The 72,089-nt window shown below is 44.9% G+C and overlaps 4 protein-coding genes and 1 pseudogene across 4 annotated transcripts; 1 reads left to right on the top strand and 4 right to left on the bottom strand.

The window, feature by feature from the left end:
- Positions 1-11,574: 11,574 nt before the first annotated feature.
- LOC124651472 lies at positions 11,575-12,071 on the bottom strand (annotated as a pseudogene).
- A 26,107-nt stretch (positions 12,072-38,178) lies between these two features.
- On the bottom strand, positions 38,179-39,042 carry LOC124651854 (protein SRC2-like). Its single transcript, XM_047190879.1, has one exon. The coding sequence runs from the start codon at positions 39,040-39,042 to the stop codon at positions 38,179-38,181; it is 864 nt and encodes a 287-aa protein (XP_047046835.1).
- Positions 39,043-42,097: 3,055 nt separating this feature from the next.
- On the top strand, positions 42,098-42,556 carry LOC124656040 (SKP1-like protein 1). Its single transcript, XM_047194852.1, has one exon. It carries the CDS (start codon positions 42,104-42,106, stop codon positions 42,554-42,556), a length of 453 nt encoding a protein of 150 aa, XP_047050808.1. The 5' UTR covers positions 42,098-42,103.
- Positions 42,557-44,846: 2,290 nt separating this feature from the next.
- LOC124651242 lies at positions 44,847-47,255 on the bottom strand. Its single transcript, XM_047190359.1, has 3 exons — positions 46,944-47,255; positions 46,163-46,827; positions 44,847-45,295 (listed from the first exon to the last, which is right to left on the bottom strand). Exons 1-2 carry the CDS (start codon positions 47,234-47,236, stop codon positions 46,242-46,244), a joined length of 879 nt encoding a protein of 292 aa, XP_047046315.1. The 5' UTR covers positions 47,237-47,255; the 3' UTR covers positions 44,847-45,295; positions 46,163-46,241.
- Positions 47,256-52,183: 4,928 nt separating this feature from the next.
- Positions 52,184-54,471, bottom strand: LOC124652993 (ras-related protein RGP1-like). The gene is made up of 2 exons (XM_047192043.1): positions 54,111-54,471; positions 52,184-52,825 (listed from the first exon to the last, which is right to left on the bottom strand). The coding sequence occupies exons 1-2, from the start codon at positions 54,335-54,337 to the stop codon at positions 52,378-52,380; spliced, it is 675 nt and encodes a 224-aa protein (XP_047047999.1). The 5' UTR covers positions 54,338-54,471; the 3' UTR covers positions 52,184-52,377.
- Between the last annotated feature and the right edge of the window lie 17,618 nt (positions 54,472-72,089).

Raw genomic sequence — 72,089 nt, 5'->3', positions numbered from 1 at the left:
GCCCAAATCTGGGCGAAAACAAGGATCCGGGGGGGAGGGGGGGCGACTGGGCCGTTTTCGTCCATCCGGATGAAAAAAGGGTCCTAGGGGTCTTCCCGGGGAATCGGGGCCGTGAGGTACCGATGCCAATTTTTCCAACGTAGCGACAATCTGCGGTTGGCAAACACCAAACACCTGGCGGGCACGTAGCCTTCTAAGGCGCGGAGATGCATCCGTTACCGAGGCGCACGTCGTGACGGATCAGGAGGCAAGAGGTGGCGTCCTCGAGAAACACGAGCACACCCAGACCTTGCGACAACACTGTTATATTGGATTTAAATTTATATTAAAGGGAGGCTAACTTCTGACGAGCGGAGCGAGGCCCGTCGCCGCGTAGGCTTGGATCCCCGCGGTACGGATCGATACCACCGCCTATATATATCTCTTGTAAGCCGCCGACTAGGGTTTATCAGATTATAAGATAACCTACGACATTTATAAACACTCCTGTTATAGTGAAATTTTGCTGACTGAGGTCCGTTGTTTTTTCTCCTCTATGTTGGAGGGGTTTTCCACGTTAAAATCTTGTGTATCTCCTGCGACTTCCATTTTATTTTTCGATTTTTACTTGTCGCATTTATAGCAAACAACACAAGGCCGCCGCAACGAGAACCACGATGTTCAGCGGGGACATGGAAGGTTGATCTTTGTGAAAAGTTGGTGCCAACATGGGAGGGGGTTTCAATTTGATTAGGGCAGCACACGACAAAAACAACGACAGAATAAATTGGACCGGAATGGACTTATTCAATGAGCATATTGCAAGCTGGAGCTTGCGAGAAATCCCACGCACATGGGCGCGCTACACTTGGACGAATAAGCAACTTAATCCAGTAAGGTGTGTGTTGGATAGGGTTTTCATCTCACATGTGCTGGAGTTGCACTTCCTGTTGTGCTCTTTATCTGCAGAGACTAGCCTTGGCTCCGACCATATCCCACTTATCTTTAATTCTGGGGAAGGGAGCCCGCCCAAGAGTGGTTCAGGGGCAGCGTGGCAAGGGCTTTGATTCAGGGGTGGTTCATCGCATATCACAATTGGTCATGGGTGGACAAATGGCTATTTCCATCAATGGAGAAGTGGGACCCTTCCTCAGAAACAAGAGAGGGGTGCGACAGGGTGACACTCTCTCGCCACTGCTCTTTAATTTCATGGCGGAGGCGCTGTCAGTGATCCTCTCGTCCGCGGCCGCAGCGGGACACATTGCTAGGGTGGTTCCCCATCTTATTCCGGGAGGGATCACTCATCTCCAATACGCGGACGACACTTTGATTATGATACAAGATGACGATGCACAAATAGCCAATCTGAAATTTCTCCTTATGTGCTTCGAGGACATGTCTGGATTGAAAATCAACTACCATAAATCCGAAGTGGTGGTCATGGGGACCTCAACACACAGAAAACAACAAGTGGCTGGCAGGTTAAACTGCAAGCTAGGAACCTTCCCTTTCATCTATATGGGTCTGCCCATTTCTGATAGGAAGCTTACCATGGAGCAATGGTTTTTTCTTGCCCGAAAGTTGGTAGGCCGGGTAGAACCGTGGTGGGGCAAGTTTATGTCCTCGGGAGGACGACTTATTCTATCCAATTCTTGTCTGACTAGCCTGCCTGAGTTTGCTATGGGCCTGTTCCTATTACTAGATGGGATACACGCAAAGTTCGACACACACCGTGCAAGGTTCTACTGGGAGGGTACTAGACCTAGGAGATGATACCATCTGGTTAGTTGGCCGGTGGTTTGTAGACCAAAGGAATGTGGAGGGCTGTGGCTCCTATATTCCCAAAAGATGAATATTTCCCTAATGCTTAAATGGGTATGGAAGTTCTACCAGTCTCAAAATCTGATATGGACGCGGATTATTAGTGCCAAGTACGAATCGACTAACAACATCTTCGCAGGATCGAGACAGGCTGGTTCCCAATTCTGGCGTAGCCTTAACAAGATCAAGCATTTGTTTAAACTTGGGGCCAGACACAACATTAGAGATGGGAACCGTACGTAATTTTGGATGGACAAGTGGACATGAGAAATGGCTCTCAAAGACAGATTCTCTGAGCTGTTTAACATATCAAATATGCAAATAAGCACGGTGGCTCAGGTTTGCGGGGGTGGGAGCCATTTGACCTTCCTCGGATCGCTCGACCAACAGGGTATGAGGGATTGGCACCAACTGAGAACCATCATTGAACAAACCAACCTCACGCATGGCCAAGATAGGGTGACTTGGAATTTTGAGCCATCAGGGTGTTTTTCGGTCCGATAGAAGTACTTGAAGCTGGTGCAAGGTGCCTCCATCTCTCATTTCCGAGATGTCTGGGCAGCGCGCATCCCGCTCAAGAACAACTTCTCATGGCAGTTAGTGCTTGACAAGTTACCCATGAGCTTGAACATTGCTACCCGGTAGGGGCCAGGAAACGGCTGTTGCAAACTGTGTGGTAGGCCGAAAGACGCTGTCCATATTTTCTTCACGTGCTCAACGACTGTTTTTTGCTTGGAGTGTAACCCGACAGTTGTTGGGCTGCAGCTGGTGTCCCGCTAACTTTGCTCAATTGTTTGCTATCATCTGTAGTCTTTCGGGTAGATTTAGAAGATGCGTTTGGTTGCTTTTCATTGCTCAACCTTGGGCACTTTGGCTCTTTAGAAACAAGATGGCCATTGAATCAAAATTTATGAACAATGTTGTTTCTACAGTTGTGGAAGCCCCTGGCAAAGCCCCTGGATCGGCCCTGGATAGAGCACGCGATCGTCAAGCTCAAGCTTCTTCACAACGCAACCGCACCAAGGGGGAATGAGCCAGCTGCCAGAGTTGCTTTTGCTGTGTCATGACCATGTTGGGACGGCAGTTCTTGCCTAGTTTATTTTATTTGGCGAAGCTGTATGCCGCAGCATGTAATGATACTTATGTTGTCGAACCATCTGGATAGTGAATCGATGGAACCCGGCGGCATGTGAACCCGCGTCAACTTGGCTGTTGATTGGTCCAGCAATCGTGTACAAGGTCAGCTGTCGTGTCGCAGGTGTGTTATTCGTATACATACATGCGTGTGGACCCTGCCGAAGTGAATGAGCTCCCTGCCGCTCCCGTCGCAGGCGCAACGCAGCAGAGCATATGACGCTTTTGAGGTTGGGACCACAACAAGGGCTGCTATTTTCGACCAGCAATTAAAGCATCTCCTCTGCAGCATTCTCGCTATTTTCTCGATCGATCTGAGGAACCAGCGTGCGGCGGTGGCCTGAGCTACGGCCTACAGAGAGGAGGTTCTCATTTTGAAATAACCGGCGGCCGCACTGCCATAGAGCTCCATCAGGACAACACCGTGTACGGGGTTGGTTTGAGCTCGAGCACGTCGAGTGTTCATTGCACTAGGCGAGCCTCGCAGGGACTGGACAGCCACGATGCAGGCGACGGTCTGACAGCGCGCAGGCGGCGACGAGACAGCGCGCGGAAACGGCGACCAGCGACGGTCTGACAGCTCACAGCGGTGATGAGATAGCGCCTCGAGACGGCGATCAGCGACAGCGCGCAGACCGAGCAGAGCCCCGCGGGACGATGACCAGTGGGAGCACGCAGACGACGGCGGTGCTAGATCATGTGGTTGATGGGCTGAGACTGATAGCCTGAGAGGCGTGCAGTTTTCTCGTTCTCTCCATGGACGTTTCGATCTGCGACGGCGTGGTAGAGAGAGAAACGGATGAGGTGGAGAGAGAGAGTTTTTTTTGACAGGAAAGCGGCACTTTATTTATCAACGCACATCAATACAAAGAGTCTTTCGGATGCATTTCGGGACAGAAATCGAAATAAAACCTAGTGAAGCTAAATTACAAGTTTTAGCTAAAATGTGTGCCGCTTCGTTCAGACAACGTTTCACATGCCAAAAACTAGCAGTGGAGAAGCCTGCCATCAAGGACTTGATGTCCTTGACCACTGAACCAACCTCGGAGCGATCTAGTGCTGGAGAGTTGAGCCTCTGGATCAAAGACAAACAATCAGAGACAAATATCACTTTGTTGAAGCCCTTGTCGCGTGCAATCATCACCGCACCACGTAGAGCTAGTGCCTCGCCCATTTCTGGAGATGTAAAACCCTGGAGGGGTAAGCTTGCCGCAGCCAAGCACTTCCCCTCGGAGTCCCGAAGCACTGCTCCCATGGCCATCCGCCTGCAGTCCGCGAATAGCGCAACATCAGAGTTAACAAGGACAACACCTGGAGGCGGCGGAGACCATCTTGGAGCTACATCAATCTCACGCCTATTGCCAGGTTTCACCTTGAAGCATTGCTGAATGATCATGTCGATGTATGCGAGGATTTTCACACTCGTTCTGGTTGGATCAGGGTGGCCTCGATTATTCCTCGCATCATTACGTGCCTCCCAGATATACCAACATCCAACAGCAAGGACCGTGGCCTCCAACTGAGTTGCATTAGCAAGAAACTCGAACAGCCAATACTTGGTTGACATAAGATCATGCCGCTGTAACTGAATCATATATTTCCGTTTGACCAAGCGCCACACCTCCATTGCAAACTGGCAGAGTAGCATAGCATGTGCTATATCCTCCTCTCGTCCACAGAAAACGCAGGCGTCACTTGTCGGAATTTGTCGACGCTGCATTTGCACACCACTCGGAAGGCAATCGTGGGCAAATCTCCATAAGTGAATTTTCATCTTCCCAGGAGCAGATATTCTTCCATTGTTTCTCATCATTCGCCGCAGTAGAAGACGTACCTCTGCCCCGTCGACTGCGCTCGACAAAAAAGCCCTCAGGTCTAGCCAAATTATATGCGGAGCGGACAGTGTACAGTCCATGCTTAGTGTGCGGCCAACGAACAAAATCACCTCCATGTCAACTGATTTGGATCCGCATAATATATTCAGCAGTCTCAGTACAAAGAAAGCATTCACCGTCTCTGGAATCCAGCAGCTATTCTCTTCATCAATCAGACAGCTAACAGTCGCCACAGCCGGTATTGGTTTCACAGGTTTGAGCATATACGGTGGTCGTTCTGGTATCCAGTGATCTGAAGATATTTTCAACGTCTTACCATCGCCAATACCCCATTGAACACCACGGAGAAGAAGATCTCGCCCAAACAAAATACTCCTCCAAGTATAAGAGGATGTCCTGGGTTTAGAAGCGTGCCAAAAGTCAGTGAAGGGAGAGAGAGAGTTGGGAGTGGGTGACGGCCTGACAGCTGCACTGCACGCGATTTTGGTACACCCTATCTCTCTCATAGTGGTGGGCCATTCTTAGTATTCTTTCCGGGTATTTCTATTGTATCAGCACATGCTAGATCTGCCATCATCGGCCCCACACAACACTTCAACCAATGATAATGCGAGTTCTGCCCAGAGCACTTGCCCGCCGGTTCATTCGAGAGTTTTCCAACCTGAGGGCTTTATTAATTTAAAGTCGGGCATCTTGTGCCTTTTATCTAAAAAAGGGCCATGACACGGGGAAGAAGAAGCAACGAGCATCGGCGTCGCACTTAGCAGCCTCGTCGCACTTACGTAGTTACCTTCGTTGAAGAATCATAGAAATGTCGTAGCAAAAAATGGTCATGGGTTGTCTGCTCTATCCTCGAGAATTAGACAATTCAACAGTGACAGGGATGGAAAATGTGAAAAATAGCCACATATGATCGAGCAGCGTTCACATCCCATGTGCGTAGACAAAACTGAAGAATGAGAGATAACTAGTACAAATGCCCGTGCGTTGCCACGGGACCTCAAATTTTATTTCTCATGCACATATATAGTTTACAACTCACTATAAATTTTTTTTAAAAAAATCAGGAATATTATAATGTACTACAACATGATAATAACGAACGCAATAACATACAAGATTGTTGTTAGGGATGAAAGTGGAGCGGAAAGTTTCCGACTTTCCCGTGGAAAAATGAAAATTGAATGGAAATATGAAAATGGAAATGGAGTTTTGCAAAACGAAAATGGGACTTTTTTTGCGGAAACGAAAACAAAAAACAGAGCAACGTTTTCCGGTGGAACAGGTGCGGAAACAGAATTTCTGTTTTCGGCTAATATGGAATTTCCAATTTAGGGTTAATGTGCATCGCCCAATCCCACATGCCAGTCACATGACCTTGCCATTCCAAACTTCCAAAGCTGCTCTTCCCAAAATTGGCAATCACGTAATCCCATCATTTTGTGGAGGCTTCCAAGGTTTTAGCTTCCCTTATTTCATAGTAAATCAAGGACCACGCTAGAATTAGGAAACTACTTTGCTGGCTTGTTTGAATGCGTGAGATTTTTTTTGTATGATTTAAGGGTTTTCTTAATTCCAGCCAATATTTGCATATTGTTGACAATATCTGGTTCCGTTTTTGTTTCCGGGGTTTCTGCATTCGTTTTTTCTTTCGCAAAAAAATTGTGAAAACAAATGTGGCACCACTTAGTTCCGTTCGTATCTGCTCCATTTTCATCCCTAATTGTTGTGCATGTACATGGTTCCAAGTTCTAGCATGATAAATGTTTGTGCAACAATTTAAACTAAAATGGTCTACGAGCAAATAGACTTGGCATGATTTGACCAACCTACCAATGGTTATCCCAAGTGCCGGGAATATTAGAATGGACAAAATAGAAATATTTAATACTTCAGTCTTTTAGTCGTGTATAGTTGGACGACTTAAATTTCATAATAACCACCCTATACATTGCATAGTATGTAAACAAATATTAACTACTTCAGATATCAGTATATAGTTCGTTAACTCTATTCAGAAAACATAGGAGATGGATCAACTATTTTTAACAAATACATAACAAAGATTTTGACATATAACTATTGCACGGCACTCTATTATTTAAACAGTAGCATGGTTATGTTAAAGAGAAGACATAAGTATTAAAACATAGAAGGGAGCAATTACATCTGCTAAGCCAAGGACTGCATCATGATACACTGGTTATAAAAAAAAGATCATCGCACATATAACATAGTATACATAAAATTCATGTCTACCATAGTATTAAAAAATTAATAAGACACTAATTTTCTTAAAGCCATCAAAATTAATCCATTAATATCGCTTATATAAAAAAACATCCACTCAAACCAACAAAAACGCTAGCACAAAAGCTTCCCATGGACAACACACCCCTCTTTTTTATTCATGTTGTTTTGATAACCTGAAGTTTACATTACTTGTTAATTTCTCAAACATGTAAAAACGAACAGGCCCTGAACATGCAAACCCTATTCGACCTGATACACTTGTATTATTCCTAGATCTTACAATAAATCATTGGTAGATCTAGTAAGCTCTCTTTTCAAGATACATATGAAATGATTGTTAGAGATCAATCAATAATTAGAGACTTTGTTGAAAATGGCCGTCAATTATCACAAATTTCTGCACCTGAAGTCATGTCAAGAATGGCAATTGATTAGGGCGAGTGACCTCATTGGATTTGGAAATATAGTGCATTTGAGGCATAGTGAAAATGGAACAACAGGAAATATATAACTCAAACATTATATCATGAAAAAAACTTCAAGTATTACTAATCCAAGTTTGCTACATTATTTCTCCTACGAACCTGATCCGGCCAAGAATTTTGGCCCATTAAGATTACTCTGCAAACTAAGAGCTTCATAGTTATTTATTGTGACAAGATAACTACATTACTCCATCTCTATTGAATTATTTTGACATGTAGACTAATTACATTTTGAACCATGTACATTATACACCATTTACAATTGTATCCATCAAAGTAGTAGAAAAACATCAGGATACCATAAGAGGACACTATACACTAAGGGAATGAAAGCTTTCTAATATATAAGCATAGGAGATGGAGATATGTCATATGTGGCTCAACAAATCAAAGGACTTACTTTTACCAGTACACCAGCTTCAGGTTACACCTTGTATAATGTACATGCATTCATGGAAGCCTGAAACATTAGTTTAAAGCTGGGGTTTCAAATTATCTGCTTCCAAACGCATCACATGCACAAAAATTAGATTATCCCTCTCAGCTTATTTTGATTTACGTTCATATATAGTTTACCTGTTTGTTAATTAGTCCTAGATGTGATGTTGAACAGGAACCAAGTCTTATTAAACGTTATTTCATATCTAGACTTGCTAGATCATCCATTCCTAAAGCTTGATTCTGATAAAATCGTGGCTAAAGTAATAAGAACATCTCATTACCTTTGATATTTCATCTCCTGGAGTAGCATTATTGGTAAGCCTGTTCATAGTTTGGTGTCAAACCTGCTAAACCATGAGCCCAGACCGCACCGAACCAGATACACAGTTTATACCGGGTTGAACTGGTTTTGGGATTAAAACTGGGAGCACAAAACTGTTAGCTGGTTTGAGACAGGCTGAACCGACAGAAACCATTCGCCCCGTAGGCAGCACACAAACCGCCAGGTCCAGGTGCTGCTCGCCTTGAGGGTCACCATCAGCAGCGCCGAGACGCTTGCTCGAATGGTACCGCCTGCAGATTCCGGCCGCCGCACGTCGGATTCCGGTCACCTCCGTCCCGACCACCACCAGAATATAGGTTTTATGCCTTTATGGGTTGTATCTTGAAGAAACAAGCTACAGCTTCTCTTGGTACCGTCAAACCAAGTGCTCTCCAAGCATTCAGCAAGATTTTTTTCATTCATACAAGAGCTTGATCTTTCAACCATGGAAAATCCTGACAATGGTCTTGAGGGTTCTCTTGAGAAATTTAATCAGAAAAATGTTATGGGATTTGACATACATGATTCCAAAAATGCAGCCTCGATGATTGTGTATGTTGGTGCATTATTTGGTCTGCTGGCAGCAATAGGCCTCAAGTACATGCCTCATAAGAGGGTGCTCCCTGCTATCAGGGCGAGCATGAGGCCGTGGCAGTTGCTAATTTTGTTGACTCAGTTGATGGTAAGGAGACACTCTTTACTTTCAACTAATAAAACATAAACCCCAATGTGTTCACCCACTAATGGGAAAATATGTTCACCTGCATCATCAAGAATCTAATATGTTCACCCGCATCTAATGGGAAAATATGTTCACATGCATCTAATGGGAAAAAGAACTGGAAAAGCAATACACTACGTAATGAACCATACATTGACAGGTGACTTTGCAAACATCTTAGAACATAAAATGCCTCTGTTTTTATGTGCTTGCAATGTTTAGCTTATAGTGTACTTACAAGGTATGTGTTATGCAACCATCTTAGAGCATAAAAGGTATATAGCAACAGTATACATGATTAACATAGAAGATCAATGACCATAAGAACATGGAGTTCGAGTGAAAGGCTCTTAGCTTACCTTTGCTATGATTTCCGCGGATGCCAAATCAGTTTCCTAACTGAATTGTTTAACTAACCGTTGCTCGGCTAATTTTCTTCACCCATATCGCGGTGCACTGAAATAGATCCCACAGGAAAATTTATAGATAACCAAAAATCAGAATGTCACGGGAATTAGTAATCAACAACCACACGCCTATGAACTACACTATAGCAACGCCTTACTACTGTATGCTATAACAATACCTTAAATATGGATAAAAACAGAGGCAATGCAACATCGGTGCTAGTCTTGACAATAAGGCTTCTAAACAACTGGCAGTAGCACATCACTACTGATCAAATGCAATAAGGAAAATTCAGTTACCAACGAAAGAAAATGCCTGTTTTAGTGTTAGATGTCTATTTGACATCGGAAACCCTACAACCAATTTGTTAGGTCTACTGCTTGTGCAAATTGCAGTATGCACATGTTTTGACCTTCAAATACCTCTTGTGATGCGACTATTCTGGGATCCCTGAGCACTGTACCACATAGCCCTGGTTTGAGACTTTTGTTGCAACCTCATTGTTATGTTATAATCAATTCAACATACATGAAAATGCAATAACCCTACTCAAGGGGTGATTTTCTAATGATACCCCATTTGTAAAAGCAGTTAGCTGAAACCATTATAACCCTAGGAAAATAATGCACAAATCCAGATATTGAGAAGATTACAACATTATCACCATGTTCCGATGCTTATTTGGCAGAGCATATCCAATACTTAATTGAGAACATACAGAGGTTGCTGAGCAAGTACATACAAACAGGATGTGAAATCAATCCTTTTCCACGCCTTTAAGCTCAACTTCCACTAATTCAGTAAAAAGGGAGCAATATCAAGCACATTCACGAGTACAGACTACATAACACTTGATTTCATTCACGTGTACAAAAATCCATTGGATTTGCTTATTCTTATTAATTTACTACAAACAAATTAATAGGCTATGTGTTCCTAACACAACGTGAGGAAATTTTCATAGGAACAAATTAATGACACATTTGTTCTTGACACAAGGTGAAGAAAAATTGCAGCATCCATGTATGGATCTAGATCATGAAAGTCTGAATAAATTTGTGTTGCGGCATCCATGTACGGAAAAGGGAATTGCCCATATCATAGGTTCAAAGAAAACAATCAAAAGATAGGCTGCAACAGAAGATGTACTGAAAGGGACTTGCCCAGATCTCAGGTTCAAAGAAAACAATTAAAAGAGAGGCTCCAACAGAAGATTTGGTTGAGTACCTGGCTTAGGGGAGGTGGATCGCGTGGGGAGCTTCCGCTGCTACTCAACCCTCTGCGACTCTGCTGCTGGTGTTGTTCGTGTCGCGTCGCTGCCGGCTTGCCCCGTGATAGTGCTGGTCACGCCCCCGCCAGTGGTCGTTGAGGTTCGCGGCGATTGGTCGTCGGCGGGATCTGTAGGTTGGGAACATAAATCTGTTAAGAAATGGCTCACATGCTGGATCTAGATATAGATATTACTCCGTAGAACACAATACATCTTGTGGAATTGTAGAATTACATGAAGCAACCCCACGACTTGTTCATCCGGACACACCAAAATCTGAAGTTGGTCACGGGAACCACCGGCATTTTTTTTTCCGACCCGCACTCGACCCGCTCGCTGTATTAGCGCCGACGACAGCGACAATCGCTTCGTCGGCCACTGCACGCTCCAAGCCGCACGACCTCTTCCCCTACCTACCTGCACTTTGGCGGCGCAACTTCCGCTCCGGCGCCGACCGTCGATTGATCTAGAGATTCTTGGCTGGGAACCCTAGTTCCAGATTCGGCAAGGGAAGGCGCCAGTGGTGTTGTGGGGTGGGGATTAAGCTCGGAGGTACTGGAGGTGGGGAGGAATCCCGGTGGTGCTAGAGAGGCGCCAGTGGGGAAGGTGCGGATGTGGGCGGCGGCGTCGATGGAGGAAGGTGAGGGAGCAGGTGGGTTGTTCGGTAGGAGAAGAAAAGAGATGAAACGGTATGTAGGTTGGTGGGAGGGCAAACCTGTCATTCGGAAGTGTTGGACAAGCGGAGCGACGGACGACGAAAACTTTGGTCGTAGTGAGAGCTGAGGCAGAATAGGGAACACATTCCTCCTTTTTAAGTAGTGTAGAAAGACTGTATTACGCATTGCATTCACGTAGTATATCGCTTTGTCGCACTCGGCGCAGGTACGCGTGCCACCAAGAGCGCATCATGGGTTGACGTAGATGTCGAGCTCGAGCAGGTCGGGGCGGACGGTCTTCCAGAGCACGTACCCGCGCGCCATCCGGAACTGCCCCGTGCCGCCGACCACCGTGAGCTCGCGCACCGCCACGCCAGTGTCGTCGCGCCCCATCACCGTGACCGAGCTCCCGGCGTGTAGGGGCCCGACGTGAGCACCACGTTCATGTTCACCATCAGCTCGAACCCGCCATTCGACGAGGCCACCATGTACTGGCCCTGGGCGCGCCCCACGGCGGCCGACGTCGCCGCCGTGCCGTCCGTCAGCACGTCGTCCATCACCACCGTGTTGCCGAAGACGCCTCGCGGGCCTTTTGCCACGATCACCGCGCTGTCGCCCAGCACGTCGTGCATGTACACGTGCAGGTGCGCCGATGTCCCCGCGGCGGCGGACAGCCGCTGCGCCGCTAACGCCAGGACGACGACAATGGCGGCAAAGGACATGGAGTGGAGCTTGAAGAAGGCCATGGCTGGCCGGGATGAGTACAGAAGGGAGGCGTGTGTGTACGTATTGTGCTGTTAGTATACAGCTACTCTCCCTACAGGCTACAGACTTTACTCACACACACTGCTCACAAGTGAAGCAGCAATATGTTTATAAACAGAGGATTGCATTTGTGGCATTAGGAGTCCATGGTCCCCTGGATCTTGATCATGCACATGAGGTCTATCATTTATGGATCCAATCTGTACTGTACTCGTTGTTTTTTAACAATAATGTTTGCTTGATAATTTAGCATTAAAATGTATGAACTGAGATTTTTTTTTTATGCGAGTTGTCTTCTCACAGAACATAAGTTTATCTATGATGCTCTGTCAAATATGGGTATGAACAAAAGAGCAGTTGGTGTGTCAGTGCCCCACGCGAGCGCTGGCGCCTGTAGATACAGACAATGCAAGTTGAGCTGTCTCGTCTCTCTGTTGTCTCTCATGAAAGCCAGATCGGCATCTACTAACAGAACGTTGTACTCCGACGACAAATATCAGGAGATCCTGTCCATAATTGGTGCATCTTGGTCGAAACCGTAGATCGACTATCATTTGTTCCTTTATACAGCCCATCCATTTCAAATAACCTGACAGATCAGTTTTGATCGAAGCTTCAGTCGGCCATCGTAGTGGAGATTACGGACTAGGAGCGGGTTCGCTCTGCTAAATTGCTGACTGCAGGCTGGGAAAGTTCCCTATCTCCTACCTGGGGCTGCAGTGAGCGACAAGATCCTCCGAATTTCAGATTGGGACTTTCTGACCGGAAAGGTGGGTCATAGGATGGACCTATGTTATGGCCTTTTCCTCGCTTCTGCGGGCGGGCTAGAACTCACTAACTCTTGCTTGTCTAGCCTCTCTATATTTGAGATGAGTTTGTACATGCTCTTTGATGCGACTCATGCGAGTTTTGATAAGGTGAGGTCTCGCTTCTTTTGGGAAAGTGTGGGACAGAAGCGTAAGTACCACATGGTCGATTGGGCGACCGTGTGTAAACCTAAGGAGGGGGGAGGGGGCTCAGCATCCTTAATACTCGCATTATGAATATTGCCTTAATGCTTAAATGGCTTTGTAAGCTATAGCAGAACGCAGAGGGTCTATGGGTAGACCTGCTGCGGGCGAAATACTTGGGTGATGGCGATATTTTTGCGCCGTCTGTACCAAAAAAGGGGTTGCAATTCTGGAATGCCCTGCATAAGTTCAAGTGGTACTTTAAGCTGGGAGCTAAGCACCAGGTGCGGAGTGGGCGACGTAGCTATTTTTGGCTGGATTGGTGGTATGGGCGATCTCCGCTGCGGGAGCGGTACTCTAACCTTTTCGGCTGATGTGTGATGTCTACGGGTGCTTCTATTCTTGTAGACAGTGTTGGGCCTCCAAGAGCAGAGGTTTGTAGAACAGCAGCAAGTTTCCCTTAAGTGGATCACCCAAGGTTTATCGAACACAGGGAGGAAGAGGTCAAAGATATCCCTCTCATGCAACCCCGCAACCACAAAGCAAGAAGTCTCTTGTGTCCCCAACACACCTAATAGGTGCACTAGTTCGGCGAAGAGATAGTGAAATACAAGTGGTATGAATGAATATGAGCAGTAGTACGGCGCCGTAAAAGTGCTTGCCGGCGTGCGATTGATGGTAGTAATATTACAGGAAGTAAACAAGCGATAAAACAAGTAAACAAACAGCGATAGCGATATTTAGGAACAAGGCCTAGGGATCATACTTTCACTAGTGGACACTCTCAACATTGATCACATAACAGAATAAATAAATAGATGCTAGACTCTACACCCTCTTGTTGGATGATGAACACCACTAATTGTGTAGGATTACACGAACCCTCAATGCCGGAGTTAACAAGCTCCACAATATTCAATGTTCATGTTTAAATAACCTTAGAGTGCATAACAGATCAACATAACCAAACCAAGTACTAACATAGCATGCACACTGTCACCTTCACACTACGAAAGGAGGAATAGATCACATCAATACCATCATAGCAATAGTTAACTTCATAATCTACAAGAGATCACAATCATAGCCTACGCCAAGTACTACACGATGCACACACTGTCACCATTACACCGTGCAGGAGGAATAAACTACTTTAATAACATCACTAGAGTAGCACGCAGATATATTGTGATACAAAACACATTGCAATCATAAAGGGATATAAATAAGCACTTCACTATGCCATTCATAACAGCGAATAAGTATTCTGTGAAATATAGCCTAAGAGACCCACACGGTGCACACACTGTCACCTTTACACACGTGGGACAAGGAGTCTCCGGAGATCACATAAGTAAAATCCACTTGACTAGCATAATGACATCTAGATTACAAGCATCATCATATGAATCTCAATCATGTAAGGCAGCTCATGAGATTATTGTATTGAAGCACATAGGAGAGAGATGAACCACATAGCTACCGGTACAGCCCCGAACATCGATGGAGAACTACTCCCTCATCATGGGAGACAACAGCGTTGATGAAGATGGCGGTGGTGTTGATGGAGAAGCCTTCCGGGGGCACTTCCCCGTCCCGGCGGCGTGCCGGAACAGAGACTCCTGTCCCCGGATCTTGGCTTCGCGATGGCGGCGGCTGCGGAAGGTTTCTCGTACCGTGACTTTTCCGTATCGTGTTTTAGGTCAGGGACCTTTATATAGGCGAAGAGGCGGCGTCAGAAGGTCAACGAGGCGACGACACAACAGGGGCGCGGCCCGGGCCCCGGCCGCGCCGCCCTATCATCTGGGCCCACCAGGGCTCCCTCTGGTGGCTCTCGGGTGTTCTGGAAGCTTCGTGGAAAAATAAGATGCTGGGCATTGATTTCGTCCGATTCCGAGAATATTTCCTTACTAGGATTTCTGAAACCAAAAACAGCAGAAAACAGCAACTGGCTCTTCGGCATCTCGTCAATAGGTTAGTTCCGGAAAACGCATAAATATGACATATAATGTGTATAAAACATGTAGATATCATCAATAATGTGGCATGGAACTTAAGAAATATCGATACGTCGGAGACGTATCAGCATCCCCAAGCTTAGTTCCTGCTCGTCCCGAGCAGGTAAACGATAACAAAGATAATTTATGGAGTGACATGCCATCATAACCTTGATCATACTATTGTAAGCATATGTAATGAATGCAGCAATCAAAAACAATGGTAATGACATGAGTAAACAAATGAATCATAAAGCAAAGACTTTTCATGAATAGTACTTCAAGACAAGCATCAATAAGTCTTGCATAAGAGTTAACTCATAAAGCAATAAATCAAAGTAAAGGTATTGAAGCAACACAAAGGAAGATTAAGTTTCAGCGGTTGCTTTCAACTTATAACATGTATATCTCATGGATAGTGTCAATGTAAAGTAATATAACAAGTGCAATATGCAAGTATGTAGGAATCAATGCACAGTTCACACAAGTGTTTGCTTCTTGAGGTGGAGAGAGATAGGTGAACTGACTCAACATAAAAGTAAAAGAAAGGCCCTTCGCAGAGGGAAGCATTGATTGCTATATTTGTGCTAGAGCTTTGGTTTTGAAAACATAAAGAGAGCATAAAAGTAAAGTTTTGAGAGGTGTTTGTTGTTGTCAACGAATGGTAGTGGGCACTCTAACCCCCTTGCCGGACAAACCTTCAAAGAGCGGCTCCCATTTTATTTTTATTTTTGTGTGGCACTCCTTCCAACCTTTCTTTCACAAACCATGGCTAACCGAATCCTCGGTGCCCGCCAACAATCCCATACCATGAAGGAGTGCCTTTTTATTTTAGTTTTATTATGATGACACTCCTCCCCGCCTTTGCTTTCTCAAGCCATGGCTAACCGAATCCTTCGGGTGCCGTCCAACAATCACATACCATGGAGGAGTGTCTATTTTTGTTAATTAATTTGGGACTGGGAATCCATTGCCAGCTCTTTTGCAAAGTTATTGGATAAGCGGATGAAGCCACTAGTCCATTGGTGAAAGTTGCCCAACAAGATTGAAAGATAAACACCACATACTTCCTCATGAGCTATTAAACATTGACACAAATCAGAGGTGATAAATTTTGAATTGTTTAAAGGTAGCACTCAAGCAATTTACTTTGGAATGGCGGAGAAATACCATGTAGTAGGTATGGTGGACACAAATGGCATAGTGGTTGGCTCAAGGATTTTGGATGCATGAGAAGTATTCCCTCTCGATACAAGGTTTAGGCTAGCAAGGTTATTTGAAACAAACACAAGGATGAACCGGTGCAGCAAAACTCACATAAAAGACATATTGTAAACATTATAAGACTCTACACCGTCTTCCTTGTTGTTCAAAACTCAATACTAGAAATTATCTAGACTTTAGAGAGACCAAATATACAAACCAAATTTAGCAAGCTCTAGGTGTTTCTTCATTAATGGGTGCAAAGTATATGATGCAAGAGCTTAAACATGAGCACAACAATTGCCAAGTATCAAATTATTCAAGACATTTTAGAATTACTACATGTAGCATTTTCTATTTCCAACCATATAACAATTAACGAAGCAGTTTCAACCTTCGCCATGAACATTAAAAATAGAACTAAGAACACATGTGTTCATACGAACCAGCGGAGCGTGTCTCTCTCCCACACAAGGATGAACTTATTCAAACAAAACAAAACAAAAACAAACAGACGCTCCAAGTAAAGTACATAAGATGTGACCGAATAAAAATATAGTTTCAGGGGAGGAACCTGATAATGTTGTCGATGAAGAAGGGGATGCCTTGGGCATCCCCAAGCTTAGATTCTTGAGTCTTCTTGAAATATGCAGGGATGAACCACGGGTGCATCCCCAAGCTTAGACTCTTCACTCTTCTTGATCATAGTATATCATCCTCCTCTCTTGACCCTTGAAAACTTCCTCCACACCAAACTTAAAACAAACTCATTAGAGGGTTAGTGCATAATCAAAAATTCACATGTTCAGAGGTGACATAATCATTCTTAACACTTCTGTACATTACACAAAGCTACTGGAGGTTAATGGAACAAAGAAATCCATCCAACACAGCAAAAGAGGCAATGCGAAATAAAAGGCAGAATCTGTCAAAACAGAACAGTCCGTAAAGACGAATTTTAAAGTGGCACCAGACTTGCTCAGATGAAAATGCTCAAATTGAATGAAAGTTGCGTACATATCTGAGGATCACTCACGTAAATTGGCATAATTTTCCGAGTTACCTACGGAGAATTAGGCCCAGATTCGTGACAGCAAGAAATCTGTTTCTGCACAGTAATCCAAATCTAGTATGAACCTTGCTATCAAAGACTTTACTTGGCACAACAATGCAACAAAACTAAGATAAGGAGAGGTTGCTACAGTAGTAAACAACTTCCAAGACACAAATATAAAATAAAGTACTGTAGCAAAATAAACACATGGGTTATCTCCCAAGAAGTTCTTTCTTTATAGCCATTAAGATGGGCTCAGCAATTTCAATGATGCACTCCCAAGAAATAAGAGTTGAAGCAAAAGAGAGCATCAAGAAGCAAGTTCAAAACACATTTAAGCCTAACATGCTTCCTATGAAAAGGAATCTTGTACACAAATGAATTCATGAAGAACAAAGTAACAAGCATAGGAAGATAAAACCAGTGTAACTTCAAAAATTTCAGCATATAGAGAGGTGTTTTAGTAACATGAAAATTCCTACAACCATATTTTCCTCTCTCATAATAACTTTCAGTAGCAACATGAGCAAACTCAACAATATAACTATCACATAAAGCATTCTTATCACGAGTCTCATGCATAAAATTATTACTCTCCACATAGGCATAATCAATTTTATTAATTGTAGTGGGAGCAAATTCAACAAAGTAGCTATCATTATTATTCTCATCATTAAATATAGGAGGCATATTGTAATCATAATCAAATTTATCCTCCATAACAGGCGGTACTAAAAGACCAATATCATTATAATCATCATAAATAGGAGGCAAAGTATCATCAAAGTAAATTTTCTCCTCAATGCTTGGGGGACTAAAAATATCATGCTCATCAAAGCCAGCTTCCCCAAGCTTAGAATTTTCCATATCATTAGCAACAATGGTGTTCAAAGCGTTCATACTAAAATGTTCCATAGGTTTTTTAATTTTCGCATCAAACCATCCATGTCTTAAATCAGGAAATAGAATAAGAAGCTCATTGTTGTCCATTATGCCTAACTAGTGTAAACAAGAAACAAAAAGATGTAATTGCAGGATCTAAAGGAAATAGCTTCGAGCACACACACAACGGTAACAGAAAGTACTTAGTACCTGGGACCGGAGTATGAATGCCTTTTACCTTTCCTCCCCGGCAACGGCGCCAGAAAAGTGCTTGATGTCTACGGGTGCTTCTATTCTTGTAGACGGTGTTGGGCCTCCAAGAGCAGAGGTTTGTAGAACAGCAGCAAGTTTCCCTTAAGTGGATCACCCAAGGTTTATCGAACTCGAGGAGGAAGAGGTCAAAGATATCCCTCTCATGCAACCCCGCAACCACAAAGCAAGAAGTCTCTTGTGTCCCCAACACACCTAATAGGTGCACTAGTTCGACGAAGAGATAGTGAAATACAAGTGGTATGAATGAATATGAGCAAGTAGTACGGCGCCGGAAAAGTGCTTGCCGGCGTGCGATTGATGGTAGTAATATTGCAGGAAGTAAACAAGCAGTAAAACAGTAAACAAACAGCGATAGCAATATTTAGGAACAAGGCCTAGGGATCATACTTTCACTAGTGGACACTCTCAACATTGATCACATAACAGAATAAATAAATAGATGCTAGACTCTACACCCTCTTGTTGGATGATGAACACCACTAACTGTGTAGGATTACACAAACCCTCAATGCCGGAGTTAACAAGCTCCACAATATTCAATGTTCATGTTTAAATAACCTTAGAGTGCATAACGAGATCAACATAACCAAACCAAGTACTAACATAGCATGCACACTCGTCACCTTCACACTACGACGGGAGGAATAGATCACATCAATACCATCATAGCAATAGTTAACTTCATAATCTACAAGAGATCACAATCATAGCCTACGCCAAGTACTACACGATACACACACTGTCACCATTACACCGTACAGGAGGAATAAACTACTTTAATAACATCACTAGAGTAGCACGCAGATATATTGTGATACAAAACACATTGCAATCATAAAGGGATATAAATAAGCACTTCACTATGCCATTCATAACGAGCGAATAAGTATTCCGTGAAATATAGCCTAAGAGACCCACACGGTGCACACACTCGTCACCTTTACACACGTGGGACAAGGAGTCTCCGGAGATCACATAAGTAAAATCCACTTGACTAGCATAATGACATCTAGATTACAAGCATCATCATATGAATCTCAATCATGTAAGGCAGCTCATGAGATTATTGTATTGAAGCACATAGGAGAGAGATGAACCACATAGCTACCGGTACAGCCCCGAACCTCGATGGAGAACTACTCCCTCCTCATGGGAAACGGCAGCGTTGATGAAGATGGCGGTGGTGTTGATGGAGAAGCCTTCCGGGGGCACTTCCCCGTCCCGGCGGCGTGCCGGAACAGAGACTCCTGTCCCCCAGATCTTGGCTTCGCGATGGCGGCGGCTCTGGAAGGTTTCTCGTACCGTGGCTTTTCCCGTATCGTGTTTTAGGCCAGGGACCTTTATATAGGCGAAGAGGCGGCGTCAGTAGGTCAACGAGGCGACGACACAACAGGGGGGCGCGGCCCAGGCCCTGGCCGCGCCGCCCTATCATCTGGGCCCACCAGGGCTCCCCTCTGGTGGCTCTCGGGTGTTCTGGAAGCTTCGTGGAAAAATAGGATGCTGGGCATTGATTTCGTCCGATTTCGAGAATATTTCCTTACTAGGATTTCTGAAACCAAAAATAGCAGAAAACATCAACTGGCTCTTCGGCATCTCGTCAATAGGTTAGTTCCGGAAAACGCATAAATATGACATATAATGTGTATAAAACATGTAGATATCATCAATAATGTGGCATGGAACATAAGAAATTATCGATACGTCGGAGACGTATCAATGTGCGCTTCCCTTCTTGACTATGCATTCGGCCTGAGATGGGGAGGGCTAGCGAATCCGTTTCCGTAGGCTGTTCAGACTAGCAGAGATGGTGGAGTGGGATAACCTGACCAGGGAAATTCAGGGTTTCGCTCCATCCGAGGATGTGGGTGGAGTCTCCTGGAGTTTGGAGGCCTCTGGGGCCAGCTTACTCGGCTCGTTCCCTCTATGTTCGTCCATCGCGGAGGGAGACGGTGACGCACTTTAAAGAGGTTTGGCGTCTGCACGTTCCACCTAGGATCAAGATTTTCCTTTGGCAGCTGATAAGGAGACAGCTACCAAGTGCGAAGCAGATTGTGCATAGCGCCAGGGGCCCACAAATGGGGATTGCGGGTTGTGTGGCGAGCTTGAGGAATGTAACTATATCTTTTTTGGCTGCTCCTTAGCCAAATTCAGGTGGGAAGGGGTCAGGGAGATCTGTGATTGGAATCCAACGGGTGCTGGTGAGTTCTTAGCGATTTCCTAGGGGCTATCCGGCCAATACCGTAGACTAGTTTGGCTTACCTTCGACGCCCAATGTTGGACCCTTTTGACTGTTAGGAACAAAATGATCTTTGATGGCTTGCTTATCTGTAACCCAGCTGCTGCTCTCTATAAAATGCTTATATATATGCAGCAATGGCGGATGCTGGTGAGGTCGAGGGATAGGTGCATGCTAGACGCGGCAATGGAGGAGATCAAGTGTCTACATTCCAGCCCGAGGGAGCAATCCTGAGTGTTTCATCTATCTTCTTTTTCTTGTTCAGGACTTGTTGCTGGTGTGTTTGTTAGGGAGGACTTGGGAGCTGCTCTCTATTATGTTTGTGATGCGTGTCAGATGGTTTGTATTGTTGTTGAATTCTGCCAGTTGAGGCTCCATTAAGTTAAAGCAGTTAGATTTAAATGATGATCAATATAAGTTTGTTTGGGGCCTAATATCTTCAGGAAAATTTACTGTTAAATCTATGTATGGTGACATGTTAAATAGGCATACAAGATATCTTCCTAAATATCTTTGGAAAATAAAAATCCCATTGAAAATTAAAATCTTTATGTGGTTCCTTAGTAAGAAATTTCTCTTGACCCGTGATAATCTAGCAAAAAGGAATTGGAATGCAAATACGAAATGTTCATAACAAAAACGTAAATTTATTAATAAACATTGTCAGATTAATGTCAAACTACATAAAAAATTGTAATTGCGATGTTATTATGCTATTAAAGACTTTAGTCTCGTGCGTATTGCCTTTGAAATCGAGATTTAGTTTTGAAACTCTCGTCAATGTGAACTCAATGGTGTAAAAAAGTCGTTAATCGGATGAACGATTTAGAAGATAAAAGATTTTTAGTTTTGAAATTTAGATGATATCAGAATGAGGTGGAAAATTTCTGCATGCAAGCATGTGCTCCCTATATAGGAAAAAGGCATACAAACATCCGCGCTGCATATGTGTGATAATTAGATTTTCTCAACAAAGTTCTGCATTTGATCAAGGTGAATGCAGAGAATCCATCGGTCAACAAACCATATGAAACGCTCCTCCACGAAGAGGACTTGCTTTTCTGCAAGAGCGTAGACACTTTCTTGGAAAATCAATTCAAACAATCATTTAATAACCTACGAAAAGGAGATATGCAATTGTCCCCAAAAAAAAACGGGGCAACTGATCCAAGTTAAACCCTAGCATGTTGAAACATACGACCTAATTTAGAAAGTAGAGTCATCAATATAAACTTGCAGAACATTTATATCCCCTTGCTGAAACCCATGCTTTTGAGTAGATTTATTTCAACAATTAGTCAGGATCATTTAAATATACATACACATAAGAATAATTTTCCATATGATGATTGTGAAGATATGTGGGTATTGGCAGTGGCGAAGAACGGAAAGAATATGAGGTAGGGCAAACTAAAAAAATATGATGCAAATGCTAAAATATTCCTAAGACATGAATGTCATATATGATTCTAACAAAATTACTTAGTACGATAAAAACAAAGACATATATGATATACTCTCCCCGTTTCTAAAAGAGCTACTCAACTTTATCTAGATACAGAAGTATATAGACATGTTTTACCTATAGATTCATCCATATCTTAAAAAAGTTGCAAAGATCTTTTTTAGAACGGAGGGAGTACATAGAACCTGAAAACAAAACAATAATGTTACCTCAATACCAAAGCTTTACCTCTTTTGTAAATATTTTTTTGTCGATCAAGACTTTTAAATATCCATCATGAGTAACTCGATCTTAGTGATGTTTGTCGCCAAGAAACCCTTCTAATTCGCCATCTTAATAAGGTGATAGTATGGTTCGATAAAACATGGCGTGCTTATCAAATATCAAGAAATCTCTAAATCTCCAACTTTGCACGTATGAATAATGAATAGCATAAAGTTATCTTATATATAGTAAGATTCATGATAAATTTTCATAATAGAACTACAGAATCATTGTTATTTACATTGAACGAACAATATGAGTCTATGTTTTCGATTCAAAGTCGATTTTTCGCAGTGTTCACTAAAATAAGCATAATTTTCTCATAGGGAGTCCGTTTTCGACATATGATCACTCAAAATATGCAGAAAAAAATATGTATACCTAAATGTATTCACCAAAAATTAAGGTAGAACGGATGCCCTGCCTTGCGCAAAGGGGAGCTTCGCCCCTCGCTATTGGCTAGTTGCAGAAGACTAGGCAGGCCCACTACAATTCGAGGGAATTCAAGTGTATACCAATTCTTTTTGAAAAAAATAGTCATATATAGCACTTTCTCCGAACCATCACAAGTATCCTGATTTTAATCAAATTTAATAAAATTTGTGATTTCTCTAAAAAAAAAAAATCCCGCGCCGCATCTCCCAGGAAGTCTGATCGGCAACCCCAACCCAAATTCCCCAACCTGACTCGGTCATCCAGCCCTAGACCGAACCAGACGAGCGACGGCGACGCACGACGGCGGATCCCGGCGTGGATGCGGCACTGCCGCAGGCGGCACTCGCCCGTGGGGTGCCCATCTCTGGACCTCGTCTCCGACTCCCTGCCCTGCTCCACGCCTCCACGACCATTCGACAGGTGCCTGTACGCGGCTGTGTGTCTCTTCGTCGCCGGTTGCCCGTCAGCCGACCGCCGCTGCTCCTCCCTTTCGCAATTTCACTCTCCTGGGCGGCTACTATTGGCGGTCTCCCTGCTCCAGCTTATCAGAATTGCTCGAATCATAGAGACTTGAGGTGCTGTAGAAATTCAGAAAAAACAATTAGAACTTATCCGAAATTCAGAAGACTAACTAACTTTTTGTTGTTGTTTTTTCAGATTGCATGATTTTCATTTGGTCTCAAACATGAAGAGAAGAATGGTCCTGCTGTTAATTAAAATGTTATTTTAAAGAGTTGCTGCAAAGAAGAAACACACTGAAAAGTTATGCTCTATTTTGATGGATTTATTCTGGCAAGCCAAGGATTATTAAGGACATCATCACTAGTTCAATCCTCCAAACATCAGAAAGTTATCATCTAATTTGTAAGCTCTCCTATCGGTTTGCTATATTTTGTTCTCTTGATATTTTAGATGTTGCCCCTTGCCCCTTTGATATGTTGAACAATTGGTACGTATCTATGATATTGTGCTCAAACTATTTTATATATCTTCGAAGTTAGGACTGTATGGCTTCTATAATCAACTGTGCATGCCAAAAACTGGGCATTAGAGTGTCAAAACATATTGTACTCTTCAAAATTTTGAATACACGGTCGAAGTGCAAAGTAGTAGTACTTCTAGTAGGAGAATTCTAATCAAGTTAATCAGTTTTTAGAATCGAAGTCAACATTTGAATCAATCACGCAAATTCTTTTCATTTTTTCGACAAAGGGAATATATTAATATCAAAACGATATCAATTACACCCAGCCTCTGCAACAACGCACCACCCTAATGGCACTACGGATGCACACAGCCAAAAAAAAAAGAAAACTAAGAAACAAAAGTCCCGCTACAGTATCTTTCTTGGGCCTAACAACAGCAATACATCCACCGCCAAGACAACACCTAAAATACAGACTCTCAAAAAACGACGCCTCCAAGAAGGGAACAGTGCGCTAACACCATCATCGCCCGATCAAAGATCTTAGGTTTTCACCCTGAAGATAGTCCCCGCTCTCAAAACAATGCCTCCAACAAGGTTATTGCCAGGCACAACCAGTTAAGGCTAGACCTTGGGTTTTCACCCTGAAAGGTAGGACTCTGAACTTCACCTGTGTTGTCGCCCCCACTTTCATACCACTGCCGTGAAGCCCGGAACACCAAGCAAATCCCTCAACAGCGCGGAGATTTGAACCTCCCTTAGCTAGTCCTCCCCTCCGGCCTTCATGAACTTCCCTTCTTCCGACTTTCATCATGGATCCATAGTCACTTGATGTCAACACGAGAAAAGAGCTTCGCGCCGCTCCCTCTAGAACCAATCGGTTGGAATAAAAGCATGGGTGCGCACGACCGAATACCACCGATCCAGCAAACTCCAGGCAAAAAGCACTGTTACATTCGCCGGCGGACCTTCCGGAACTCAACACTCCGGCTAGATCACGACTCCAGGCCTCCAGTAGGTCTTCATGTTCACGCAAGAGAGACCCTAGGACCACCACCTTTATTCAGGTCGGACCCCCACGTCGGCGACCGTCCCGGGCTGACCATGCCAACCCTCCACCGGCGACTCCGTCGCCGGCTTCCAAGCATCTCCATCTCACCGCTAGAACACGGTGATAGATCGATAGATCCACCACCACCAACCGCAGACCGACCCTCTCCGGCGAAGAAGAGGGCCACCTCCACCGTCGTACCCAAGGCTGCTGCCTGGGCGACCTCGTGTCGCGGGTGATACCCGAGATCGCCTCCACTCACCGGCAAGAGGCGGGGGGGGGGGGGTGGCGCAGGCCATGAGCCTGGCCGCCGCCCACCACCAACCCCTGCCGGAGTGCTGCGGAGCCGACGGGAGGAGGGAGGCTGCAGCGCTGGCCGCTGCCGCCCATCCCACACGCCGACCGCCAGGGGGGCCGACGGGACAAAGGGGGCGCAGCGCCGCCACCCGACTCATCCGCGCGCCCGCCATGCATCGAGGAGGGAGATCCGGCCGCCGTCACCAGGCGTCGACGAGGAGGAGCCCCCGCCGCCGCCACGCCCCGTGGGCCTTTGCCCCGGCGGCGCTACCGGCGGCGGCGGCAGCGGCTAGGGCTGGGGTGCGGGAGGGTTACCTCTTTTTTTGTACGTATCTATGATTTCAAAACCAACTTATGTTTTGTTGTATCAGGAAATCACCAAGAGGTTTCATGACTAAACTATTGTATGGGAAATATTCAAGGACCATGGGAAAAAGGCATGCAAACATCTCATTTGCATATGTATGCTAATTAGATTTCCTCAATAAAGTTTGGTAAGCCTGCATTTAATCAAGGTGAAAGCAGAAAGATCCGTTGGTCAAGAAACCATGCGAAGATATGTGGGTGTCGGCTAGTTACAGAAGACGGTACAAATGCGCAAAGTAGTAATACTTCTACTAGCATGAGAATTATGATTAAGTTAATCAGTTACAAGCATCTAACTGAACACTTGAAGCACTCATGAAAATTATTTTCATGACTAAATCTTAATGTCAATATAAGTGCAACACTAAAGCCAAAAAAAAGCTATAGATGTCCAGAGCTGAGCCCAAAGCCCCAAACTATCATCTGACATATATGCTAGAACCTGTGTGTCCATCATCTAAGAAACTAGTTGATACCCCGCGCGTTGCTGCGGTGACTTTTGATGCTTACTTAGCTGTTTTATGCAAACGTTATTTAAGCAAAGCTTTGGAGGAATGTGATGCAAAAAGAGAAGAATAGGAAAGGTAAGATCAAATTTATTGTATTGACTATAGATATTGTCACCCACTTGTGTCTAGCTGGAAAAAAATTATTCGCTCAAGGCATGATGTAGCCTGCATACCTGTACAAAACCTTGTCAAATAAGTCAGCACATATCAGACTATCAGTAGACTGAGCCTTCAGTCGGTGAAGTGAGTGTGAAGAAATCCTGATTCGCAAAAACCAGCATGTACAACAACCCATGCATCCAATGAACATGAATTTCAGTTTAGAAAAAAATGTAGTAATTCGAATAATGATATGACTTCTCCGGCTATCTAACCAACTAAGAAACCTGGATTAGTTAAAAACACGGCAGCTTGTCTAAGCACGAAACCTGTAGTAGAAGCTAGCCAAATCTGCAAAGTCTCCTTTTCCCAATCTCCCTTTACCGCGCCAAGCCTTCTGGCCATCCTGCCTCCTGCGCATCAACTAATCAATATCAATAAAGGCTTTGAGTCAGCTGCTAGCCCTCTAGCGCCTCCACGCATGCTCGCCCTTGCAGGAGGAAAAGTAGAGAGTTGCTTGTGGTGCTGCTTGGATAATTGGATTCATTAGAGCATCTCCAGTCGCGTCCCCCAAACCGTCCCCCAAAGGGATTTGGGACGCGCCGGACAAAAAAAAAGCGTTCCAGCCGCGTCCCCCAAAGCCCATTTTTGTCCGGCGTGGCCCGATACGGTGTCCGGCGCCCCGAGCCCGTCCCCGTCCCACAGGGGACGCTCCGGGGACGCCGGACACAACGAAATGAGAGGCGAGGAGGCGCGGGGCCGACGCGTCAGCGACACAGTTAATTTTAACCTAACCGTCGCCTACCTCGCGACGGAAGTTATTCGCGCGCAGCGGCATCTTTGCCTTAATGGCGACGGAGGGGCAGACGAGACGTCTCGTCGGTGCTGCGCAGCCTCCACGCGTCGCCGGCGTTCGCACGCCACCGCCCGTTCCCGCGCGATCTTCCCGCCTCTTCTCGTCTGTTCCCGCGCTTTCTTCCCGACGCCGGCGTCTATAAAAGGTCTCCCGGCTCATCAATGGTAGCCACCACACCCCGCCGGCAACAAACACAGCCCTCGTCGCTCCACAGCCGTCTCCTCCATCACCCGTGGCAATGGCGAACCGCCCCGGCGATGGCCACTTCCCTCCACCGCCGTCTCCTCCATTGACGAGCCGGCAGCGGCGTGCGGCACTCGAGGAGGCACTCGAGGAGGAGGCCCGCCAGCGGCGTGAGGCGCAGCAGGCGGTGGATCTAGCGGCGTTCTCCGCCCCTGCCTCCTCAGATGAGGAGGCCGCGGCGGCAGCAGCGTGGCAGGAGCAGCAGTGCGACACCGTTGCGGCGTTCGACGGGACAAGAGGCGCGACGGCGCTGGTACCGGGAGGAGATGGAGCAGCGATGGGCTGACGAGCGCCGGCGCCAGTGCGATGAGCGGCAGGCGCTGTTCCGTGAACGGCGTGACTCGATCGAGCGTCGGCGGCGTGAGTCGATCGAGCTCCAGCAGCAGGCGACGGCGGAGGAGCGTCGACAGCGGGAGGCGGCGCTTACGGCGCTATGGGGGAGGCGGGCGGAGCAGTTGGCGGCGGCCGACGCGTTTGCGGCGGCGATGATGGAGGCGCCAACAGATGTGGAGGAGGAGGCGCCAATGGAGGAGGAGGAGGCCGAGGCGGAGGAGACCGAGGTGGAGGACGACGACGACGACGAGTTCGACTGGTCCGACGACGACGCCCCGCACCCGGACGAGACGGCCGATCAGCAACGCGCCCTCGTCGAGTCCTTCGAGTCGGAGAAGAAGCTCCAGGACGACGCCCGTGCCCTCGAAGAGGCGCATATTCGTCGCGCCATCGAGCTCTCCCTCCGGGCGGCGCAGCGAGGGACGGCGGAGGACGCGCGGCGGGAGCGGCACCGTCCGGCCACCGCCGAACGCAAGGAGAGGAGGCGCGCGCAGGAGGAGCTGCGGCGTAGGGGAGGCGACGACGGGGCGGGGCCGTCGAACGCGCCGCCGGGCGGTCGGTAGTCTAGGTTTAGATGAAATCTAGCCGTTTTCATTCAAACTTTGTAATATATAATCAAAATTGAATGAAAACCTTTATTTTCGTGCACAAATATTCATTTGGGGGCGGCGTTTGGGGGACGCGGCTGGGGAGCGACGTCCCCCAAACGCGGCACGAACAAAACACGTCCCCCAAACGCTCGATCCGGCGCGGTTTGGGGGACGGTTTGGGGGACGCGACTGAAGATGCTCTTAGATATAATTGGATGAGACCAACGCTTGATACCGGCTTGAACACACGATCGGCGCATATGAAGCCCTTCCTTTTTTTCCAGCTCTCTGCCTCTCGTTCCGCTGCATGGCCGGTGGTGGTCGTGAGTTGCTGGCCCGGTGATGATAGAGAGAAAAAGATGCCATATTTATATGCCAGTGAGACGAATAGCAAGAGGCGACATTTGAAGAGGGAGTGGAAAAGTAGTTAACACCTGTGGGATCTAAAGAGTCGGACAGAACTGGTGGCCACCATAAAGACCGAGAGAAGAGAATGGGCACAGCTCCTGGGTTCGTCCCTTCGCGAGCGATACACCTGGTACCGCACGAGGTTAGCACCGGCACATATTAAGACCACACGATGAGGAACAGTGAGAATGAACTACTCCACCCATAAATAATACGGGCGAGAGAGCTCCTCAGCTGACCCTCCTCCGCTGGATGCGAACCTCGCCGCCGATCCTCCTCCGCTCCCCCGCCGCCGCCTTCCAGGCCTTCCAAAGCGCGGCGGTGGGTGCGGATGTCGTCCCCAAGCAACTCGCGCAGGGGGGCGCCCGCTCGGAGTCAGCCTCGCGAGGATCCACGAGGGGCCAGTGCGTTGGAGCGGGACCTCCACGACAAGCTGGTCCGCCGCTTCTACCTCCTCTACCTCCTCCAGGCCTCGCCGGAGGAGCGCGTCGCCATGTGCGAGCCTGTTGGTTGGCGGCCACCGCTCCCCCACGATCTCCCAAGGCAGATCCGGTACTTGGAGGCGCGAGTGGCGGCCGGAGAACGTGGGGATGGGATTCCGCCCCCTTGAGCCCCCCCGCGGCGAAGCGCTGCCCCGATCTGCCTCCGGACCAAGCGGATGCTGGAGTTTCGGGGCGCCATGCCCTGTTCATCGGTGGGATCGGACCAGGTGCGGGTTCCCAGGCGAGCCCGTACACTGTTCGGTCGCGGGCGGAGTGCCGGCGGAGTGATTTCGCTACCCCACCCTCGCCGGCTAGCCGCGTCTCCTCGGTTTCTACTCCTCCATCGCTCCGGGGCTCCCAAATCGCACCACAACGCTCACCGCGGCTGGATAATCTTCTCAGGCCTCTTCCCCGTGCTGCTCGCCGTCTGACGTTGGCGTTCACGGACCATGGAGATGAGGATGAGGCAGGCGGCCGCAAAGCTGCGTCCCCGCATGTCTACGCCAGGCGCTCGGCGCTCCGATTCCCCGCCTCGACATCTGCTAGAGGTTTGGGTTGGATCAGGCCGACGAACTCCCAGGAAGAAGAAAGGAGACCTGCGTCAGATCATCAGGTACATTGGTTCATTGATTCGTTCTTCTCAGAGGCTGGGTCAGACTGCGGTATCGGAGCACAGGAGTTCCAAACGCAAGCTAAGGTCTGTGGCAGAATGCTCGTTGGGGCCAGGCAGTGTCCCCCAGCTTCCTCAGCCCCAGTCGACGATGATGGTAGAGACAAATGCAGCTGGGCTCCATTCAAGGTTGGTTCAATCACAATCAGCGGCGCCAGAATTGCGTCTGAAACTGCCTCCGTCGTTAGATCCGCGGGGAGAGTCCGTGGTCTTTAGCTTCAGGGATGCAATTGCTGCAGCAACTCTGATCGCTTTGAAAGAGGGATCGACCAACATTGGGAGAAAAATTGCAGAAAGCTTGGATTTAGAAAGCGATGCAGACAGGGCTTAATTCCTCAGGCCTGCCTTGACTGCGCGGGAAGCAACGATATTCAGCTTGAATCAAGAAAAGAAAGGAGGCTCACGTGTAAAGGTGATAAAGGTGATAAAGGTGACAACGATGCTGATAAGGCTTGGGGGTATTTCTTTGGGCAAATTTGGGATTCTACAGATTACGCCTCTTCTAGGGTTTCTCCTCCTCCTCTTAAAGCGCCGCCACCTCCAATCCTTGTCTGGGTCAGACGTGAGCTGGTCCTGAAGGGAAGTTTTGGTACCTCAGACTGTTTCCCCATTTCTGATGGAGATGATCTTTCCCAACCAGCTCTTCGCATTTGTCTGAGTGATCAACCCTGGAACTCCTTGCCCAACCTCTCTTTCTCTAGAGTTGCTGAGATCTGCATCATGTCAGAAAGGGGTAGAGGTCGGGGGAAGAACATAGGGGGGGTGGTAGAGGAGGAAATTGGCAACAACAGCAAAACCTCCCTCAACAGATGCCGCCGCCAGCTCCCTACAGCTTTGGGTTCCAATCTCAGATGGTTCCCCCTCAAGGTTTTGCTGGAAGCTTTCCCCCTTATCAATTCCCTCCTCAATGGCAGCAGTTTCCTGGTGGTTTTCCTCCTCAGTAGGTTTTTCCCAATCAATTCCCTGGTGCTTGCAGCCTCCTGGCATGGCACCTGTTCCTTGGCCTCAGCAGCAACAGCAGCAGCAGGTCCCTCTGAAACAGAGCAAGGAAAACAAAGCTCAGCAAAATCAGCAAAAGGATAAAGAGGTAGTCAAAGCTGCAGGATTTGATGGAAAATCTCAAGATGGAGCCTCTGTTACTTCCAATGGTTCTGGTTCCACTGCTACTGGGAAACTGGATCAATATGCTGAAGTCATCTGTTATAATTGTGGAGAACCTGGACATCACAAAGCTGCCTGTCATGCTCCCAAATCTTGTTTCATCTGTGGATCTCTGGATCATGAGGTGGATGTCTGTCCTGTGAAGAAACAACCTCAGCAACTGGCCAAGTTTGTTGGGAGTGCTGCCTCACGCCTGGGATTCTATCACATTGAGTTGCCATTCCAGACCACAATCAATCCTGCTCCTGCTCATCACAACATAGCTTTGGTCTACATTGACCAAGGAGAAGTGACCAAAGAGGAGCTTTACCAGGGTCTTGCAAAAATCTACAGGACAAATTGGCCTTGGCAGATCAGAATGCTTGATGAGTGGAACTACCTTGTGAAGTTTCCCCCACATCTCAATGTGGAAGAAATTGCTGGATACCCAAGTTTTGGTCTTCCCAAGGAAAATGTCTTTGTCAAGGTACATGTCTGGAGTGGTGTTATGGACTTTTATGCTGACTTGGAGGAAGTTTGGCTTCAAATCAGAGGTCTTAATCAAGATTGGTGTAAATGGCCTACCCTCATGCAATTTGTAACTGCTTTTGGCATTATGGTTGATGTTGATTGGCTTGGCATGTTCAAAACCTTCTATGAAGTTGTCAGAGTTAAGATTAAATGCAGAGACCATAGCAAGATCCCTTCCTCCAGGATCTTTGAAGTGCAAGGTGTTCTTTTCCAGATAAGATTTGCTGTGGAAGGACCAACTAGTGTGGTGAACCTTGAGGAAGGTGAAAATAACATCCACCCCCCTCACCCTGACCCTGATGAAGATAGGGATCAAGAGAATGAGGAGGGCCCTCTGAAGGAGAATGATGTTATGGACACTGGGAATCATTCAACACCTTCAGCAAGCCAACCTTCTAATGGAGGCTCGCGTGCTAACCTTGGTGCTCCAGTTACTGATAAGCAGAAAAGCACTGCTACTCTCTCTGAGAAAGTTCATGAGGTGGCTCAGTTTTACTTGAAGCAAAAAGGAGATGCATCACCCAATCTAAGCAAGCTCAGTCCTATTCCTGACATGATTGCTGTGAGTGACAAAGTGGCAAATTGGATAAATCAAACAACTCAGATTGATAACAGCTGTATTAATCTGCTTCAAGACATGGAACTTGGACAAGAGGAAGGGGACTTCTATGAAAGCCAAATTCAGGATGTGACTCAGGAGGAGCTCTCTGCACAGCTTGACCCTGTGCCTCTTTCCAAACAAAACAAGAGATGGGGTCATGTAGCTGGCACAAGACAAAGTTCAAGGCTCTCTGGCAATGAAGGGAAGTCTATGTTGTAGCAAGCTCAAGACCTGGCTCAGAAGAAAAACCTGGAGAAGGTAGTCCCAGCTAGCTCAAGAGTGACAGGTATTTCCTCCTCCAATCCTTTTGAAGTCATTTCACCATATAAATTCATAGACATTGCCAATATTGTTGGTGTTGACACCTCTATAGTCATTAAAAATTCTGCATCACATGTTGATGATGATCTTATATTTGCAAAAAGTTCTAGCCCTGCTTACCTGAAGGGTTCTGGCTATGATGAAGATTTTCCTGATGCTCTAGGATGGTCTAGCATCAAGAAAAAAACTAGGCGGGGCAAGCACCCCATGACAGATAGTTTTAAATGATTATTTGTTTTTGGAATTCTAGGGGGATTCAGGCCCCAGGAAGGAAAAGTTCTTTACTTGATCTCTTCCAGAAGTATAAACCTAGCATTGTAGTGTTCCAAGAAACAAAAAAAGAAATCATCTCTGACAATTATCTTAACTCCTTAGTGGGTAATAGAATGTTTTCTTGGAACTCTCTTCCAGCCATTGGCTCTGCAGGAGGCATTTGTGTTGGAGTAGATTCTGATTTATTTGATGTTATTAGCTGGGATGTTAGATGTTTCTCTGTAGCAGTTGTGCTCAAAATCAAAGCTTCTGGTATTATCTTTAGAGTTGTCACAGTTTATGGTTCCTCTTATGAGGACAAAAAAGAGGCTTTTATATCTGAATTACATAGCCTCTGTTTAGATTTCATTGGGCACTCCATCATTGGTGGTGACTTCAACCTGGTTAGATTCCAGGGAGACAAGAGTAATGGAGTCATTGATCACAGATGGAGTGATAAGTTCAATGCTTGGGTAGAGATTTGGAGTCTGATGGAAGTTAAGTTAGGTAATAGAAAATTTACCTGGGCTAATAATCAGGAAAATCTGATCATGTCCAATATAGATAGAGTTTTTTGTAATCCTGAACTTGATCAGATTTTCCCCTTAGCTTCCATTAGAGCTCTCCCAAGAATGGGGAGTGACCATACACCAATTCTGTGGGAATCTGGTGATGATAATGCCCCAAGACCCACCCTTTACAGATTTGAGAAATGGTGGCTCATGAGGGATGAGTTTAAAACTCTTGCTAGACAAAATTGGTCCCTTCCTGTTAAAGGGAAAACTGCTATTGAAGTCTGGCAAGAAAAAGTTAGAAGGTTTAGGAAGTGGTCCAAGGGTTGGAGCAAGAATATAGAATCTGAGCTCAGAAACCTGAAAAAAGATCTGATGGAAGAATGTGACTTCCTAGACATTAAATCTGAAACTGAGGAACTGTCTCCTGATGAGCTTCTTAGATTAAAAAGCATCTATGCTGAGATGCATAACCTTTGGTTGAAAGAAGAAGTCAAAGCTAAACAAAGATCTAGAGATAGAGATATCAAAGAAGGAGATAGGAATACAACTTATTTTCATACTGTTGCCAACCAGAGGAGGAGGAAAATGTTAGTTCATTCCCTGGATGGTCCTGATGGGCCCATCACAGAGGAGGCAGAGATGCTTGAATTAGCTACTTCCTTTTACAAAGAGCTTTTCAAAAAAGAAGTACCTTCTGGTTATAGATTAGCTGAGGATTTCTACTCCTCTGATGAATGTGTTACTGATGAACAGAATAGAAAACTAGAGGCTCCTTTTTCAGAGGAAGAAATCAAGAAAGCTGTCTTTGATTCATACTCTGATGGTGCCCCTGGTCCAGATGGTTTACCATTTGTTTTTTATCAACACTTTTGGGACATGCTGAAGGATGATCTCATGGCTATGTTTAAAGATTTTCATGAGGGCAAGTTAGATTTATTTAGACTGAATTTTGCTATTTTAACTTTGATTCCCAAAGAGCCTGAGGCTAGTAGCATGAAAAAGTTTAGGCCCATTAGCCTTTTGAATTGTTGTTTTAAAATCTTTACTAAGGTATTAACTAATAGACTTGCTCTTATCATGGGGATCATTACCTCCATAAACCAATCAGCTTTCATCAAAGGCAGGTTTATCCTGGAAAGTGTAGTGACTGCACATGAAGTCCTTCACTCTATAGTTCATGAGAAAAAAGAAGGGCTTGTCCTCAAACTAGACTATGAAAAAGCTTTTGATAAAGTTGACATTGATTTTCTTTTAGATGTTCTTTCTAAGAGAGGCTTCTGCCCTAAAGTACTTGCTTGGATTAAAGCTATTACTACTCAAGGCTCTGTTGGAGTCAAGCTAAATAATGCTATTGGAAATTTCTTTATCACAGGCAAAGGGTTGAGGCAGGGGGATCCCCTGTCTCCCCTTCTCTTTAATCTAGTGGTAGATGTTTTAACTAGGATGTTGATTAAAGCATCTAATGCTAACCTCATCAGAGGTCTTTGTTCAAATCTCTGCCCTGGAGGAATCATTTGCCTCCAATATGCAGATGATACTATTCTTTTCTCTGAGAAAGATCCTGTCCTTGCATCAAACCTTAAGGTGGTGCTCACTTGTTTTGAACAAGTATCAGGGATGCGAATAAACTATGAGAAGAGTGAGCTAATCCCTCTAGGGGTTAGTGATGAAGAAGTTAACTCCTACATTAACATTCTGGGATGTGCTTTGGGTAAATTCCCTATCAAGTACCTAGGTATACCTTTGCATTATAGTAAGCTTAGAAGAGAGGACATCCAGCCACTGTTAGATAAAATCCTAAAAAGGATTGCTGGCTGGAGAGGGAAATTACTCTCTTATGCTGCTAGATTAACTCTTATTAAAGCTTGTTTAGCTAGCATTCCCATTTACCTTCTATCCTTTTTTAAATTTCCCAAATGGGCCCTGGATCTTATTAATACCCAGATGGCAAATTGCCTTTGGAATGATTTTGAAGGCCACAGGAAGCTTCATCTAGCTAACTGGAAAATGGTCTGCAAAAAGAAAGAATTTGGAGGGTTAGGGATTCCTGACCTAGCCAATGTTAATCTGTGCCTTTTGGGGTCCTGGATAAAAAGATATTCTCTAGATGATGGGAAAATTTGGAAATCTTTAGTAGATGCCAAGTATGACACTCATAGCCCCAACATCTTCTGTAGCTCGACATCTGGTATCTCCCAATTTTGGAAAGGGGTGATGTGGGCAGCAGAAAGTGTCAAGTTTGGTTATAGGTGGAAAGTGGGAGATGGGACCAAAATCAGGTTCTGGGAGGACACTTGGTTTGGTACCTCTCCTCTGGCTGTGCAATTCTTTGATCTTTATATAGTTTGCAATGAACACAACAAAACCATCTCTCAGATATGGGATGGAAATACCCTTATGCTAACATTTAGAAGGAATTTCCCTCCTGCCCTTATGCAAAAATGGCAGGAGCTAGAAGAGATTGTTAGGAGTACTTCCCTATCAGCTGAGTGTGACTCACTGATCTGGAAGTATGAATCTTCTGGGGTCTACTCATCCAGTTCTTTGTATGCTATTATTAATTTTGGAGGTGTGATGCCAATCTATATTCCTGCTGTTTGGAAATTGTTAGTACCTCCTAGAGTTCACATTTTCATGTGGCTCCTTTCTCATAACAAACTTATGACTAGGGATAATCTGCTTAAAAGGAAAATGAATAAACCCGTTTGCTGTGTTTTCTGCTCTAATAATGAGAGCATTGATCATCTCTTTTTCCAATGCATTGTGGCTAAGCAAATTTGGAAATTCATATCCAGTGTTTTCAACATTCATGTTGGACATGATTATCTTTCTATTGCTAGATTCTGGGTGGCAAACAAGAAGCACCCAACCTTGAATTCCATCTGTGCTGCCACTCTTTGGTGCATTTGGAAATTTCGTAATGATATGATCTTTAATGGGCAAACATGGCTTAATTTGCACCAGATTCTTCGGATGATCTTGTTGTCAGTCAGACGATGGAAGATCATCTTCAAGGACCACATGCTTCCCCTCGTCGACCACTTCTGCGACCTGACTTTAAAGGAGACGCTGGCAAACTTCTGCATCGAGGGTGGCTAGATGATGGCCGTAGTCCCTCCCCTCCTTCAGCCAAGAAGAAGGCGCTACCTGGCACCTGGGTTACCCCTACCTCGACCTTGGAGGTGGCCTCATGCATCTCTCCAGAGCTTGCTGAAGCGTGAAGTCTGTCGGCTGGTGTCCCTTTTGGTGCAGTTTCCTCTCAGGGAGAGCAAAGTTTGTTATCTAGATGTTAAGATGTTTTGTAGTTGGGAAGACTAAGTTGCTGTCTATCTTTTCTTTAGCTTTTGATCCTTTTCATCTCGGATCTCTTTTTCTTTTTTGATTGTAAGGAACCTCGGGGCCGTTGTGGTTTCGTTGATTTTATCAATGGAACCGGGGAGGGGTCCTCCCTGTTGATCTAAAAAAAAAAGACCACACGATAGAAATCCTACGGATATGGGTAATTAGGGTGACGTGGCTTCATCAGCTTTGAGCTTGCAAACATTAATTGCATGTTAGTGGGGATGAACTTTATAGATATTATAGATATGATGAGCACAACATATCTGGAAGTGAACCGATAAAAAATAAAAAATTAACTACAAAAATCTTGCTTCTCGGTTTCCAAATTTTGAATGGTGCTGCTAATTATGGTAAACCCTCAGAAGCACTGATTTTCTAAAAGTTCTAGGTTAGGGCCAATCAGCAACGAAGGTAGAAACAGGCTTTCGGTTTCTATGATTCCGCCTGTAGTTGCAGTATATTGGACCTCATCTCATTTTAATAGGCTGGTCTCAGCTGTCGGATGACTGAACTTTGTTACCGTGCAGATTAGGAATTTAGGGTGTGTTTGGTAGCCTGGGGCTACTCAGAAATTCTCCTCTCAACCAAGATTTTAAAGAGATCCGGTGTTTGTTAGCCCGGCTCGGGCCACCTCCACACTGCTGAGGAGATACGGAAAAGGCCTCAGAGCCGGGTTGAAGAGCGAAGCCCAAATCGAGCTTCTCTACTCATCCTGGATGAGTTGATCCCGCAAAACACTGTTGCTGTGGCCCGCCCGACCCCCAGACCCCCGCCCCGCATCGTCATTTCCCCCACCCCTACGCGTCTCGTCTCTCTTCCCATGGCCGCCTCCTTGCGTCGCCAAGATTTCCTCATCGCCAACCAAGGCCTTGAGCGCCGCCGCCGGTCCCTGGAAGCCGCCCGACCCTGGACGCCCCCCGCCGCCGATGGACCACCACGCTGCCCGCGTGTCGAAGCCCGGCCAGACGGCTCCCGGCGGCCAGACGCGCCTCAGCAGACCTCGCGCCGGCCCTTGCTCCTCCCGCGCCGGAAAGAGGCCAGACGAGCCAGCGCCGGCGCCCCACGGCCCTCCTTCCGCCGCCTCCCACCACCGCCGGCGCCCCACGGCCAGCCATCGCCGGCAATCTGCTCCTGGCCCGGCTGAGGGCCTGATTGCTTTTTTATTTTTGTATTGAAGGTTCTTTGTGTAAAATTCTGGACCTCTCTGCAAATTGCTTTATGTGTGAACGGTTGAGCTCAGATTTGGCTCACCAAACAACATCTTACCTCACCATGGCTGAGCACGCCGGACCTACCAAACACGTGGTAAATCTGAGCTCAACTTGTATAAGGTCAGATTTTCTCAGGTGGGATAGTCTTTCTGTGGTGACCCGGTCTACCAAACACACCCTTAAAAGCTCTTTAGCTTGCATCCATCCCTTATGAATTCAATCTTTTCATCAATATACCTGCTATTCTCGATCCGGTACCATTCTCTTTACTCGTATGTATTTCGGTATCCACGTGATAATTATCATGAAATGTGGTGATACCATAATACCGAGAGGAGTTATTCTTTCATGGGATGTCGTCTCATCTAAATAATTATATAGGATTGCTGAACATTGTTAGTCTGCATGTTAGGAATTTAAGGCTACTTTAACGTGGTTCCATCACCTAGACTGCAAATCCTTTCAAGTTGAAGTAATTAAGCGGCAAAAAGATTTGCACATTCAAATGATTCCAACTTTTCACTCATATTTCGTGCAGATTAATTACAAGTTCAAAATAACATCCTCCATAGTCCAAATGGCGTGAACTAAAAACTCAACCCATCATTGAAACCAGCGTCGTAGGCAGCATCGGCCTCAAAGTCACCGATCTCTTCACCGAGCATCATCCCTCCAACGGCGCCGCCGAGGAGCCCGAGGCCTAGACCCATGCCCATCCCTCCCCGATGCCTTGCTGGCGCAGCCATAGGCGGTGGCGCGTAGCCGTACGTCGCCGGCGGTGGAGCAGAATTGTACCCGTACGGTGGCGGAGACGCGTACCCACCATATGGCTGTGGTGGATACGCCAGATATGGCGCGCCGTAAGGTACGTTACTCGGTGGGTATGCCAACGGAGCCTGCGCTTGTGGCGGGTACGGGGTGACGGGCGCCGCCATGGTCTTGTTGGACACTGCCATATGATGGTCACGAGAAGGATACTTGGCACTATATTGGTCGACAACGGATGGAGCGGCTACGTCGGCTTTGACGTCGGAGAACTTGTAGCTGAAGTAGAGGACGCCGTGGGCGCGACCAGACACGGGGCGCCGCACCTGGTAACTCATCGTCCTGGGGTCGGCACCGCCATCCGCGCTGGAGCCGGAGAGAAGATCGTTGAGAGGGACGAACACCTCGCCGACATCGCGGTGGCCGAAGAAGGGGGCCTTGGAGCGTAGCAGCACGTGCAGGGCGAGGCCGCGGGTATCCGCGCCGGCAGGGATCGGGAGCTGGAGCATGGCGTTCCACGTGGGGTTCCGTCCGCCGTGGAAGTCGACTTGGGTGCCGTGGCTGGGCGTGCAAGGGTCGCCGCCGGAGATGGAGGCGACGGCGTAGACGCGCATGCGGGAGAAGAATGTCACCTTCTTGAGGTCGGTCGCCGAGATCAACGTCAGGTTGAGAATCTGGTAGGCCATGGCTGGCCGGCGAACACCGCTACGAATCAAGATGGTCGAGGAACGTAGGACTAGGAGGAAGATGAGGAGGAGGGGGCCTCTTTCGACTGTGGCCCCTCGCCTTTGGAAAACTTGGACGATGTCACTACTTAAAGGGAAATGGATATGTGTGGCATTGTCCATGAATTCAGCGCTAATAATAGATTAGAGTAATGGAGTATGTTAGAAGTCCGTTTCGAAGAAAAAATTGTAGAAGTTGGTTTCTGTGTGGTTCAGCTTTTCTCTCGCACCTTTGTGGCTTGGTGCCTTGTTGGTGTGGTTCTCTTTGTTTCCTGTTAAGCTTCATGCACTAGCCATTTGAACCAAAAGTTCGAACTGATAGAAAGGGCTAGACAATCCACATAAACACTTCACAACACCTCCACTCGCGTGTGACGGGAGAAAAGAAAGTCAACACGTGAAAGAAGAAGAGCACACCGAAACAGCGGTGGCTATAGAGGGGGGCAATAACAATTTTCAAACTTAATTGCGAAAACCATGTGAAAGCTAGGATTTGAACTTGAGACCTGGGGCTCTGATACCATGTTAAGCTTCATGCACTAGCCACTTGAACCAAAAGTCCGAACTGATGAAAAGGGCTAGACAATCCACATATACACTTCACAACATGCATATGGTGAATGGATGCAATTGATGCATTAGACCATGTACAACGATCTTATCTTAGCATTGCTACAAAAGATGCATGATTGCTGAGTTGGAAGAGAATAAAATAGTAAAAGTTATTTGACTTCTCTAGTTCTCTTAGCCAAGAGGTGATATTTTATTAAGGATGATGAGACTATTCTCTTCATCGTGCACCATGGCATCTCTTAGTTTCATGCAACATGAAAGCCGTTTTCGTCTAATGCAACACCGGTGACATCATTTTGAACATGTATGGAGCAGGTATAAAAATAAAGTTACTTTCTTAATTAAGCACTCAGGACATGAGCAATGGTAGCATACATAACTAGTTTCTCCATGTAAAAAAATTGTTAGAAGCAACATGGTGAATTTTATCTCTTCAATGGAAGCTACAACTTTAGTTAGAAAAAGGAGAGGAGGGACCCCACAAATATGACACTATGTATCTTTCTCTCTTCAAAAAACATGTTTTTAAGGCTTAAGATTCCGCTTTCTGAAGAGGAGGCTGCCTCATCATCCGAACCTACTTTAGACCACCGAACCTAGCTAAAGGTGTGAGGCAGCACCTCTAGGGCAGTGCATTGGGCATGCCCTTATAGCACCAAGTTGCTTCTACAATTCTACATGGATCATGTCTTAGCCATTTGGTGTAGCCTAAACCAGTGTATCACTAAAAAGAGAAAGGTGCATTCTAAAACTCAATGTTAAATATGTACAAATTTTTTTTAAATGTTTTCTTCAAATCTTAGTCTAAACCATCAGATTCTATATATGAAACACACTAACAGCTACGGAGTCAAGTTTCGAAAATTTCATCAAGACCAAGCGAACAGTGAAGATGTAGCAAATTAGACTCACAAGTCAATAGAGTAAACATTTTAAAAATCTAACACAACATTTAAAACAATGATATCATTGCATTCCATGTGTCCCATATGAATACATGCGCATTTGTTTTTATCGTGCTAGCTAACAGTCCTACGCACAGATGTTTGCTCCTAGTCTTGGGTCATTGCGGTTGCCCAGCCATCACCTTATATGCGCCTTGGTAGGGTTTTTTTCTTGGTTGGAAAAAATACCGGTGTCCACCAGTATTACCGGGTTTCAAAAATAGCGGTCCAAATGTTGCCTGAGGTGCTTCAAACTATTTATAATTTCATCAATATTTGCTAAAAATATTTAAACTTGGACAAACTATAAATATACCGGTAAGTTCAATTCGGTAGTAACCGGAATAACCGGGTTACGCAGAATTTCAGAAATACTGCTTGCCACACACGAGCATAGTAGAAGATGGTCGTGCCCACAATTGTACTTTAGACTTTCGCGGTATAACTCTTCGAAACAGTGAGTGCAACAGAGCCAACCGGAGACGGTAGTTGCCACAAAACCAATCTAGGGTTCCGTCCTCCTCGTCGGCGACACCACGCCGCTGGTTTGCTCTGCCTCTAGCGGATTTGGGACCTTGGAGGTATGGCGGAGCATGGGTCCCACGCTGGCGGGAGTTTATGTTCCTTTTTAGATTGTTTTTAGTGTCTTTATTTTGATGTTGAGGCGGCGGCTACATGCCAAAGTCAGAATAAAGTCCTTCTTGTTCAATCCTAGGGCGCGGTCGGTTTTCATGTTCACGGCCAGTCTCTTCCGATCTATAATTGTCAGTGCGCTGGTCCTTTGGGGTTTTAGCACGCTGCCTTCTCGTTTGTCTACTACAACAATCTATAATACTCCGTACAACTTTGCCTGACTTCGATGATGGAGGGACGATGACGACGGTGTGCCTTCGGCTCGTGCTAGTGTATGTGGTCATCGCTAGGTGGTCCAAATATCTATTTATAATTTTTATTATTTTTAGGATACTTATATTGTTGATGATTATTAATAACTTGGTCGAATTTTCAAAAAAAATAAAAAGTGACAGTATGTGCATGTTTGGCTCACCAGTCACCAAGGGCTAGCAAGGCCACGGCAGCAATGTACCGACTCGATCCCATTGTCAAATCCATCGCCGATTCAGATACATTATCCAAACAATCACGGCCGCGCGCAAACTACGCAGAGTTTTTTTTTTTTTTTGCGAATTAAGCTACGCAGAGCTTGCATGATGAATCATAACGTGTAGAATCTCTCCGAGATCATGACCGTGTCTGACAAGAGACCGGTCTAAACTCGATCGAGTACGACCCGAGTTGGCCTGTCCTTGCCTTCTCTGAGCCTTTAAATACGGCCGGGAGCCATCGATTGCCCTGCACCAAATCGATCAAGCTTACGATCGGATCTAACGTTTCGAGCTATTAGACGCCCTTGACCCGACCTAGCGTTTCGACGAGAGATCCAGCCAGGGACAATGGCGGCGACCACGGCGGACGAAAAGAAAGCTGACGAGGTCGTGGGCAAGATGATCACGCTGATCAGCTCCGACGGCGAGAAGTTCGAGATCGCGCAGGAGGCAGCGGCCATGTCCCAGACCGTCAACCACATGATCGAGGACAACTGCGTCGACGACAAGGGCGTCAAGCTCCCCAACGTCACCTCCGGCATACTCTCCAAGGTCATCGAGTACTGTAACAAGCACGTCGCCGCCTCCGGCGATAGCGCCAGCGAGCAGGACCTCAAGACCTTTGACGTCGCCTTCATCGGCGAATTGGATCAGGCCACTCTATACGACATCATCCTCGCCGCCAACTTTCTGGAGATCAAGGGCCTCCTCGACCTCAGCTGCCAGAGGGTGGCTGACATGATCAAGGGCAAGTCACCAGAGGAAATCCGCCAGACGTTCAACATCAAGAATGACTTCACGCCGGAGGAGGAGGCAGAGATCCGCAGGGAGAACCAGTGGGCATTTGAGTAGATCGATCACCTAGCTGGGGCACCGCTTTGCTCTTTATATATAAGTAGCTACTTAAGTTGTTTACTATTTCATCACTTTTCTTATTTAATTACTTATGAGATAGGCTAGTTTATTTTGTTGTGTGAAACCTTGAAAACTTGTAAGCTTGATGGATATACATGTTTCGCCGGTTTCCTTGTTCAAATTTTCAATGTGTTTCTCCAACCGTAGCTTGAAGCAATTCATGCATGAATTGCAATATTGGTGGGAGAGTACGAAAGGTTGTGATGCAGAAACTTAAATTTAAAATCTTTATACAAAAGACTTCAGATCATTTGAGGAAGAATATTTTAATTAAAATATCTTTGGAAGACTAAGATAACTCCGAAATCAAAATCTAGCTTTGGTTAATTAAAAATAATGCCATGGCAACGAAGGATAGTATATGTCAAAAAAAAGGTTGGCCGCGAATTTTAAAGCCATGGTTCTATGATGATTTTGAAACAATTCATCATCTATTTTTAAGTGTTTGGCGGCAAAATATATGTGGAGTGTGGTGAGTAAAACTATAGGGGGGCCAAATAGACCAATATTTTAGTTGAATTGTTAGAATCTTTTCTTGGGAAAGCAAGCCGCTTTGTGTCGGGCCTTATAAAAATTGAGGAATAAAGCTTGCTTCTTAAAATTGTTAAATCTCCACCTGAAATAATAGTTTCGTGGTAGATGATCAGGAAGCTTAAGGGTTGAGTAGATGAATAGTCACCCCGCCGTCTACATTTCGTTTTTTGCACAAGGTGTCCAGCGTGGTAATATCAGGGGCGTTTCTGTTTACAACATCGTTGTATCGTATGTTCAACATCAAGAACGACTTCACGTCGGAGGAGGAGGCGGAGATCCGCAAGGAGAACCAGTGGGCATTCAAGTAGATCGATCACCTATGGCACTTCTTTGGTCTTCACATATATGTCTGCTTAAAATATTTACTATTTCATCGCTTTTCTTGTTTAATTAATTACGAGTTAGGCTAGTTTATTTTGTCGCTTGATAAGGTTTATCGATACATGTTTTGCCAATTTTCTTGTTCAATTTTTCTCTGTGTTTCTCGAGTCGTAGCTTCAAGCAATTCATGCATCAATTGCAATTGGTGGGAGAGTACCAAAGGTTGTGATGCAGAAAGTTATAATTTAAAATATTTATATAAAAGACTTCATGATCATTTGAGAAAGAAAATTTTAAAATCACCATGGAAGACTAAGGTAACTCCGAAAATCAAAATCAAGGTTTGGTTAATTAGACATAGTGCTAGGAAATGAATGATAATATGCAAAAAAAAGTTGGCAGGGAAAGAAACTCGTCTTATAATTTTGGAAAATCTCTCGGGCTAGACGCCGGCGACAATAATGATAAGATAGATAGATGGATCTGGAAGTCCTCTTGCATAATGAAGCACAAGTTTTTCGCATGGTTTTTGATTAGTGATCGTCTGAACACTAGGGATATGCTGAAGAGAAGACATTGGAAGATCACAGATGATACTCGTTGTGAGTTGTGCTTTGCTAGAGCATATGAGGACAGAATGCATTTGTTTATTGAGTGCAATTTCAGTAAGAGGATTTGGACATATTTGCAAATTGATTGGTTACAGGGGCAAGATATTCAGCTGCTACAAGAGCAAGAGTGGGGGTTTGCTAAGCCTTTTTTCATGGAGGTAGTGATATTAGCTTGCTGGAATATATGGAAGCAACGAAATGAGAAAAAATTTCAGTATCAGAGACCATCTTTTCAAGGGTGGAAGAGGCTTTGTGCATTATATATCCATGCTTGTGCATAGGATAAAGAGGAAACATTTGGAAGATTTAGTTGCCTGGATAGGCAGTCTGATTTAGCTTTGCTCTCTTTTTAGTCTTTGTACAGTTAGGTCTAACCTTTTCTTTTTTCTTTCTCTTTGTATATTTTCTAACTTGGTTTTAATGAATCACTGTGGGGTTTTTTCCCCACAGTTTCAAGGTTCTTTTTTTTTTTTGAGAAGATAGAACTAATCTAGGAGTATTCTAGTTCCATATACTATCTGTTATTGTGTACAATATTATATTACTCAGATAGTTGTGGTTGTACCCTTCAGTTTTTCTCAAATATTATATTTCACCACTTGTTTTGTGAGTACAGATATATGCGGAAAAACACACTTTCATGGTCTAGTATGTCTGCTGCATGGGCATGGTGATTCAGAAAAGAACAGTTGAAAATGTGAAAAGGTTCAGCGGATAATACCAGAAAATATTCTTAATGACTAGTTGACTACACACCAGCATATAATTGGATACAAAAAGTTGTCCTCAAGAATTTAATGTATGTGAGTTAAATATTGATGTAGCCCTTCCGTCTCTCCTGCCAATAATCCAAGTTCTTCATTGTGTAGATATAGCAGGACTACTTAGAACTAGATATAGCGGGACTACTTAGAAACTTGTAACTCTCAGAAACACCACAGTATATATATTGTTATGTCTAGAGCCGCCTCCATGAAGAACAGGCTCTCGCCTTCAGCAAGCTCCTTGGCATCCTCAGTCAGGACAGCCGGAGTGTGCCAAGATCTGGTTTATTCCCAATTAGTATTATATAAGGGTGTTCTCGTCAGCATGGCCACGGAGTTCCTCGAGCCACCTTGCCATATGATCAAAGGACTGGCGCTTTGTCATGCCATACTATGCATAAGCTCCTACTGCACCTCTGTAGTACGCACTTGTTGATGCTCGGTATCTGTAACCACATTCAGTGCAGGTCTTATTAAGTATTGAAAATGAAGAGTTATATAGACGAAGCAAGTTGGGTTAGGCTATTATCACCATTACAGTTCACTTACAACAATCATAACAACAAGAATACATTAAGTTGCAAATCTAACAAAATATTTATGAAAAAAACAGCTAGATGATGAGACTTAATCCTTCCATTCATAATATAAGAAGTTCCATGATTTGTTAGGACAGGAGCTGGACCAATCTTGCAATACACAATTACAATGTAAGTACCTATAGATACAGATGCAGCGGCATTAACCTTTATGCCACATAAAGTGCATATATTAGTAGAGTAATTTTTGGTTGTACACGAATCATTATACACATTACAATATATTACGTGTGCAACCTGTTTAATTTGCTGTCTACTTCTGTCACTTTATTCCTGAGAAGTTGGTTGAAGTTTTTTTGGCAGATTCTTATCTTGTTCCTAACTGAAGATGTGGAACTATATGATACAGAGTAATCGGTAACTGAAACCTCTGAAAGTGTCAAAATGTCAGGCAGGTTATTCTGATGTAACTCACAGGTATACATTTAGGTTGAGGATTTAAGGAGCCGAGTAAGAACATGTGACCACCTTATCAACGATTAATGAAGCGAAGCTAGTGAATGTGCATGGCAATAAATAAATGGCATAACCGAGCTGAGTTGATTTCATCTACGGCAACAAATCCCATACAAACACCAATATACTAGGAGCATATATCAAAGTAGTATCAGCATATCTAACTTTGACAAGAGATTCTCACTCTGACTAGCTCTACACGGAGATAAAAAAAAATACTAATGTATGAAGGAGAAAGTGCAGTTCAAGATTAGTTACCTCCAGGTAAGTCCCTCCATGTATGAAGGAGAAACATATATATGACTTGGCGTTAGTTACCTCCAGGTAAGTCTCTCGTTCAACAAGGTGCGTATGGAAAACTGATCTCTATCTCGGAATAATGGTGCTCCATCCTGCCCAAGTATCGAACCTTGGAGCTGTTTAAATGATATGCAACTGTTCCACAATCGTCCTCGTGAAAGAAGACAATTTCTTTGTAAGGATGAAATCCAAGACACCCAAGAACAAGAGTGTCAAAGTAAGAATTGCACTTTTCGGACCCATCTGTAACAATGCCAACTGCATTTTCATCGTCAGAGTGCCATTCGAAACCATCTTTCTCTACCGCTTGGTTGTATTCTTGTACGAGCGTGAGGTCGCTCTTCAGCAACAACTCCGCCTCCTCGCTCGTCTGCAAGATCCATGGTCCACGGCCGCCGCCATAACTCCAACAGTATCTTCTCCATGCTGGCTCGAGGTTGATTTCGGTCTTGAACACCCAGACTATCAGACCGCACGACTCGTCAAGGAACCAAACCTGAAACTTGCATCGGCCGTCGATATACAATACACAGTAGACCCCTTTCTTTGATTTTCCAAGACGAAATTGTCTGCACCCTCGTGGCAGCTTAATTGCCTCGTACTTGTCATCCGACAGGTTTATTCTACGAAAATCGAATCGGCGCTAGCATTAATAACCCAAGTAACATTAGTAAGGATGATAAAGGTAATACTAGTAATCGATGTAAAAATATTGGTATCTGAGTTTGAGTAGATGTACCTCAAAATAAAGCCACCTTGCGTTTGTCTACAGGGAACATATAGTGACCCATGCCAGTAAGCGGCATAGTACAGATCCATATCAGACTTCCTGCACGATACAACGTCTTGGATTGTTCCAGGGGCATCCCCATCTCGTGCAAATGACCTCTGCTTCCAGCACTTTGTCCTCGATGAGAAGACATGCATGACGTACTGCGAAGGAGGCCACTCTGTGGTGCAGGCCGTGTCACTGTCGGCCGGTACGTCACCAGGAACACGAGGAATGAAGAAAACCTCATAGTGTGGTGACATGGTGGGATCGTAGACCAGGTAGCGGTTATTGTGGCAGCGTCCGCAGGACGTTGTTGCCATCCTGGGCCTCGGGCACGCACATGGCAGCGGGGGCAGCGGTGCCCACTGTCGAGTGGCAGGATTGACGACCACGTCATTCTGGATCAAGATGAGGCCATTGCAGTGATCCTTCATCTCTCCTGCATACTCCCCATAGGCAGGATCTTCTTCGAGATAGTCTAGCCTGCTGGTGATGTAGCGCGACGTGGAGCGGCGGGAGAAGAGGATCGGGGCGTCTATCTCAACTTTGTCGTAGATGATGGCATCGAGCGAGAGCGGGAGCAGTTTCGCCCTCAGGAGACGGTGGTGGTCGACAGTGGCCCACCAGGTGGAGCATACGCAGCGGGAGATGGCGAGGCTGCGCGGAGGGAGGTGGCGGAGGATGTCCACCAGCACATCTGTGTGCTCCATGTCCATGTCGACTGTCAGATGCTGTCGATCTGCGGGGGAGCGTGCGCTCAAAATGACGGCCGGCGAGGTTGATGGCAGCAACGCACGGGCAGGGGCAGGGCCGGTCCTTTAATAAAATACAAATGTGTAAGTTAGAAGCGTCGACTCCTTAAAAATATTAATGTATGTATATGTGAATGTTACCGATAAACACTTAAAATGTATCTAAAAGCAACAAAAAAAAGTCATATATATGAACAATTTGTAATAAGTTTTCTTCGATTACCCACAACGCAAAATTGCAAACAAACAATTTGTAATACAAAAACAAGCACATAGATAGAAAACTACTAGATCATCATGGCAATAAAATCTTACTGGTTATCACGTCGAATTCTAAATCCAAATAGTACGTCTCTAGGAGGATATCCAATCCATGAATTACGAATGCCCTGTGGCAACAGCAAAGACACCCTTTGTACTGACATTTTCAACCAAAAATCAACCGATTGTCATTGCAGAAGTTAGGACATGCCTTAGAGCAGGTCTAACAGGCCCCGTATAACCCGCCCACCCCGTAAAATTCCGGCGGGATACGGGGCCGGCGCGAGTTTGGGCGTCTAGCAGGCCCCGTATTCGGGCCGGCCCGTTTCGGCGGAATACGGGGCCCAGGAAATCGGCCCCGTCGCCCCGTACTTATAGTGGGCGCACAACCCTAGCTCCGCCGTGCGCCGCCGCCTCCTCCTCCTGCTCCGGCGAGCAATTAGTCGCTCCCCCGCGCCGCATTCCACCCCAGATCCTGCATGGACTCCCGCCGCCGCAGTAGCGCCTCGCCGGCGAGCGGATCGAAGCGATCCCGCTCGCCGGACACCGTGGAGGAAGCGTGGCGGCTTTTTTGCAAAAGATCAGCCGCCGGCAGCCGTCGCGCGGCCTGCAAGTACGACGGCGCCGCGTACATCCTGGACAAGCTCATCGACTTCGCGCGGGGCGGCCGCTGGTACCACGAGGACCCGCCGCTCAAGCCGATGAGCGGCCCGAAGTTCTCGGCGTGGCTCGCCGAGTGGGAGCGCCAACGCCGGGTGAGCGAGGCGTGGAGGGCGACCATCGGGAGCACCAGCGGCGGAGGTGCCCCGCTCGCCGGCGAGGAGGAGGAGGAAGACGAGGACCCCGCCTTCTTGAAGGCGATTCAAGACTCCCTCAAGGACGCCGCCGAGAAGGACAAGGCGGAGGAGGAAGAAAGGGCGGCAGCCATCGCCGCCGTGCAGGAGGCGGAGGCGCGGGAGGCGGAGGCGCGGGAGGCGCAGGCGTAGGCGGCGGCCATCGTCTACCTCTCCGACTAGAAGTCGTGATCCGATCGCGCATTTTGTATGTATGTAGGTACGTCGATTTCTATGTATGATCGATGAACTATGAATGAAAGTTTCCTGGGGTTTTAAATTTACAAATATAAGGGGTCAAATACGGGTTCTGCTAGACGGAGCGGTGTCTGATCGACCATTTTTTTTATACGGGGCGAAATTCGAGCGTTATACGGGGCAGAAAAGTAAGGGGCCTGTTAGACATGCTCTTACCAGTAGATAGAAACTAAAATTCTCCCGGTTATCCAGAATCACGAGGCGGTCGCCCCCATCGCGGTGTCTGGTCTTCCGCCATGGCGCATTGGGTGGTGGGCGGAGGAAGCGGTGAGCGATCCCGGGCGGCACCGATACCCTGATGCGGTACTGGATGGAGAGCTCGGTACCCGCGTCCTCGGCGTCGACCAAGACGATGAGCTCGGCGGCAGCGGCGCTGGGGAGAACTGGGGGAGCACAGGTGCGCGCGGGGCTCTGTTTTGGTGAGGAGTGAGACTCCTCTAATAACCCTAGCGAGCGCTGCGGAGTCCTACGGCCCATCATGTAAGAATAAAAGGCCCGGGAGGAAGTTGAAACACGCCCATCTGGGAGAACGTTCAGTTCGGACTGTTTTGGTGTAGTTTCGGCCCAAGATGCTTCCTGTCGCCTTCCTATGGCCGTCTTTTCCCTAAATATCGGGAATTACTCGTTCTGAGGACCTACTAAAAGTTTCATAATAAGTTTCCAATTTTTTTCAGATAAAAATATTTTTCGATTTTATGTGGTCTAAAAAGGTTTTTAAAGCAAGTACAAAAATATGGGGTGGCATCACTCAAATTAGACCCTATCAGAATGGCAATTTCTAGACTTGACGGATTTTCTCGTTTCCTAGGTACATGTGGTTTTTATTTATTTTCGGCCGATTTTATAATAGTATGTCAAATTTAACTAGTTTAGTTTTAAAATGTGAAAAATAGTTTTAAGCTAACAAAGTGGGATTCTAGCCAATCGAAACAAATTTGAAAGATTTAACCCCTTGCTATCAATGGTCATTTTACCAATTTTGAATCCAATCAAAGAAAATGAAAAAAAAAATGTAAAACTTGCACATGGAGTCCTTTATGTGGCCTCATTGACAGAAAATAACAAAATTGTAGTATGACAATTAAATAACACAAGTTCGTAAATGGGCTATCATGTCTGAATTATCTTGACTTTCTACCCAAATGATCTTGGTGATGGCCATATCCGTGTCATATTTGTCATAATTTTTCCAAATTATGCATACAAATGTATCTTGGCATGACAAACAAAAGTGTGAAATTGAGTTTCCAACATTTTGTCACAAAAAAATGTTTTCCCATTTTATGTGTCCCAAAAATGGAGGTATGTTGAAGGAATAACAAAAAAAAAGGGGTAATATGGTATACCACCAATTTTAAGTACAATTAGACCCGCTTTAAATTAATAAAGCAACAAGCCCAGAGTACAAGGATGCTGAGAACAGCTTACAACCCAAAGAAGCTACAAGCAAAAAACAACAGAGATGAAACATAGCTTGCAACACCAAGGCCCTCTTCAACGATCAGTAGCCCGACGCCGGTGGAGCTCGAGAGGAAGACAACAAGTGTGGCCTGACATGGAAAACCCCACGGAATCGAGCATCAACCTCAGCCATACCATCGCCAAAGAAGGCTCTCTGCCTCCTTGCCCTGGCTCGAAGGGCGTTGTATTGTCGGCCGATGGAGGCGCTCCCCTGAGCTTGACTTCCCACTAACGGCGACGTCCGAGGAAGTAGATCCAAGCACACCGACACCATGCCGAACATACTGAGAAGCACAACAGCAAGCCGGAGCTCGAACGTGTCGGAGATGAAGCAGTTGGGCAAGCTTGAGAAGAGCACCGGCACACCACCCGCACACACAACCTGCGCCCACAACCTACCCAAGCTACCGAAGACCGCGCCTTCAGCAAGGTTAGCGACCCTACAGCGACACCGCGGTCCAATCCAGGATTAGGTTTTCACCCAGGGAGCAAGGAGGAGGGGGAGGGACAGTACCTCGACGGCACCCCCAACAGGGAAGGCGGCGCCCAAGGACGTCGCCATTGTGACCGCTACCGCCGGTTAGGGATTTCTCCCGGTCGCAGAGTCCTGCTGCTAGCAGCTCGGCCGAAAAGTGCCAGGGAGCTTGGACGCCATGAGGAGAGGAGGGACTACAACCTTCAGATTTGGCGCCGACGACCTCCGAGGGGGCCCCGGGCCACGGCCAGCACCCGTCGGCTCCGCGCCGCCCACACGGCCGCAGAAGCCAGCCCACACCCGCGAACACCTCTCGCCGCCGAGCAGGAATCGCCGCACCACCAGATCAGGGACGCCGCCCTGAGATCTCGAGTCCCCACCGAGGAGGCCGCCGATCGAGTCCTCCCGAGCCCATAGCGGAGCCAGGCCCGCCATCGACGCCGGAGGAAGAACCGATCGGCCGCCCCAGCCACGGTGAACCCAGCGCGATGCTCCTCCATCTATACGTCGCAGGAAGCCAAGGGCCCAGGGCCCAGATCCCCGCCGCCCCCATCACCGGCGTCGCGAGCCAGGCCCGGCGGCGCCTCAGGGAGTGACGAGGAGGGGGGACGGAGGGGGAAGGAGCGGCGGCGGCGGCTGGTAGGATTTCGCCCCCCGGTCGCCTGGAGGAGGCGACGCAAGGGGGGAACCGTTTTCTGTCGCAATGCTTTTTACGCACGATCTGATTTTTTCTGTTTCTAAGTACCTTTGATTTATTTATTTTTTGAGTTTCAGTCGATTTTATAAAAGCATGTCAAATTTAAACTACACGTGTGTTATTGTTTGTACGTGATTATTGATTATCTAACAACATCTGTTGTTTCTGTGGAAAAAAAGTCTTGTTGAGGTTTCTCATTTCGACCACCACTGTGACCTGCTTAATGTCTGACTAAGATAGGACTAAACTAGGCTGATTCCAGATAGTATCTGTAATTCTGTACAATATTACTCAGATAATTGTACTTGTACCTTTAATGTTTTTTCTCTAATATCTCTGCACCTATTTTAAGAAGACAGATATACACGGCAACACACGCTTTCATTGCCTAGCATGTTTGCGCCTGGAGATTCCGAGAAGAGCCAACAGAAAAGGTGAAAAGGTTGAGCTGGTTTATCTGAAAAATGTTCTTAATGACTACACACCGCCATATAATTAGATTAAAAAGTAGTCATCAAGAAAATTACAATGTATGTGAGTTAACTATTGATATGGACCTTTCGTCCCTCCTCCCAAGAATCCCAGCTATTCAATGTGTAGATACAGTGGGACTACATGGACACATTTAATTGCCAGAAACACCAGAGTATATATGATGCTATGTCTACGAGGACATACAACATGCGGCCTTGGCTGCAGGGGCAGCCTCCTGACCAGGGATGATAACTTTTGTTCCTTTCAGCAAACCCGCGTTTCCACTAGAATTAGACTCGTCGTTTGCAACAAGGTTTTTCTTGCTGACGGTGCGGTATATCTCTGTGAGAGCAGTCGTGAAAGCGTTTTCGACATTGGTGGCCTCAAGTGCGGAGGTCTCCATGAAGAAGAGGCTCTCGTGTTCAGCAAACTCCTTAGCATCCTCGGTCGGGACAGCCCGGAGTGTACCAAGATCTGATTTGTTCCCAATTAGCATGATAACGATGTTCTTGTCAGCATGGCTTCGCAATTCCTCGAGCCACCTTGCCATATGATCGAAGGACTGACGCTTGGTCATGTCATATACTAGCATAGCTCCTACTGCACCTCTGTAGTACGCACTTGTTACTGCTCGGTACCTGTTACCACATTTAGTGTATGCTTAGATATTGAAAGTGAACAATTAAATAAATGAAGCAAGTTGAGGTAGGTCATTAGTGCTGTTAAAGTTCACTTACAACAACGAAAACAACAAAATTGCCATTTAATTTTAAATTTAGCAAAATATTCATGACCAAACTGCTAGATAGGACTTACTCCCTCCATTTCATAATAGAAGGTGTATCATGATGTATCATGATTCGGTAAGACAAATCTTTATGTGATACACAGTTGTAATTATAAGTGCCTTTAAATACATATTTAGTGACATAACATTTTTGTCAATTAAAATGCATAGTAGTAGAGTAACTTTTGGTTGAACCCTCGCCTAAAAGAATCATGATACAGCTTATAAAACGGTGAGAGTACTTTCTAAGCTGTTTATCTTGTTGTCTTCTTCCTTTTTTGTCACTTTATTGCTGAGAAGTAGGTCAAACGTTTTTCGTCACATTCTAATATTGTTCCTAATTTAAGATGTGCAATTATATATGATGGTAGGTAACTGAATTTAGTGGAAGTGTCAAAGTCTAAGGCATGCTACTCTGTCTGATGTAACTATCGCATCTATGTTTTTATTGAGCAAATATCAACTGCATTAGTATGGACATATTTTTGGTATTGTATTGGTAGATACCCAGAATGAACAGGGAAAACGCCAGTTTGTCAATTTTAAGCATAGTTAACTAGGACACCTTCTCAGAGCAAGGAGAATTTGAGTTGTATAGTTCCGGGATACTAGGCTGTTTTGTACCATTCTTTTTGTCCTTGAAACCATGTTTCAACTCCTTAGTTAATGAGAAGAGGCAAAGCTTTTGCCTCTGCTTCAAAAAAAAAAAAGACTTATCGCAAAGTCTTCATAATTTGCTGTCTACTTCAATGACATTAGTGCTGAGAAGATAGTCAAATGTTTTTGGCAGATTCTAATTGTAATAGTAATTGAAAATGTGCAACTACATGAGAATTGGTAACTGTAATTTCTGATGGATATCAAAATATGTGCTATGCTTATCTGATGTAAATTTCCATTCTAAATTTAGACTGAGCAAAGTATGAACTAGTATGTAAATATCCATTCTAAATTTAGAAACCTCTACATTTCACACAGAAAATCCTCACCCATGAATTAAAAACAGAGGAGCATATAGTTACTGCGGCTAGCCTAGTACAACATCTGCAATCCTATGAATGATCCCCCGATGAAGTGGTCAAGGCCATGGAGAGGATGCGGGGTTTTGTTAATACTTGGTTAGTTAGTAATAGTACCTTTCTTGTCCGGCGGTGTCCCAGATCTGCGCCTTGACGGTCCGGTTGTCGATGTGCAGGGTCTTGGTCTGGAACTCGACGCCGATGGTGGCCTTGGAGTCGAGGCTGAACTCGTTGCGCGCGAACCGCGCGAGCAGCTGCGACTTGCCGACGGCGGAGTCGCCGATGAGCACCACCTTGAAGACGTAGTCGACCTTCTGCCCCATCTCCCCGTAGCCCCGGGACATCTTCTCGGACGAAATCGCCCCGCCGAGTTTCCCTGCTTCAACCAATTAATCAGCACCGGCAGGGAATCTCTTTCTCGATCTTGGCTGGGTCCTCCAAGGACCGATCTTGGCGTCAGGAGAAGGAAAGTGCGTCCCCTTTTGCCGTTCTTGCAGCAAGAATAACAGAAGCAGAAGTATTGAGGAGCAGGTAGTGGGTGGGATCGATCAGAGAGCGCTGAATTGTTATTGGGAAGAAGAATATGGTGGCGGCGATGATGATGAAGAATTTGTAAACTTGTTTGGTGTTAAAATAAGAGCTGGAAATGTTGAAGCGATCAACAGGAAAGTGGAGATGCACACGAGGAGGATGGAAATTCAGCAGGGAGGGAGGAGAGGGAAAGGAAGTGCGAAGACGTGCTCGCTCAACCGTCAACGGTCCACACGAGATTAAAATATCAATCTACTGGCTAGGTTTGCTTCTCCTTGTACAGTTGTTACTGCCACTACTTGTTCTAGGAAGATTCTTCTTACACGAGCTCGGATTTTCAACTTTGAACTTGAAAAAACGTTCGAAACGAGCTAAATGATTCGGGATAATTTACGCCCCAAGCTCTCGCTCTGACATCATGCCACTCGTTCTCGTTCACGGCTAAGTCGTGCATGCCGTGAGGGTAAACCGACTTCAGGTGGAGGAGCTCGACGAAGGTCAAGCAAACCTGGGAAGGCTAGCCGACCATTCATGGTCTTCTAGTGACACCAAAAAAAAGTGAAAACATTTTGGACAGAGGCACAAGGGTGGCAGGATTGCAAAATAGCCTTTATAGTAGCTGGATCAGAGTTGACATTATTAGTCAGGACTAGAATAAGCCAAGTGGAAAAAGGCCAATCAAAGCTTAGGAAAAGAAAACAGGGAGGAGGGATGCATGTCATCTTCCTCGAGACCACATCAGGCGCATCTTCTTTCCTAATATGAACAGCGAATCTACCTTTGGGACTTCGAATCGGTCAACAACAATGCCACTGTGATAAAGCATCCTACCATCGACACATAACTATATGAAAAGTGGGAAAAAGTTTAGTTGATTTGGTCGATTTGCAATTTATTAAAACGGGAAGAATATAGGGGAAGGTGAACCATCTCAATTTTGTCACTGTTGATTTGTTAAATCAGTACTAGTTGAATGCCCGTGCGTTGCCACGGTTCATTGAAAATTTCCGTTGCTCCATATGTAGCACATCATAACATACTTTGCATGTAAATATTACTTATATATAGAAACTTTAACCATCAAAACTTTCAGTTAGCATAATTTAACATCATATGGATAGAAAATAAAGGACCAAAATAACATGTGATATGTGATGGCAATATGTCGGCATCCTCCATTCATTCTCCACCCTGCACATTCTCCACCCTGACAAACCGCATCAATCTCTCATAAGCTCGTTAGTACAACTAATTAATATGGTTTATTTTGACTATTGAGCGGGGTGGGTGCTTTGCATCCCTACCTATGTGGATTCCAAGAGTTTAAGTATTGTGAGCTATTCCATCTCTAGAAGTAATTCCTTGATTTGATTCAAAGAGCTATTCCATTCTTGTTACATGATAGGAATTTTCCTATGAATCTCTTTCAAAAACTAAATATTCATGCATCAATAGAAAAAGTAAGCTTGCATTAAGAATTTGATGTAATAACTACATAAAAATGGTAAGACACAAGTGGAGCCATAACTTAGTTTGATTTAGTTTTTTTTTATTAAATGCAAGATTAATCAATGTTGAGGTCCAAGATATCATGAGAAGTTCAACGAAGAGTTAAGAGATAATAATAGAAGGAAATAATGGAATTGTAAATGTGATTTCCGGCCGCCCAGGAAATCGATCCTGGCGTATGTGGCAAGAGAGCAGCATGAAGCCCCGAACTGATGAAAGAGTACAATGATTGTCAAAACAATTTAAGTTCAGTGTAAGAGGGGATGAAGATCTCCCATGGGAAGTGATGTACATACTAAAAATGGAAATATGTTTTCAACATGCTTTTCTCTACCCTTTTAGCCATCCATTTCCATTGTTATTTATTATGGATCATTTTTTTTTCTATTTTTCATGAAGAGAATTAACATATATACAAATGGAAATATGGAATGTGTTCTTGTTCTTGGATAAACCACAAAAAATCCTAGAGCGTGAATAAACATGGAAGGGTGCGGACATATCAGTTTCTGGTACTGGCGTTTGATTCCAGTGAAATCTGTGAAGAAAGCCGTCAAACCCCACAATGTTTATCCAGAACTCATCATCAGATCCCGATGAAAGTTAAAGTGCGGGAATTGATTCTCATTTTTGTTGTATGTTGATACGTTCATTTTGCATCACTATTTTATATCATAATTTACTGTTATTCATTGATATATTTCATATTTAGAGATGATACTTATGTTATTTCACCTATTTTTGCATGTTTCATGATTATTGGAGAATCACTCACCGGAGTCAGGATTCTGCTGGAAAAAGCACCGTCAGTATACAATATTTCTGAAGATCAACAATTGACGGAAAATATACCGAAACTCCTATTTTTCCAGATGACGGAGCCAGCCAAAAGGGGAGGCCGAGGAGGGCCACCATGGGCCCCTCCCCATAGGCCGGCGCGGCCACCAGGCCTGGCGCGCCGCCTTGTGGGGAGGGGGCCCACAACCCCCCTCGGCCATCTCTCCTTCGCGTACTTCATCTACCAGAAACCCTAAGCTGCGGAGGACGATCAAGAATAGACACAGCCGCCTCTGCGGGGCGGAAAACACCAGAGAGAAAAGAGCTCTCCGGCAGGCTGAAATCCGCCGGGGAAATTCCCTCCCGGAGGGGGAAATCGTCGCCATCGTCACCGCCATCGAGCTGGACTTCATTGGGATCATCATCATCATCATCTCCACCGCCGACACCATCATCTCCACCACTGCACCTAGTCTCCGCTGTAACATCTAGGGTTGAATCTTGATTATTTCATAGGGGAAACTCTCCCGGTATTGATTACTCCTTGTTATTGATGCTATTGAGTGAAACCGTTGAACCAAGGTTTATGTTCAGATTGTTATTCATCACCATATCACCTCTGATCATGTTCCATATGATGTCTTGTGAGTAGTTTGTTTAGTTCTTGAGGACATGGGTGAAGTCTAAATGTTAGTAGTGAACTATGTTGAGTAATATTTAATGGTTTGATATTTAAGTTGTGGTGTTATTCTTCTAGTGGTGTCATGTGAATGTCGACTACATGATACTTCACCTTTATGGGCCTAGGGTAATGCATCTTGTATTCGTTTGCTAATTGTGGGGTTGCCGGAGTGACAGCAACCTGAACCCCCGTTGGTATATCGATGCATGAGGGATAGCAGGATCTCAGAGTTTAAGGCTGTGGTTAGATTTATCTTAATTACTTTCTTGTATTTGCGGATGCTTGCAAGGGGTTTAATCACAAGTATGTATTAGTCCTAGGAAGGGCGGTGCATTAGCATAGGTTCACCCACACAACACTTATCAAAACAATGAAGATTAATCAACTATATGAAGCGAAAGCACTAGACTAAATTCCCGTGTGTCCTCAAGAACGTTTGGTCATCATAAGTAAACAAACCGGCTTGTTCTTTGTGCTAAAAAGGATTGGGCCACTCGCTGCAATTATTACTCTCGCATTTTACTTACTTGTATTTTATTTATCCGCTATATCAACCCCCCTGAAAACTTGTCTGTGAGCATTTACAGTGAATCCTTCATCGAAACTGCTTGTCAACACCTTCTGCTCCTCGTTGGGTTCGACACTCTTATTTATTGAAAGTACTACGATACACCCCCTATACTTGTGGATCATCATATGTAAAACAAGAAGATGCAATTTAATAGCAGTCACGGTACAAACCACTACTTGGCAGGGAAATGTACGTGGCACCGGTAGTAGGGCAACAATTTGTTCCTCCGGGAATCAAGAGAAGTTATAGAAGATTTAATGCCCTAATGGTATAAATATTTGCTTTGTGACTCCATTGCAACCTAATTCTTTCCTAGGTGGTCTAGATATGTTGGTCTCACAAGAGTATTAGTGAATGCATAGAAAATCTGCACAACTTGTATGTACTACTTCATGCAAGTAGCAACTCCAAACTAATGTAAGGAATGCAAACAAATATCACACTTGGAGATTATGAGCATGTGCTCTTGCAATCAGATCAGATGGTGTCATGAAATAGTTATTTGCAACCGGAACAATGGTATATTTCCATATGGACCAAGAACGACAACATACTTACTAATATATATGCAAGATACTCATCTGAAGTGATTTCCCCATATGTAATATCCATACATTAAGGTCGTTCAGCTGAAGCACCAAAAGGTCACATGTAGTCCATCGAGACATATATACGGGATTTTCCTATGATATAATTGACTTTCTGTCCAATTTCAAAGTAGCAATAAGGTGACCCAGCGGCGTCGGCGACATGACCAATACGGATTCCGGCGAGGCGCGGCAGCTTTGCAGGAAAAAAGGTGGTGCGACGGGGAGAACACCAGCGAACTTGGGATGGCGAACGTGCAGGACATAGTGACGGACTTCAGAAAAAAAAAACAGACACAGTATTCGGTGTGGCTCCATCTCTCCTTCCTAGTGACCCCCGCCTTGATCTCCTCCGTCACCACCACAGAGAGAAAACACAAATGCATATGTTTGGAAGGATCACAACATAGTTGAAGCATTCAGTCAAGCAGGCCAACACAACTGTACCTTAAACCTGCCGCCGAGGACTCAAGGTGGCATTCGGGTCGTATTCCTCCACCTTGTCAGCTTGATCGATCACGTTAGAAATTAACATACTCAACATCACCCTCTTCATCACATGATCATGAGGGATCACGAAGAATTGTACCGGAGAGCTGGACGGGAAGAGGAACATGACGGCGAGCAAGGGCGAAGGGGCCCATAGCGAGCAACTCTTCGTCGAGGATGTAGACGTTGGAAAACTATGCCTCCCAGTCCCCACATGAACTGCATGTATCAGCGATAGTCGTGGCAGCAACGCCAACTGTCAGTGAGAGCGTTCGCGGAACGGACGGGGAGTTGAGGTGGGTTGGGTAGGACCGTGGTCACCTCACCTATTTCTTTACGTCTGGTTGGCCTTGAGCGGAATTCATCTCTTCCCCAACTTCTCTCGGCATGCGGGGGATGAAGAACATGATATGGAGATTACACGGGATATACTTTTTGGTAGCATGCGTAGGATTAATTAGGAAGAAATTGATTGTCTAACGAAAGAAGGAAAGAATGATACGATTGATACTGGTTGATACTAATTGATACTAATTAGGAGATAATTATTTAACGAAAGAAGGAAAGAAGGAAAGAAGGGTTCCTTTTTTCCAACGGTGGTTGTTTAAGGAAATGTTTTGATGGTGATTGTTTCCTTTATTGTGCCGATTTGATTGATACGCAATAAACTGTTATCCATTTTTCCATAGCCACTTTTGAAGTTTCCTTGATTTACAGTGATCTGATTGGTAGGCAATAAAATCTGAACTTTTTTTCCACCCGAAGCGGCGTGAGTTTGATAAGCGTCTTTGAAGGTTATCAACGATTAGGATTGCTCCAATGTTTGATGTCAAAGTGCACACCATCCCAACTGCAATATAATAATAAAGATGTATTGGCCGATATGGAAGGCACTGTTTAAATATTTATTTTTTTGACAAGGAGAGAGCCCCGGCCTCTGCATCAATTGATGCATGCGGCCTTTTATTAACTTTATAAATATTCTCAGTTACATAATCATAATAATTCATTGATCACATCGATTTACTGTTTAATCCATGAACAATGACCTCCTGAAATGGGAACATTGTATATCTTAAGAAATATATTTGAAAAATAAAAGCACCTTTAAAGATTAGGATTTTCATGTGGGTTCTTCATAAGAAGCTCATACTAACGAAAAATAATTTAGTAAAATGTCACTGGCAGGGTGATGAAAGGTGTTGTTTTTGTGATCAAAAGGAGACAATCCAACACCTTTTCATAACCTGTCCATTTAACTGTATGATTTAGAGAATTATTTATATGTCTTTTAATATATTCTTTGGACATTAGTTGAATGGAGTGCAAAATAAAGATAAAGCTCACATTAGAGTTGGTGTTTGTGTTGTTCTATGGGCGATATGGAAAGTTTGCAATGATTGCATCTTTAACAAAAAAAAGTTTCCCATCATTTTTGCAGGTTATTCCGTTAGCTACCCACCGGACCTGTATGTGGTCCTATCTACAGTTGGAGGACGACCAGCCAACTATGGACCATAAACGGTGGTCCGGGATTTCTACAGCCGGTGCGGATGGTCTGATGACCGGCGTTTGACATGATGATGCAAAGGCATTTCATGTCTATGCTTTATTTCTGGTGGCTCATTTTTCTGAGACCCTTTATGATCCATGTTTTGTAATAATTTTTTAAGACGTTCATATGTAAGACTGGATACTTTCGTTTAATAAAAACGGCTGTATGCATCTTTTTGATGCAGAGGTTGGGGCAACCCTTTTTAAAAAAAAAACTAAAAATGAAAAGAAAAACAAGACGCCGCAATATCTTCATGTGGTCCACTTGTCAGACCGCCAACCGCACCGGCTGTAAAATCTCGTTCTACCATCGCCAAGCGGTTGCATCCAATATTCATGTCCTGACGCACATCCTTCGGCTGGATATAGGACCATGTATGGATTCAATGGGTAACCAAAGGAACAACCTGCAGGAAAGATGGGAAACATATTTTGTTTAAGATAAAGTCATTACGGACATTCCAAATTTCCCAAAGCAAGGTACACATACCCACTCAAATGTGGCCTTTATCTTACTTTGAAACCCCATTCAACCAATTGCCAAAAAGATTAGTCATATTGGCAGGCGTAGGGATATTGAAAGTCACGCTGATAATGTGCTAGATTTTTTTTTTCAAAAGGGCAAGTAAAAAATAAATGATGAATTGTTTCATCATGATCACAAAAGCAACATTTAGAACCATCCTACCAATTACGCTTTTTAAGATTATCCTTTGTGAGAATGATCTTATTGAGAAGGAACCACATAAAATTCTGATTTTAAGTGGAACTTTTATCTGCCAAATTTATTTTTAAAAATCCCCAACAGGGCTAGCTAGCAAATCGAGATACATAGATTTAACCGAAACTGACCCCACTCAGTGAGATGCCAACAAAAAATGTCATTATTCTCAGACAGTTGAACTCCCATAATGCGAGTAACAAGGTGAACCCATCTATCCCACCTATCCTCCGAGAGTGCCCGCCTAAAACCGATGTTCAAGGGGTTCACACCCATAATGTTAGCTACCGAAACACTAGCACAGTTAACAATGCGATAAAGAGAGGGGTATTGCTCACAAAGAGGTATATCCCCTAGCCACGTGTCTGCCCAAAAACCTAGTATTTTTCCCATTCGCCACCTCCATTGACCCTCTCATGAAGAAGCTATCTTTTACCTTCATTAATCCTTCCAAAAAGGGAAATATGTGGGTCTCGCGTCAACTTGAGATAAAGTTTTGTCCTTTAAATATTTATTTTGCAATAGTTCCTACCAAACTCCTTGTTCATTAACTAGTTTGAAAAGACATTTACTAAGAGGCTCTTGTTCTTTAATCCGAGTACCTCAACTCCCAGCCCCCCCCCCCTCAGATCCTTCGGCCTACAAATGTTATCCCATTTTGTTAATCTATATTTTCACTTATGCCCATCCCCTTGCCAAAAAAACCATGATATGAAAAATCTAGTCTTTTTCTAACCCCAATTGTAACCTCAAGAAAGGAGAGCATAAACTTAAATATTTGAACTACTTTGTTCACTGAACGATAGTCCTTCCAACGTTGACGTTTCGTCAAAGGAAAAACTAAACACCGCGTGTATGTGTACAATTAAAAGCCACTCACCTACAAATCATACATTAGTCAGCGTGATGATGACTTGTAGACAAACTCATAACACTCAATCAATAGAACCCATCGCTAATGCGGAAGTTCAGGCAATTTCAGTTCCTTCAGCATTGCGCATGTAACAATTAGCTGCAAATTAAGTCAAGCAACTCATGGCCTACTTAGTGCATAACAAAGCACACGTGCAAACTATAACAAACTGCTCCTAGGTAAGGATGGAGCCTGTCAATGCTACCGAACTAAGCACACACAAATCACACACGCTACTATATAGAAATCGATCTAAATCCAGCTTGTTAGACTTCTTAACCAACCACTGCTGATAGTAATTAGTATTGGATAGCAGAACGTGACATCATCACATGTTGCTGACATGCATGCAAACTTATTGAGTCAAGAAATAAGGATACGTCCTGGACATGTCTTGGACAGTGCATGAGCACATTAAATCCCTAGTCAGCATGGACGTATGTTTCACTTAAACACCAGGATAATATTTATTGTATTGATCACTATAGTCAACAAGAAACACGCTGGTTTCCCGTCAGGCCACTCTCCACTACGGGGAAAACCGCCATTGCCGTGTAGCAAATCATTGGCGTGCGCCGCTGCACGGCAAAGATTTCTTTGCCGTGCGCAGCAAGCAGCACACACGGCAACAACACTTCGCACGGCAAGGTCTGAGAGCAGCGCACGGCAATGAATCCATGCACGGCAAAGTCAGCAGTGGCGGACGGCAACGAATCTTTGCACGGCAAAGTCCAAAGAAAGCGCATGGCAAAGAAACATTGACGACAAAGTCCCTACACGCCGCACGGTAAAGAAATACTGCACGACAAAGGCCCTGGGCGTTGCCGTGGCTCGCCCTTTGCCGTGCAGACAGACAAGTTGCACGACAAAGGGGCCTTTGTCGTCCATTCCTTTCTTTGTCGTGCGCCAATATACATTTTATTTGTTTTTATTTCTATTTTATTTCATCTAATACTTATATTTATTTTTTTAATTAGTTTTAATTTTTACTGACTATTTATTAGTGTTACTTAAGACAATGTGCAATAGAAAATTACTCTCCATGTTCGTCCCCCCACATATATCAGGGTTTCGGAGCAATCCGCGCTTCGGAAAATCTGCTAAGTGTTATCGCCCAAATGTGAGTAAGGTCACACCGGGAGCTACGGCCGCACGGCAAAGAAAAGGATACACGGCTAAGATCGCAACGCACTACAAAGGCTTTGCCGTGCAGAACTCGCGAAGCGCACGGCAAAGGATTCGTTGCCGTCGCATTCTTTGTCGACCAATCGTTGTCGTGCGACTACGCACGACAATCTTTGCCAGGCATATAGGTCCCTTTGCCGTGCGACTTGTCGCACGAAAACGTAGTGTTTTCCCGTAGTGCTGAGCCTTTTCCATGTGTGGTGGGCATAAACACTGGCGTAGGCTACAGTTGGGGCAGATGTTTTGCAGATAGTTTAGCTGATTAGAGGTTCAATGAATTCTAATTTGTGTCTTGTCAAACTGACCAACTGGATCATGCGAGTGTTTGCACGGTTAGCACCATACCTCACATGCCTTTGCACAAGGTTCAAATCCATTAATCATGGCTGCTCCTACTCATGCCTTAACCCTAACCCTAACCATATGGATAATCCAAATAACAACCAAGAAAGATGTGCAAGGATGTAAAGGTTTGAGTTGTCTCTGTACGATCAAGTTACTCACTTGAGATCCCTCTTGATGGTACTGCAACTAAACTATAAACCGGTCTCCAACTACACCTTAAGACCGGTAAGAAAGAAACCCTATCAAAAGCAAACCTTAACCTTGTGTGTTCATCTTGAGATCGATGATGACGATCGTGACCGCAACAAGATGGAACACACCTTTCTTGATTGTGCTTGCTTGACAAAGTCTTCTGGAGTTCTCCCCCATAATCCACCATGGGAGAGCATCTTCTTCGGTGCATCTTCACATATCCACGATCACCATATGTATAGCAAGATTCAAGCAAATGATCTCTTCGAGATGGCTCATCTTGAAATTGCACTTCATTTCTTCATTCTTCATCATGTTGATGTCTTCAAGTTAAACTTGAGGGCTCACTTCATCTTCAAGACATACTTGACACTTGATATTTTTCATCAATTTCTTCTTGTTGCAACCTTGAAGGCAACATATGGTTCAAGCATTGTCTATGGACAACTCCTACAAATATAACTCAATGTAAACATTAGTTCATAGGGATTGTCATCAATTACCAAAACCACACATAGGGGCTCCATGCACTTTCATTTGTGCAAAACTCATACGAATATAAATGGAAAACAACAATCTTGTATAATAGACGTAGTTGTAGTTAGATTAGGCATGACATGAGTAGTACATAAATTTCACTCATCAATGTTTCGGTAAAATGGCTCTGAAGGTTGCATAGACCTCCGATGAAAAAAATTGTATGAAAATGTATCTACAGAAAAAGTTACATTTGATTTCAGCTACCTATGGACGTTCAAATATTTTTTAGAATCCTAAAAACCAAAAAGGAAAAAAATGAAAAAAATTGCACATACCGTCGGCGTACCAAGAGGGTGGTGCGCCGGTGACAAGGGATTAACTTGTCAATGCCTACATATTGTAGACTTAGGGTTTCGTAGAAAGTAGAGAGCAAGTAGATCTCGAAGGTTCAGCCGAAAAGGTGCTCGACTCAAAAATTAGGTAGGGTGTGTGTTAACAATAGATTCGATCCTTTCTTTCTCCCTCGGCTCCCCCTTATATAGGAGGTGGAGCGGAGGCTTTTCGTGTTGCGTAAGTTACAAACTGCGAGAGGCGTGTTGGGACTTTCCTATTTTGCTATACAATTCGTGATACAACTCTATTTTCCTTATCGAAGATCTACGGGCTTCTTGGCCTACAATGCTTCGTGTCGTGGGCCTCCAGATAACCTCGAGTACTTTATTCGGCAAGCCTATTCGGCATGCCTGTGTAAGTAGACCCCGAGATTTTGTTTGAATCGCGGAGTCGAGTAAAATCTCCATCGTAAAACAAAGTCTCATGTTTATAGAACTTTCGAATTATCATGAATACTTTGCTCAATGTCTATATTGTACAGGGATGATGGAAGATGGGGTTGGTTCGTCTGACGGATCAGGTACCAGTTAACTGCTCTTGTGGCAAACCCGCAAAAACCTACTTCAAGCTCAAGTCCCTGGACTCGAACTCGGGGTACTAGCGTAATTCAACACGTGCTGCTTAAGGACTTACCATGAACCGAATTCCAGCTATATTTTATCGAGTACCTAACGCGTCCGCTAGGATTTTTCTTCGCGTCTGTTGACACGGATAATAGTGGAAGAACGCATTCGGGTGCGGTACCACGCCACCCAGGACAGATCCTTGGGTTACGGCATTCAGAATTTTTACCGCGGCGAACGCGCTCTGAGAATATATTGTCGAATGCCTTTGTCGGCTGCTGGAATTGTGTATTTATTTGAGTTGTCTCGTGAAATAATATCTTGATCTCCCATTGGGAGTACATGACGAGTTATATGTAACTCGAAGATGTACGAAGATAATTCTTCGCCTGCGATTCTATATTGACTTGTCACTTTCTTTTCCTTTTTTCTTCATATTTCATCGGGTGCGCAATCAGCGCTCCCGATGGGAGTAGCCGTGGAGGATACAGCCGAGTGTTTGCACTTGGTTGTAGGCTCAACTTTTGCTATCTTGATCAACTCTGTATTTTTTCTTTTGCCTTTTCATCTTATCAGAAGTATTAACGATACTTCTGATAAGAGTAGCCCCCGAGCATATGGACAGGTGCTTGCATCTGAACATTGGCTCTTGAATCTTTTTCTCAAATATATATTGCTTCTCCTCTCGAAGTTTTATGCTTGCTATTTTTTTTTGTGACCTCCCGAACTTTTCTTTACTTGTGATGTCAATGCTGACGAAAGCCACGTATCACCGCCTTGGAAAGACACGGATCCTGGTTTAGCACTGTTTTGTGCGTCCAAACTTCTGCACGCTCTCCATGTCGCAGAAGTGGGCGCGCATGTTCTCCGATATTTCCGGCATGTGCGCAGTAACATTCCCGCAGTAAATTTGTCGTGAAAAGACCTTTTACACCATGAAGACGTGGGGAGCTTAGGATCTCCTCTTTTTTCATCCAACGGAGCTTCATCGTCTTCCTCTATAAAGCCATAACCTACTCCTCTTTTTTCCCCTTTGTTGCGTGATGACCCACAAGTATAGGGGATCGCAACAGTCTTCGAGGGTAGTATTACCCAATTTATTGATTCGACACAAGGGGAGACAAAGAATACTTGAAAGCCTTAACAGCGGAGTTGTCAATTCAGCTGCACCTGGAAACGAGACTTGCTCGCAAGAGTTTATCGATAGTAACAGTTTTACAGCAGATAGCGATAGTGAAATAACAGCGAGCAGAAGTAACAAAGACAGCGGTAGTGATTATAGTAAACAGCGAGGATTAAAATATCGTAGGCACGGGGACGAATGACGGGCGTTGCATGGATGAGAGAAACTCATGTAACAATCATAGCGAGGGCATTTGCGAGATAATAATAAAACGGTATCCAAGTACTAATCAATCAATAGGCATGTGTTCCAATTATAGTCGTACGTGCTCGCAATGAGAAACTTGCACAACATCTTTTGTCCTACCAGCCGGTGGCAGCCGGGCCTCTAGGGAAACTATCTGGATATTAAGGTACTCCTTTTAATAGAGTACCGGAGCAAAGCATTAACACTCCGTGAACACATGTGATCCTCACATCGCTGCCATTCCCTCCGGTTGTCCCGATTTCGTCACTTCGGGGCCATTGGTTCCGGACAGCGACATGTGTATACAACTTGCGGGTAAGATCATAAACAACGAATATCATGATGAAATAATAACATGTTCAGATCTGAGATCATGGCACTCGGGCCCTAGTGACAAGCATTAAGCATAACAAGTTGCAACAATATCATAAAAGTACCATCTACGGACACTAGGCACTATGCCCTAACAATCTTATGCTACTACATGACCAATCTCATCCAAGCCCTACCATCCCCTTCGGCCTACAGCGGGGGAATTACTCACACATGGATGGGGGAAACATTGCTGGTTGATGGAGAGGCGTTGGCGGTGATGGCGGTGATGATCTCCTCCAATTCCCCGTCCCGGCGGAGTGCCGAACGGAGACTTCGGCTCCCGCGACGGAGTTTCGCGATGTGGCGGCGTTCCGGAGGGTTTACGGCGACTTCGACTTCTCCCCGTGCGTTTTTAGGTCGATGCGAATAAGTAGTCCGAAGGGGGCGTCGGAGGCCAGCCGAGGGGGCCACACCACATGGCCGCGCGGGCCCCCCGGGCCGCGCCGCCATGTGGTGTGGGGCCCTCGGGCCTCCACTTCAATTGTCCTTCCGGCTCCGTCATTATTCCGGGAAAATAGGCCCTTTCGTCAAAATCCCGAGGTTTTTCCCGAAAGTTGGATTTCTGCACAAAAACGAGACACCGAACGATTCTGCTGAAAACAGCGTTAGTCCGTGTTAGTTGCATCCAAAATACACAAATTAGAGGCAAAACAATAGCAAAAGTGTTCGGGAAAGTAGATACGTTTTGGACGTATCAACTCCCCCAAGCTTAGCTTATTGCTTGTCCTCAAGCAATTCAGTTAACAACTGAGCGATAAAAGAACTTTCACGAACACATTTGCTCATATAATGTATATATTCTCATGATATGGCTAATACTTGAGCAGTTCATAATAAGGCACATGCAAATAAGATCATCTAACAGCTATGTCAATCATGAAGAGGTACCAACAATTAATAATAAGCATCATGAGTCATGTATATAAGCAGGATTGCAATGTCCATAAGAGAGTATGATAAAGTGGTATCTCGCTTGCCTGTATTTGATTGGCAAAACATAAATGCCCGGGCACCTCTGGAGTTCATAGAAAGACTAGAAGTAGTGATTGTCAAAGATAAAAGCATCAAAGTTATACCACAATCAATCATATTTTGAGACAAGCATATTATACTAAGAATGACGAGTTGTGCTCTCAAGAAAGTGCTCAAAGAAATAATGGAGACACAACATAAAAGTAAAAGATTGACCCTTCGCGAGAGGGAAGCGAGGGATTAACATGCGCTAGAGCTTTTCATTTTATAAAGACAGGAGTAAAATTATTTTGAGAGGTGTTTGTTGTTGTCAACGAATGGTAATGGGTACACCAACTACCTCGCCAACCGGACTTTCAAGAGCGGCTCCCATGAATTATTTGCATATTTATGTGGCACTCCTTCCAACCTTTCTTACACAAACCATGGCTAACCGAATCCTCGGGTGCCTGCCAACAATCACATACCATGAAGGAGTGCCTTTTTACTTTAGTTTTATTATGATGATGACACTCCCCCCAACCTTTGCTTACACAAGCCATGGCTAACCGAATCCTTCGGGTGCCGTCCAACAATCACCAACCATGGAGGAGTGTCTATTTAAGTTAATTAATTCGGGACTGGGAATCCCATTGCCAGCTCTTTTTGCAAAATTATTGGATAAGCGGATGTGCCACTATTCCATATGAGAGTCCGTCAAAAGTAAATGACAAGGTTGAAAGCTAAACACCACATACTTCCTCATGAGCTATGAAACATTAACACAAATTAAGAAGCATTTTGAAGATTTTAAAGGTAGCGCATGAGAATTTACTTGGAATGGTTTGAAATGCCATGCATAGGTATTTATGGTGGACACTCTGGAATAACTTGGTTTTCATGTGTTTGGAGGCACGAGCAGCGTTCCCGCTCAGTACAAGTGAAGGCTAGCAAAAGACTAGGGAGCGACAAATCAAGAGAGCGATGAACTGTCATAATCATGCTTGCGGCAAAATAAATTAACTGAGGCATAAAAGTGATACAAGAACTCTGAAGCAATGTAAATCATTGAGGCTTAGTTGACTCTTGTTCAGTCATATGCATGCGTGAGCATGTGCCAAGTCGATATAAATGAATTATTCAGAGGAGGATACCACAATGCCATACTTACTTATGAATAAAACAATGCAAGCAAACATCCATGACATGCTACTCATATTAATAAATTGGAGCTAAACATGAGAGATCATGAACTACAAGACTTTCTTAAATAACATATATCTCACATGAACCAACTAAGCATGCTCACATGGATGAGTATATGTACAGAAATGAAAATAAATAGAGTTCATACCAGCCTCTCACCACAATCAGATTGTCGTAGATCGTCATTATTGCCTTTTCACTTGTGTAGCTTGGATAATATGAAATGAAAACCACGCTCCAGCCACCGAAGACCATTGAACTCATAATGAACTTTACAAACCAAAGAAGAACAGCAAATATTTTTGGTGTTTTCGAATTTGAGAACAAGAACAAAAGGAAACAAGCAAACAAAGCAAATTTTTTTTGGGTTTTCTTATAGCAAACTAGCAATAGCAAATAAAGCAAAACAAATGCAAGAAACTAAGATAAACAAATGGTGAACAGAAACAACAGAAATATTTTTGGTCTTTTTGTGTTTTGGGAAAGAAACAAAGTGGAAACAAGGAATAGCAAACTAAAAGAAACACAGAAAAGCGAGATGGCAGAAATCTGCCAAAACCTGACAGCAGTACAGAAATCGATTTTTACAAAAATCTTACGTTGCTCAGTTCGAAAAGTGTTCAACTAATGAAAGTTAGATAACAACCTGGGGAACATGCACAAAAATTTGCAACTCAAAATACTGTTCTGGCTGGGCACACGAATTTTTACGGTAACAGCCCAGAATCTGTTTTCAGGCAGCACTTCCCCAAATATCATCTTCCTCTCATTAGAAAACCACTCAAAGAGACTAAACAAGTATATACAAGTATCCAGCAATCATAATATGCAAAGAATGAGTGATGCCGGTATACCTCCCCCAAGCTTAGGCTTTTGGCCTAAGTGGAGTTCAATCCCATCGATCCCATGAAGTAGCGCCTCCGTAGTATGACGAAGATGGATCGTATTCCGGGTATGTGCTAGAAGACGCACCGGGATGTGTGACGGTGTAATCATAGGAAGGCTCGACATCCTCGGAGTCATGCTGCTGGTGGAAATCTTGTATCTTCATATGTTCATCCACCTCCTCCTTAGTGCACGACCATGATTGCCTGTCAATACTGAACAAACCTGGTTGGGGAAGAGGAATTTCTTTCTCATCCCCGTCAGAAAACAACATTATATAGACCATATTATCTAAAGTAGAATCAGTAGTCACAAAATGATGACTCTTCATAGCGGCAATATCAAGTTTCCTAGGGGCCAATGGCACATCATTAGGATCAATAGGAAGATTTAGATATGTTAAGACGCGCAGTGCAATAGTTCCTCCAAAAATAGGTCCCCTGGTAGTCAGGCGGCGAGCAATAAGAGCACCAAGGTGATAGGATGTTTGACCAGTAAGTGCAATATTCAGGAAAGCAAGATGGTAGCTAGAGATATTACTAGTGTTCTCCCTACCAAGAATGCTAGTAGCAATGTAATATGCAAAATACTTAATGGCGGGGAGTTGAATGTTCCTTATCTTGCCCCGCTGAATGGTGCGACAATCATCATCGGTAATCCCTCGATAGAGCTCCAACAAGTCCCGGGGTTGTCATCAATCCTACTTGCTGTACCTGCAGGGACAATATCCAACGCACGACAAAAATCCTTCAATTGCATAGTAACGGGATTACCATAGATCCTGAATGCAACCGTTGGCTCATATTGTTTGTTGTTGAACTGGAAACTCTCGACGAAATTTTTTGTGAGCATATAGTATTGCTCCCTTTCATCTCCCATATAGGTGGTTAACCCTGCCCTGTTGACAAGGGTTAAGTAATCCTCCAATATCCCTGCATTCCTTAGAAAATCATAGCATGGGAAAGTCGAAGCATTAGGAGGCCCGTTGTCCTCTTCGGGCGCGAAGCTAGGCGCGATGATGTCCTCGTTGTACGACCGCCTAATTTGGGTGGCGGTCCTAGAAGGCCTCCCGGTGCTGGTTGTTCCCTTCTTGAACAATTCTCCAAATTTGAACTTCTTCATTTTCTGAAATTTTCAACAAACAATATAAAACTTGATTTGGTGACATATCATTGAGGGAAACTACCATAGGAACTTGCTAGAGTACTAATCATGCATCAAAACTAATTTCTACCACTTAGAACAAGCATGCAAGCTCACTAAACATGTTACCTACAACAGCAAAATATTCAAGATATACTCAACCAAACAAAATTCTACTTGGATGGGTGGAGGAGTCACATACCAAGGAGCAAATGTGCCAAATTTCAGCAGGAAATCTGAGCTGAGTAAAGAGATCGAGAAATCTGGAGTTCTTGAGCAAAAACGCGAGTGAGAGGAAATTGGTTCGAGTTTTTTCGGGAGAGAGAAGGTGCTTGGGAGAAAGAGATGACAAAGTGGGGCAAGGAGGGGCCCACACCACATGGTGGTGCGGCCACCTCCTTGGCCGCGCCGGCCTGTGGTTTGGCGCCCTCCGGTGCCCCACGGGTCATCCTCCGGTGCTCCCGAGTGCCTCGTCGAAAAATAGGACCAACGGTATAATTTTCGCGAATTTTTGAAAACTTTGAAAAATGCACATTTTCTGGGTATTAAGTTTATTATTACTGGCCAGGAAATTTTTTTGAAAACTCTAATCAATTAAGGAACTTTGCAAATTAAAAATGCTACAGCAACTAAAGCAAGTGGAGGAAGAAAGAGATGTTGTTTACCTCCTCTATG

The sequence above is a fragment of the Lolium rigidum genome, chromosome 5 (assembly GCF_022539505.1).
Source record: "Lolium rigidum isolate FL_2022 chromosome 5, APGP_CSIRO_Lrig_0.1, whole genome shotgun sequence".
In the NCBI taxonomy this organism is placed as follows: domain Eukaryota; kingdom Viridiplantae; phylum Streptophyta; class Magnoliopsida; order Poales; family Poaceae; genus Lolium; species Lolium rigidum.
The sequence above is the reverse complement of the archived record's forward strand: the minus strand, read 5'-3'. Positions and strand labels throughout refer to the sequence as shown.

Bases quoted from the DNA above. Each gene is read 5' to 3' on its own strand.
- LOC124651854 (XM_047190879.1), bottom strand. From the start codon at position 39,042: ATGGCCTACCAGATTCTCAACCTGACGTTGATCTCGGCGACCGACCTC.
- LOC124656040 (XM_047194852.1), top strand. From the start codon at position 42,104: ATGATCACGCTGATCAGCTCCGACGGCGAGAAGTTCGAGATCGCGCAG.
- LOC124651242 (XM_047190359.1), bottom strand. From the start codon at position 47,236: ATGTCACCACACTATGAGGTTTTCTTCATTCCTCGTGTTCCTGGTGAC. The intron at 46,828-46,943 runs GTACATCTACTC...CGATTTTCGTAG, and splicing joins CAAGGTGGCTTTATTTTGAG to AATAAACCTGTCGGATGACA.
- LOC124652993 (XM_047192043.1), bottom strand. From the start codon at position 54,337: ATGTCCCGGGGCTACGGGGAGATGGGGCAGAAGGTCGACTACGTCTTC. The intron at 52,826-54,110 runs GTACTATTACTA...ATGTGGTAACAG, and splicing joins GACACCGCCGGACAAGAAAG to GTACCGAGCAGTAACAAGTG.